Source organism: Apium graveolens, unplaced genomic scaffold (assembly GCF_009905375.1).
Source record: "Apium graveolens cultivar Ventura unplaced genomic scaffold, ASM990537v1 ctg4465, whole genome shotgun sequence".
NCBI lineage: Eukaryota > Viridiplantae > Streptophyta > Magnoliopsida > Apiales > Apiaceae > Apium > Apium graveolens.
The window spans coordinates 1-52,228 of NW_027418549.1; the positions used below are offsets into that span (position 1 = coordinate 1).

Sequence of the window (52,228 nt, forward strand, 5' to 3'; positions counted from 1 at the left end):
TCAAGTTGTTTTGATTACCATTTTCTTGTTTTGAGTCAAAATCCCCTTCAACATGCTTAAAACCGATATCATGTTTAAACTTTTCATATAAATCTAAGATTACCCATGCATGGAACATCATACACAAAATAATATTGACGAAATTGCAACAATAACCAAATATCTACATAAACAGATGCAGTAATGCACTTGTTTTAGATATTAACCTTATAACCTACTTTAGTTAGATTATAAAGGGAGATGAGAGCTCTAACAAAAAATATGACGTTATCAAATGCTAATCAGGTTTAAAAACGACACAGATGACATAGAAGTAATATAAGGATGGTTGCAATACCCGTCGACACAAAATTTGATTCTTCAACATTTTAATATTACCGATAGTCACCTTAAAGTGAAATTTCCAATTTTAAACATTATAAAATGAATTCTTCAAAAAAAAGATAATAAAATTAAAATATTTAAAATAACAGCTAAATTTTGATATAAAATTTAGTTCAATATTACCCGCCATCACGTTAGGCGACACCTCACATTTTAAACTTTGAAAAAAATATAAATACTCTATATAAGTTATTTTAAAATATGTTAATTGACAACTTACACTTGATGTATACAATTTACAAAAGCAAATATTAGTACATTAAAATTATTTTCTAACGGAATTTTTCTATAAAAAATTCATTTTAATATTACTGATATCCACCTTAACACCTCCTATTTTAAGCATTTAAAATTAATTATTGAAAATATATTATAAAATTAAAATATTTTTTTCTCGACATAGTTTGCTGTAAAAAATTTAAAATTATATAATATATAACAATGATTTTGAAATGCAGATAAATATGATTTTTCGAAAATATAAACTGTGTATGCATATATTTTGAAATGCATAAAAATATCATATAAATATCACACTATCTCTTTTTTAAATTTTTGGAGATTTTCATTAATTCATTCAATATTTGATATTTTAATATCAAAAGATAATTGACCTCAAAATCAATATTACATAAGGTTACATAATTTATCTAAAACTTTTCATAGTTTAATATTGCACTTTTATCTATCCAATATTGTTTTATACATAATTTGAATGAACTTAATAATTTTATTAGTTAAATACAATAAAAAGTATTCATATAAACTAAATTTATTATTTATATACTATGATACTATTTAATCTAATTTTTTCAATATAAAAAGTATTCATATAAACTAAATTTATTTTTTCAAGTTTACATGGCAGTTCAAATTTTAAATCACCCAAAATACTAACTAAACTCAAAAATACTTGTGAAAAATAATATTAGGACAAAAAAATAGAACATTTGCTATTATTGCATCAATAATTTTTTTAACATTGTTAAAAAATCACAATGTTCCAGCTTTGTTCTCCTCTGCATTGCGTTGCACAACAGTCTCTGTTCTGAAAGAATATTTATCTCAGAAATGCACTGTTTTCATAAATAATTTAAGCTTATTGATAAGCTTGACATGAATATCATATTAAAGAAAAACAATCTGGTGAAGTGAATATGATAAATTTTAATCATGAGACTGGGACTACATGTATGAAAGGGTCTATCTACAGAATGCATCCGACTGCTCCTGAGGTCATATGTATTCGACCCACCTAGGGAAAAAAAATTAAGATTCTGGGATCAATAACAATGGCTTTCAACCTTATGTTTACCACATATTGCTGGTTGTTATCCCTCAAGGAGGAACAACAGAAAAGCTTCCTGACACAATTACTTTGTAAAGGTTTTCAATAGTTAAAGATTCATGTGACAAAAATTGATAACCCAATTTCTCAAAGTAACCTACATGTTGAACAAAACATCTCCCGCAACGACTATAGAATGTATGAGGCCTTCCTGACACCCTTGCAAGATTGTGCACACTGCCTCGGTCACATTTCCCATTTAAATTTATTTTTGTGCATGAATTTTTTAAAAAAAATCAGAGTGAACACTTCATATTTGTACTATATTTATACTGATAAATACTTCAGTAAAATGATTAAAAGATTTCATTACTTGGTTTACTTCAAAAAAGATGTAGTTTGTGATTATTTTGTTAATAACACATTAATTATAGAAAGTGGTCAAAAATTTCATTTTAAATGTAAACTTTGAAAAAAATATGTAATTAGAATTAATACTTTAATCATTTTATAATAACCAAAAATGTATCTCTCTTGTTCAATGTTATATTTTTAATTTTACTGAATACATACATGTGCTTTTCAAATTTTTTCATCAAAACTACTTTAAAATTTCATTAGTATTAATTGAAACTTTAACAAATCTATATATAAAATTACAGACTTTGTTATTTTTCAAACTTAGAATGAAGCCCAAATATTAAATTTAAAATTCCTGAAACTATTGTAATGATAAAATAAAACTAAACTTAGAAAAATGTATGGATAAAAGCACGGGGACAACAACAAATTACATAACAAATACAACAATAATTTTTCTAACATAGCTAAAAAATAATCCACCATGTTCCAGTTTTGTTCTCCATGTTCTGCACTGCAGTGCCTAGTGCCCAGAGGTTGAAACTTTGTTATGCAAGATTACTTTTGTCCTGACTATATCTATTCTTTTTTTTCCTTTCATTTTCATATCCTTAACGGCTTAACCTATGTTAGGCTGAGCCAGGCTGAGCTCCTTCCACACTGGCAATAAACTCCTTTCATAAGTAATTCAAGCTCATTCCAAAAATTACTTCTTTGTGAGGCTAACATATCCTTCTTGGATTTATAGGCCGTAAGGTATAAATAGTTGCCATCAAGCAGGCCCATTTGTAAGCTTGACATGAATATCACAGTTAAGTACAAAATTAGAAGCACGGATCAGAAAAATAATCAAATATTCTGGTTGGATATGGAGAAAGAACATGTAATTGAGGTACATAATTATATCTAACATTTTTTTATAAGTGCTTTGGTTTATTAAAATAACTTATATAAAAATCATGATTAAGTTGTCTGGAACTCTATTATCAATGTTATGAATACAAAGGGAATCATAAAATATATTGGAAGAGGATGAGATCAGGAAAGCAATTGGAAAAAAATGTAATGTTAAAAGAATCCTTGACCAGAACTAAAGATTCAATATGGTTAAAACAAAGGAACTTATACAACGAAGATTGTGATCGATTCATGGTGAGTTATGTACGATGTTTAGTCTCTAAACTTTAATCTTGTTTACAAATGAGATATATCATCCAAATTAGGTATTGGAACTTGGATGTGCTGAAAGCAGCATATATTACAGGCTTTAGTACTTCACCATGATTTACTTTTATTGGTTTATCAAGTCATGTGCAACAGTAGAGCTCGCGAGGAGATGTTGCACACTAATTCATTTGGCACAAAGAGAAAACCAAAAGTTTGAAGGGAGAGGCCGGCTCCTAATGAGAACAATCTTGCAAAGAAACATCCCCCCTACCGAGTCCTCGTTGAACATATGAAATAATAAATTATGCAGGATTTCAATTTCTTGGTTAGCGGGCACTACAAAAAAGAATACCTTTAACTATAAATTCTAGTAAAAAACATACCTAGATTATACTGATAACCACAACTTGAGCAAATTAGAGATATAAAAAGGGACCAACGACACTTTTAACTTAATCATGTACACCTAAATTGTGATAACATAACCACAAATCCTTGCACCTATTTAAAACAACTCCAATTAATTTGTTTATATATATATATATGTTTTTCCTAATGAACTAACAATGAGATTTACAGAAGGGGGGTTGAATGTAAATCTCGAAACTTTTTCAAGTTTTGAGCAGTTTCAAAGGATATGTGTTTAAGATAAACAAGTGTATGAATTGCTTTAAGCTAATACAGACAGATATATATTCAAACACTAATGTAAAGAACACAACAGACCTTAAAAACTTTTCTGGTGGATTGTTGTTCCACCAGAGATGGTATTTCAGAAAATCTGTGATTCAAGAAGTTAATCACAGCTGCATCCTAGTACAAACTAGATAATTTTTCTCTCAAGATTTTTCTAAACAGTTCTGAAAAAATTCATATCTAATTACTAGCTGCTACTTGGTTTATATATTACCAAGTTTACAAGTGAAGACAAAGATAAAAAGTACAATTATAAAATAAGTTCTCCACTTGTTTCTTCTCCATTTTTACTCCAGTGTATTGTTGACTATTGCCTCTTTATACTAGAGTAGAACGGCTGCTTTTTCTGATGTTCCTGAAATAGGCTACCACATCTCAGTTGTCTCTGTCAACCCATGTGCCTCTGTTTGTAGGTACAACTACCACTTGTCAACTGCTATCTAACAGAACATCCGTTGAAGCCTTCATCCGTTGATGGCTTCATCCGTTGATGTGTTAGCAGTTGAAGCTCTATCCGTTGATGCACTCATCCGTTGAAGGATGTTATCCGTTGAAGCTTTAGAGACATCCGTTGAAGCTTTGTTTCTCATCCGTTGAAGGTCTTTAAGTTATCCGTTGACACCATTTCATTTATACAAGATTACAAGGCATGAAATATTTACAATTGGCCTTCCTATCTGCATATCCTCTAGTAGTCAACATGACTTATAATTTCCCTCAACATTTAAGAATTATATCTCAAATTCAGAGACTGAAATGTGCTACAACACTAGACTTATTTCTAAGTAAAGCTACATCATCAACGGATAGCCAAAATGGTCTTATCCGTTGAGGCTACAAACACTAGATTTCTACTTAAGTGTTTTGTTAAATATATCATCAAACTAATGCACATATATTCCTAACAATCTCCCCCTATTTATGTCTATAAGAATTGTAGACATAAATTCAAGGTTAACTTGATGATAACAAAACACTTAACAAATATATGAACTGAAACTAAGTAGAAATTTAAAAGTGCTGCAAAAGTGTATGTACTAGAAGGTAATTGAAGATTTACAGTATTTCCAAGGGTGCTCCTCTAGCCTGAGCAAATCATCTTTTTCTTCTTTGTTCCCTGGTTTTCTTTCCTAGCCCCTTGTCATTTTCCTCAATTTGGAGTTGGAGTTGTCTGAAGAATTCAGCTTCATCTTCATCACTGATATCCAACTTAGATTGCATTTCTTTGAGAGTTTCATTGCTGGCAATCTTGAGTTGGTCTTCAAGTCTGAAAAATCTTTTGACTCCTTTATCATCTCTGAATTCCATCAACCAATGAGGTGATTTGTGAATTGTAGTTCCCCTTTCTTGAATGAGTAAGGTTCTGGGCAAAGCATTGGGCTCCCTCCAAGTTTTCCTTATGTTGGCAATCTTGTTGAGAATTTCAGTCTTGGCAGTTCTGGTAAAGCCAGAATCCTTTTGTATGGCTGAAAAGACTCTGATCAAGGTAGAGTAGCCCTCATTCAGAATCCTGTAGAGAGGCCATGTTCTTTCCCCAGCTCCTTTGTATCTGAACACCAATCTCTCTGGTAGCTGTCTGTAGGCAGCAATTCCCCTTACATCCTCCAGCTCATCCAGATAGAGTTCAATGTCTGAAATTTCTTTTATGTCACAGATGTGAACATAATCATCTTTAGAAATGGGTGGCTTAGGGTTAGGTTTATGTTTTTGAGTGAATTTCTTAGAGTTTAGGGGAGGTGTAGATTTGGATTTTCTTTTCTGTTTCTTTGGTAGTGGAAGAGTGGTTAAAAAAGTAGGCAAATTGATGGTGTCCCAATCAATAGGTTCCTCTTTTGGGATGATTGGTTCACCATGGATGTTTATAGTGGGATCAGCAACAAAGGGTTCAGGTATGGAAGGTAGAGATTTAGTTTCTTCAGTGTTGTCTTCACTCCTTCTATGTGTCTTGGCCTTTCTTCTGTTTCCCTTCTGCCATTCCTCTTTTTCCTCCATACTTTCACCAAATATACTCCCAAAAACCTCATCTAAGTTTGCAATCTTGTCTTCACCCTTGACTTCAATTCCTTACTCATTTTCAACTAGACTTGACTTTAGCTTTTGTTCAAGCTTTGCTTGTGCTCTTTTGTCAGCCTTGAGTTTTTCAGCTTCTTTCTTTAACCTTTTGGTTTCTTCCCTCTTGGCTATTGAGAATTTGGGATGTCCTTGCATCACACATATGCTATTTCCCTCTCTTAAGATAATAGCCATGTTTCTCCTTACTGCCTCATCCATGGTCTCCTTGTGTTTTATGATGCTAGCACCCAAAACTTTGTCTTCATCAGGCTTTGGAAGAGGAAAGTCCACTTCTTTCATCTGAGCAAAGTCTAGAGGGTTCTTTGTGGAGTCCTTGCTGGATCTAGTGTTGGGCTTGAGAACCATAGGTTTTAGATTCTTGAAAAAAGTCTCTCCAACCTTATTTCTCCTTTCTGGCTTGTGCTCCATATTGATTGGTTCAACCTTTGTGCTATGTTTCACAGATATTGATTTATCTTGTGTAGAGCCAAACAACTGTTGCATCCTTTCATCAATTCTCCTCCTTTGCTCTTTCACTTGAATTTCAGCTGCTGCTAGCTGGATTAAATCAATTCCATCAGGCTTTCCTTTGATTTGAATGATTGGAGAAGTAGTGATGGCAGGAACTAGCACTTTAGATATTTGGATTTTTGTAGATGGCTCTCCTTCCCCTTCCCTTTTCCTCTCCCCCTTTTTGTTATCATCAAGGAGAGGGGTCAAGCCCTGTGCTTTTGCCAGCTGCATAAGTAGATTTGTTTGAGATTGTTGGTTGTGAAGAATGGTGGCCACAGAATCTTCAATAACTTGAACTCTGTCTTCCAATTTGGCCAGCCTCTTTTCAGTATGTGATTCCTTTTTCAATCTCAACAAAATGTCCTGCATTGTACCATAGGGCATGACTGAATCCAATTTTTCAGAATTGTAGGATTTCAAGTCAGCAATATCCTTTCTGAGTTCATCCACACTCAGATTCTGTCTTACTTGCTGCAACTTCATGAGATGCAGTGAGTCCAAGTGAGCTGTAAGGATAGCCTTTGTACCAGCATGAGAAGTTTTCTGAATGGCCTGTTTGATAGTACTGATTTGTTTGACTAAGGATACATTGAATTGCCCTGTTGTAGACTCCTTTGATAAGGCCCATTCAGGTAGATTTAGAATAGAACTAGGGCCTTCATCTCCCCCTAAGTTCATGCTTCCATCAGAAGAAACAAAGTCATCATCATCAGAATTTACTCCAAATTCTTCAAATGACTCACCAGCTGTTGAAGGCATCTTGTTAATAGCAGCTTTGTCCCTTTGAAGAGATGTTGTTGTATGTACTAGATGTAGTGTCTTTTCTGCCTCCACATTGCCCTGTGCAGCCAATAATTGATAGGCTGAAACAGGATGAGTAAAAGTGTCAGCATCCAAGGAAATGTTATCAATTACAGCTTTTAATGTTGCTGAAATTGTCTTTCCTTTTCAGCATCATTCACAATCATTGACTCACTAGCAATGGCTGGTTCCATCCTTATATCTGCTGTACCTGCCTTTCTCTCATTTTCTCTATGTTCTTGCATCAGGGGCTCCCCCTGGCTCACACAACTCACTCCCTCACCTTCACCTACTAAGGTGGTACTCCTCTCACTTACTTTTGCCATGCTGAAAAAAATAGCATGCATATTTGAGCTCTCAATCTCTCCTTTTGCCTGGGAGCAACCCAGCCTCTCACTCAAATTGTCACTCCCTTCCCTCAGTCCTAGAAGTGATTGTACAGTAATCAAGTCTTCTACACTTGGAATTGTTTCAGTTGTGTGTGTAGAGACTATCAACGGATGCGAAATAGCCGTTGAAGGTGAAACTGATGGTATCAACGGATAACAGCTGTTAAGCTTATCCGTTGAAGAACAACCACTTGTCAACGGATGAGTGATATCCGTTAAAGAAGGAAAAGAAGTAGAAATTGAAAGTGATATAACTGTTGAATCTGTGTAGATTGATATGAGTTTTGGTGACACAGATCCTTCAATTACATCTGAAAGAATTTGCGGGTGATCCAACAAATCATCTAAAAGATGATGATCACTTGTATTTGAGTGGGGCTCCTCCCTGAGTTGTAAAGAGGGAGAATCAGGAATTGATGGGAATAACATATCCACATCTAGAGATGGTGATGAAGTGTGTGGTGATTGATGTGTGTTAATTGTGAGAGAATGGGGCTGTGACTCCACATTTGTTGGAGCCACATCAAACTGAGTTTGAGAAGGCATAGATACAGATGGATGTATCTGTGCAGTGTGTGCACCCTGTGTAGAAGATTGGGTTCTTGCTCTCTTTCTTCTAATAAAGGCTTTTGTTGGTGAGTGTTTGGCTTTAGTGTCCCTCCCTCGTTTGTTCTGTGTTCCTGGTTGGGAACTATTTTCAATAGTTACATCCTTTTGGGAGGATGCAGCTAGGGATATGCTAGTAACCCTTTCAACCACCACAGCTTTTTGAGAAACTGTGGCTTGGCTAGCTTGGGAAGCACTTATCTCTCCTTCCTTATCCTGGGGGTTTCTTTGATATTCACCCCTCCCCTCACCACTCACACCCTGTTCACTCCCCTCAGGGTTAATGGTAGATGTTACAACTGTTGTCTTTTGAGAAACAACAGAGGTAGTTTTCTTTGTCTTTGATTTTGAAAGTTTAGTTTTGGTGACCTTGGTAGGAATCTGTTGGGGCATTGTCACAGATTCCATGGCCACACTAGAAGATAAAGAAATAGAGGGGTTGGAAGAAGTAGGAGTTCTAGAAGCAATTACCTCACTTACCTGAGGTGCATTCATGATTGGTAAATATACCAATGGCACACTGCTGTTGAGATCCATTCTCAATAAATCTGCAAGAACTCTTTTCTCTTGTGCCCAGCACTTGAGTTTATTATTCTCATTGGTTATGACCAAACCTTCAGCAACATGGTTAGCCAATAACATAAAGAATCTAGCATAATAGATGTTATTAGATCTATTAGCTTTGTTACCTAATCTAGTACCCAATTCTAGCATAACATAGTTGCTAAAATTAAAATACCTATCAGAAACAAGCATATAGAGCATATTAACAAGAGATGAAGTTATGGCATCAAAATTGCTAATTTTCCCAGAGAAAACCTTAATAAAGGCATCCCCAAGAAAACTCCATTCTTTCCTAAGGCCTTTTCTTTTAATACTCCCTAAACTAGCAGAGTTAAGAGAATAACCTATGGAATCTAACATGCTGGATACATTATTATCAGTGTGTGGTGTCATGGCATTGTTCTCAGGTAATTTAAAACATGCTAGTAAATTATCACAATTAACACAGTGATTTTTACCTTTGAGGGTGAAGGAGATAGTCATATCTATTGAGTTGAACTGAGCAGTTGTCCAAATCTCCTCAACTACTTCACAGTAAATCGTTGGGGCTTCCAGCATTGCATAGCTAAGTTTACAGTTTTTGATGAAGTCCATCATTTTGTGATAATCGGAATGGGCTTCATTCTTTTCTACCAAAGCTATGAAATTGTTCTTCTCATAGATGAATCCAGATTGAGACATAATCTTTACTACTGTTGCCATTGTTGTGAGTAGAATTTGCAGAGAATAACTTGAAGGTTTTGCAGAGAGAAAATGGTAAAAGCTTTGAAATTTCAAGAAAGCGTAAAGTAAAAATGAAAAAATCAGAAGGGCTTATATACTTTCTCAAATTAAAAAGCATAAATAAGAGATTAAACAATAAATATATGTAAGTGAATTTCAGCCGGTTTAGAATAAACTGTAAGTATTCTAAAAACTACCTTTAAAACAAATATATACAGCTGTATGTATGAGTATCAACGGTTAAGACAATAGAATCAATGGCTGTGAAACACCTGAATCGACTGATGTGATATTTCAACGGATAAAGTAAATTGTCATCCGTTGAAGAGCACTTCAGTTTTATCCGTTGACGGATAAAAATTTCCAGAAATGTATATGTCTTTCAACGGATAATGAACATCCGTTGACAGAACAATTTGGCTTTCAACGGATAGGGAATATCCGTTGATGGAACAATCTGTGTTAAAAAACAAATTTGCTCTAGCAGCTAATACATTTCAGGCTTCAATTCAAATTGCAATAAGGACATGAATTTTAAGAGTAATTAAGCATACCTAGCTCACTTACCAATCTTGTGAATGTTGATTCATCAAGTGGCTTGGTAAATATGTCTGCAATTTGTTGTTCACTTGGAACAAAATGAAGTTCCACTGTACCTTTCATCACATGTTCCCTAATGAAGTGGTACTTGATATCAATGTGCTTGGTTCTTGAGTGCTGCACTGGATTTTCAGTAATGGCAATGGCACTTGTGTTGTCACAAAATATTGGAATTTTGTCAACAGTCATACCATAGTCAAATAACTGGTTCCTCATCCATAGTATTTGTGCACAGCAACTACCAGCTGCAATGTACTCAGCTTCAGCTGTTGATGTGGAAACAGAATTCTGCTTCTTGCTGAATCATGATACAAGCTTGTTCCCTAGAAATTGACAGGTGCCTGTTGTGCTTTTCCTGTCTATTTTGCAACCTGCATAATCTGCATCTGAGTAGCCAATTAGATCAAAACCAGACTCTCTAGGGTACCAAATTCCTAGATTTGGAGTCCCCTTGAGATATCTGAAAATTCTTTTAATGGCCACTAAGTGAGATTCTTTAGGGTCAGCTTGAAATCTAGCACAGAGACATGTAGAAAACATTATATCAGGTCTACTAGCAGTTAAATATAAAAGTGAGCCAACCATGCCTCTATAACTTGTAATATCCACAGACTTTTCAGCCTTGTTTAATTCAAGCTTAGTGGCAGTGGCCATGGGAGTTTTTGCAGGTGAACAATCCATTAAGTCAAACTTCTTTAAAAGATCATAAATATATTTAGTTTGACTAATGAAAATTCCACCACTAACTTGTTTAACTTGTAACCCAAGAAAGTAAGTTAGCTCTCCCATCATGCTCATTTCATATTTACTTTGCATTAATTTAGCAAACTTTTTACAAAGCTTATCATCTGTAGATCCAAATATAATATCATCTACATAAATTTGTACAAGTATCTTAGAGCCATTAACATTTCTAAAGAAGAGAGTTTTGTCAACAGTACCTCTTGTGAAATGATTATCTAGAAGGAACTTTGACAAAGTCTTATACCAGGCTCTAGGTGCTTGCTTTAGTCCATAGAGTGCTTTCAACAGATAATACACATGGTCTGGAAAATTTTGATCTTCAAAACCTGGAGGTTGGCTTACATAAACTTCTTCCTCCAATTCCCCATTTAGAAATGCACTCTTGACATCCATCTGATAGACTTTGAAATTGGCATTAGCTGCATAGGCTAGAAAGATTCTGATGGCTTCAAGTCTTGCAACTGGAGCAAATGTTTCATCAAAATCTATTCCCTCTTGTTGAGAATAGCCTTTAGCAACCAATCTGGCTTTATTCCTTACGACAATGCCATTTTCATCCATCTTGTTTCTGAATACCCATTTTGTGTTAATGGAATTCTTGTTCTTTGGCTTGGGTACCAGCTTCCAAATTTTGTTTCTCTCAAATTGGTTCAGCTCTTCCTGCATAGCTAATATCCAATCTGGATCCATTAAGGCTTCTTCCACTTTCTTAGGTTCCTCCTGAGATAGAAAACTACTATACAGACATTCATTTTGAGTAGCTCTTCTTGTTTGCACTTTAGATGATACATCACCAATGATCAGTTCAAAGAGATGATTCTTGGTCCATTTCCTTTGAGGTGGAAGATGTGCTCTAGATGAGGTGGCCTCAGTATTGTCGTGATGTGAGACAGAGTGTTGATCAGTTGAAACTCCCCTTGAGTTGTTGGTCCTTTGCAGGGAACTTGGAGTTCTATCAACTGATGATGTAAATCGATTATCCGTTGATGAACTATGATCAACGGATGCTTCATTATGTACTTCAACGGATGATACACTATGTCTTTCAACGGATACTGCATTGCTTCTTTCAACAGATGCAGAATTCTGACTTTCAACGGATGCAGTATTTTATGCATTATCCAAGGGCATATCTTGAATCTCTTTTGAAGTGTCATCTCCATCAATCTCCTCTTCACTATCATCACAATATATCTCAATGTTGTCAAATTTGAGTCTTTCATGGTGTCCCTCATCTGTTAGTCCAACAATCTTTTTATCATCAAACACAACATGCACAGATTCCATAACAATATTGGTTCTTAGATTGTAGACCCTATAAGATTTTCCAGCTGAGTAACCAACAAATATCCCTTCATCAGCCTTTGCATCAAACTTCCCTTTATGGTCAGATTGATTTCTCAGTATAAAGCATTTACATCCAAAGACATGAAGAAAGTTTAGAGTTGGTTTTCTTCTCTTGAACAACTGATAAGGAGTCATGCCTTTAGCTTGATTGATCAAAGAAATATTCTGAGTGTAGCAGGCACAATTAACAGCTTCATCCCAGAAATATGTTGGTAACTTTGATTCTTCAAGCATTGTTCTGGCAGCCTCAATTAAAGATCTGTTCTTTCTTTCAACTACCCCATTTTGCCGAGGTGTTCTTGGAGCTGAGAACTCATGCATGATTCCATTTTCTTCACAGAACAGCCTCATTGTCAAATTCTTGAACTCAGTTCCATTGTCACTCCTGATATTCCTAACCTTCAAGTCAGGATGATTATTGACTTGCCTGATGTGATTGATAATGATTTCACTTGCTTCATCCTTTGATCCAAGAAAATAGACCCATGAAAACTTTGAGAAATCATCTACAATCACCAAGCAATATCTTTTTCTTGCAATTGACAATACATTGACTGGTCCAAACAAATCCATATGTAGCAGCTATAATGGTTCATCAATTGTTGTTTCAAGCTTCTTTTTGAATGATGCTTTCCTTTGTTTGCCTTTCTGACAAGCATCACACAAACCATCCCTTGAGAATTCAACAAGAGGAATTCCTCTGACTAAGTCCTTTTTGACTAGATCATTCATTGTCTTGAAATTCAAATGGGATAGCTTCTTGTGCCATAGCCAACTTTCAACTAAACTTGCTTTGCTGAAGAGACAAGTAATAGATTCTGCATCTGTAGAGTTGAAGTCAGCTAAGTACACATTTCCTTTTCTAACTCCAGTTAGAATCACTTTGTTGTCTTTCTTACTGGTGACAACACAGGCTTCTGAATTGAAGGAAATTATATTCCCTCTATCACATAGTTGACTGATGCTCAGTAAGTTGTGCTTGAGACCATCAACTAATGCAACTTCATCAATTATGACATTCCTTGTTGAAATCAAGCCATATCCCTTAGTAAACCCTTTGCTGTCATCTCCAAAGGTTATGCTAGGGCCAGCTCTCTCCTTAAACTCTGTGAGCAGAGAGAAATCTCCTGTCATGTGTCTTGAACAGCCACTGTCCAAGTACCATAGATTTCTTCTTTTTCCCTGCACACCATAAAATCAATCAAGTTGATTTTGGTACCCAAGTTTCCTTGGGTCCATTCTTGTTAGCCTTTCTCCTAGACTTCATTCCTCCTGCATCTTTAGACTTAGGTAACTTTGAGTCAACCTTGATCTTAGATGTAGTTGGTTGAGGTGTAGGGTTAGTCACAGAATCATTTAGCACATTTGGAATTTGATAAGGCATGGATTGTGCAAGCATGTTATTCCATATTGGCATATTGTATGGCATTTGAGGCATACTAAATGCAGCAAGATAAGGATTGTTAAAATATGGCATGTTTGCAAAATGTGCATAAGGATTCTGATGAGACATAACAGGCATACCATGCAGAGGTGATGCAGACATATTAGGCATGGAAGAGGGCACAGGTATGGGAGTTTTCTTAATAGATTTGCAATTAGCAGATAGATGATTAACACTACTACAATGCACACAGCTTTTTCTAGGAGCATACTTATCAGGTGTGTAATTGTTATGTTTGTTAACCCCTACCTTCCCATTTCTATTAGATTTCCTTTTAGTTTCCTTTTTATCCTCAACCAGTTTGAGCCTATTCTTTAACTGTTCTAAGGTCATGTGTCCTATATTCACCTTACTGAAATCTTTGGATGTGCTTGCTTCTTCTTTGACAAAGTTCTTGGAAGTTGAACCAAACTTTTTGTTGAGTTTCTTTAGATTTTCACTTTTAGAAACATCCGCCTGTTTTAATTGAGGAACCTTCAACGGATGCTCCTTTTTTTCCTTCAACGGATAACTTTCATCATCCGTTGATTCCACATCCGTTGACAGCCCGTCAATTAATTCCAGTTTCTTTTTGTTTTTATTCCAGGCAGTCTCACAGAATGATTCAATTCCTTGGACCTTGGCAATTTGAGCACTAACATCCCTAGATGTCTTCCAGGCTTTAATCACCTCTTGCTCTCTCTCTCTAATTGATTAGAAAGTATTTATACTTTCTTAACAGATTCAGCTAGTTCATTTTCAATAGATATACAATATAGCTTAGTTTTCTCTAGGTCAATCAACTTATCTTCTAACACAGCATTTCTATCACTTAAAAACAAATTGTTCTCTTTAATCCTACTATTTTCTTTAGCAAGAGATTTAAGAGACACACGCAAATGATACAGTTCAGTAGACATGTCATTAAAAGCATCATTGCACTCTTCTTTAGTAAGCTGTGTTAAATCAGTAGTGATTACCTGGTTGCTTGATGAACTAACTTCATTTTCCTCAGAATCAGCCATGAGAGCCAAGTTGACATATTCCACATTTTCATCCTCTTCTTCTCCATCAGCTGCCCAGTCTTTTTCTTGAGTAATGAAAGCCCTCTCCTTTTGCTTGAGCAGATCAAAATATTTCTTTTTGTAATCTACTTGGTCAAATTTCTTCTTTTCAGAAGTTGGCTTTCTGCACTCACTTGCAAAGTGTCCACTTGTACCACAATTGTAACACTTGAACTTGGATTTGTCCACCATGTTCTTATGAGGTTTAGTGGCTCTAGTGTTTTTCTTAAATTTCATCTTTGCAAATCTTCTGGACAGAAATGCAAGATGCTCATCAATACCATCAGAGTCATCTTGGCTGGAGTTGGCTTCATTCTCAGCAACTTGCTCCTTACCCTTGCTTGATTCTGATTTGCTTGTGCCATCTTTGGAGTTTGATGTAGATCTCACAGTTTCTTGTCTGCATTCTTTCTCATTTTCAGCTACCAAGGCAACTGAACCTCCTTTCTTTCTTCCCTTCTCCAATACCTCATCATGTTCCAGCTCTAGTTCATAAGTCTTCAAGATTCCATATAATCTTTCAAGAGTGAAGTCCTTATAATCTTGAGAGTTTCTCAAGGAGACAGTCATGGGTTTCCATTCCTTTGGCAAGGATCTTAAAAATTTAAGATTTGAATCCTTCACCTGGTACACTCTACCATACAGCTTCAGTCCATTCAACAGCTTTTGGAATCTATTGAATGTGTCATTTAAAGATTCATTTTCTTCAAAATGAAAATACTCATACTGTTGAATGAGAAGCTGCATTTTGTTTTCTTTTACTTGTTCTGTACCTTCACACAGTAGCTGAACTGTGTCCCAAACCTCTTTGGCAGTTGTGCAATTTATCACATTATCAAACATATCCTTGTCAAGACCATTAAACAAAATGTTCATAGCCTTCTTATCCTTGTGGACTTCTTCTGTGTCTTCCATTGTCCATTCTGCTCTAGGTTTTGGAATGGATTGACCAACAGCAATTGTGGCTGTAGCAACTGTGGCTACTTTGTGAGGGATGTGAGGACCATTCTCAATGCAGTTTACATAACCTTCATCTTGGGAGAGTAGATGAAGGTGCATTTTCACCTTCCAATGGTGATAACTGTCTTTGTCAAGAACTGGGATTTTTACTCCAATATCCTTCTTACTCATCTTTGTTAGTTTCCAAGATCTTTAAACTCTTTGTGTGTCAAGAGCTTGCTCTGATACCAATTGTTATTCCTAATGAACTAACAATGAGATTTACAGAAGGGGGGTTGAATGTAAATCTCAAAACTTTTTCAAGTTTTGAGCAGTTTCAAAGGCTATGTGTTTAAGATAAACAAGTGTATGAATTGCTTTAAGCTAATACATACAGATATATATTCAAACACTAATGTAAAGAACACAACAGACCTTAAAAACTTTTCTGGTGGATTGTTGTTCCACTAGAGATGGTATTTCAGAAAATCTGTGATTCAAGAAGTTGATCACAACTGCATCCTAGTACAAACTAGATAATTTTTCTCTCAAGATTTTTCTAAACAGTTCTGGAAAAATTCATATCTAATTACTAGCTGCTACTTGGTTTATATATTACCAAGTTTACAAGTGAAGACAAAAATAAAAAGTACAATTATAAAATAAGTTCTCCACTTGTTTCTTCTCCATTTTTACTCCAGTGTATTGTTGACTATTGCCTCTTTATACTAGAGTAGAACGGCTGCTTTTTCTGATGTTCCTGAAATAGGCTACCACATCTCAGTTGTCTCTGTCAACCCATGTGCCTCTGTTTGTAGGTACAACTACCACTTGTCAACTGCTATCTAACAGAACATCTGTTGAAGCCTTCATCCGTTGATGGCTTCATCCGTTGATGTGTTAGCAGTTGAAGCTCTATCCGTTGATGCACTCATCCGTTGAAGGATGTTATCCGTTGAAGCTTTAGAGACATCCGTTGAAGCTTTATTTCTCATCCGTTGAAGGTCTTTAAGTTATCCGTTGACACCATTTCATTTATACAAGATTACAAGGCATGAAATATTTACAATTGGCCTTCCTATCTGCATATCCTCTAGTAGTCAACATGACTTATAATTTCCCTCAACATTTAAGAATTATATCTCAAATTCAGAGACTGAAATGTGCTACAACACTAGACTTATTTCTAAGTAAAACTACACCATCAACGGATAGCCAAAATGGTCTTATCCGTTGAGGCTACAAACACTAGATTTCTACTTAAGTGTTTTGTTAAATATATCATCAAACTAATGCACATATATTCCTAACAATATGTATATATGTAAAAATCCAAATCATATACACATATAAGAATAGAGAGATGAATATCAAGACATTTATATTTCCAAATATATAATAGATCATAGATTTACGCTGGTATCAAATGCAGTCTACATTACGGCTCGACTTTTACAACATATTAATCTCTATTATAGAATGGACCAATACATCATCAAGACATGTATTAGATGTGTCATGGAGGGAAATCTAAAACGAAAGTATACACCATGGTATGTATTCCACATCAGAGACTCCTAAATTTAAATTTTAAGTATGACTTAAATTTTTGGTATATTAGTAAAATTTCTAGCACTCTAACCTGTATATAGGTTTCATCCTTATTTCTCAAATAGACTCTGTTGTTGAATTATATGCCAAGAAAAATGTTTTTGTTGCTGATGGCGATTGTGCTGATGTAGAGACAAAGATGTGTCCCATCTGCGATTAGAATTGAAACTTTGCCTCATAAATTATCCACAACTACATTAAGATGAAAGAAGATAATTGGAATCCTAACTGCATATATTAACATCTTATTTTTCAAGGGATATTCAATTACTATAAAAAAATTTAAAAATTTGACATTTTATCGTATGAAGCATGTTATATACACTTGAACATGGACAATCACCTCTTTACTGGCATATATAATTCAATTGACTTCCAAAATCTCTCTTTAAATATGCTCCACAGTTCATATAATTCTGAAAAATCAGTAAATCTTGCAACTGCAAACATTAAATATAATATAATATCTCTGCAATCCTCACGTCATTACTTTTTCTAGCAATTCCTTGTGATCGAGTTACTTCAAATTTAATATGACAGACTATCTCATCGTAATAAGAAATTGGTATTTGCCTCGGTAAGTTCATTCATCACTTCTTATTCCAAATTTTCTCCTGCAAGTACAAAGATATATATATATATATATATATATATATAATGATATACAATCCAAATGATTAAAACCGGGGGAAGGTAGAAAAATCGGAGAAAAAATGGTATAAAATGTATTATTTTTGTCATAATCAAGAACAATGCTATAGCAACATGTATATTTTATCAACATAAAATCAAATGAGTATCAACATAATATCAACATAATCAAGAACAATCCTAAAGTAATAAAGGCGAAAAGAAATATTGACTTTAAATCTCTTGATATTTCTCCCAACCTGTATATTTTATCAACATAAAATCAAATGAGTATCAACATAATATCTCACCAGTAATTAAACTACATAATCTTAAGTGCACGGTTATGGAATAGTAGCCTGGAACTATTTATTTATATTAAAATTGGACAAAAGGATATAAACTCGACAAAAACACGGTGAAATTAAATAGTCGTGCACACTTGGCTTAAAATTTGTTGAAAACATGGTGATATTCATCCCCGCGTCTGCACAAATCTAAACCAATATGGAGAACAATATAATCAGAAAATAATCCACCAAGTTCTACAATTAACAAAAAATGAGAAAAATCAAATACAACAATAAAAGTATAACATTATGCGAGAAAATAACAAAAAAATTGAAATGAAGTTGTTTAGGACTAAATCAAACAGTTGGAGTGCAAAAAAAACGATCTAAAAAATATTCAAAAAACTATGGTTAAAACTTGTACATACTTTAAATCAATTAACGAACCATAATGGTTACCCTTTCCCATGAGAGGTCTGCATATTTGTAATACACAAAGTAACTATACCGGTGGAGTGAGGGATATGAAACTATCAATCGCCTCAAACATTGATGAGTTATTTGAGTCTTGATAATCCCCTGAAATTGAAATATAAGAAGTATAAAAAATCACTCCAACATGTAAACACAAATATCAAAAAGATAAGAGAAAGCATTACAGAAATTCAATTTTGTAATAGATACAATGATAATCACAAATACAAACACATATCTAAATACATTAATTTTGAAATAATTGATGTATAATCAATTATATCTTTATCCTGCACAAATCAAACAAATTAAACAAATCACACATACATTACGAATATATATACACACACACGAAGAAACTGAGAGAGAAGAAGGAGAAAAAAAATGATAAATCTGAGAGAAATCGTTTGTTTGTAACATAGTTTACGATGAATAGAATTCAAAAAAATTCAAACATATTATTTAGTTGTTATAATCAGGGAGCAGTTTAAGTGTCTAAATTGATATGTTAGATTAGTTTTTATATGGGTTAAGATAAATTTAAATGTGAAAGATCCATGGATATCTGTATAATATAAAGTTTTATGTGTAAAGAAAATAAAATGGGTTATGGATTATGGGTCATGGGTAAATTAGTGGGTAAATCTTATATGTGTAATAATAGCCTTTAAGATTATATAGAACCATTGAAAAATAATTAAAATAATGTAAAAATGGAACCATTGAAAAATAATTTTTGTAATACTAAAATTAAAAAAAAAAGAGTAAAAGAGACGACATATCAAATCAATACAAAAAATTATACTAAAATTACAAAAAAAAAAGAGTAAAAAGTCGAATAAAAAGAAAAAAAATTGAAAATAGAAGAATGAGAGAGATAAATGTCTGATATAATTTGAAATAGTGGTTTTTGAAGGTAGATATATTTGAATAGATAGTTTTATTGTATTTGTGGCTAAAATTGTAGATCTTGAGTAGCACACATATAATATTAATTGGGTAATTTGATTGGATATGAGATAATTAAGGAAATTTGAATTTCAAAAAAAAAATTGAATGTGTAAATAAAGAATTAGAGAGAATAAGGAAACCAATAATTATCATTGAATTAGTGTTGTAACAAATGTGAGAAAATCATGCAAATCTTTCCTTAGATAAGATGTTTAAATTTTAAAATTCAAAAAAATTTGAACGTACTAATCAGTTGCTACAATCAGGGGGGTCTAGCTGTATAATAGGTTAGTTTGTATATGGGTTATAAAATATTTAAATATTAAAAGATCCATGGATATGTGTATAATATAATGTTTTATGTGTAAAAAAATTAAATGGGTCATGGATAATGGGTCATGGGTAAATTCATGGGTAAATTTAGTGGGTAAATTCTAAATGGGCATTAGTAGCCTTTAAGATAATATAGATTTATAATATGAATACGTGAATTATAAATGTTAATATTTAGAATTTTAAATTTCACTGAAATATCAAAAAGTACTTAATTTGAATTAGGTTTATGTTTGATATATTTCTCACGTATAAGTATTGGATGATATATTATTATGAATAATATTATTGACAAAATATATGTATATATGGACTTATTACTCAAACATAAATCTAAATCAAAATAAGTAGTTTTTGATATATATTTCAGTGATATTTAAAAATATAAATATTAATGGTGCATTAATTGAAAGAATAAATGTGAAATAAATATCATTAAATTATGAACGGACGTGAAAATATGTATAATTCGTTGATTTTTTTAGATTTTTTATATGTTTATATTATAATTGCGGTTAGATTATTTTTTGTGTCAAAAATATGATTGATGAGTAAAAATTAGTAGTCCGATCGAGTATTCAATTCGTGTATTCGCTTTTAAAATGCTAGTCTGGTTCGAATAAGTACATATACATGTGTGTGTATGTATGTATGTGTATATCTATGTATATATGTATATATGAATATGTATATGTATATACTAATCATATAAAATTAATAAATTTTAACAAATAATTATTTAGTTAAATAAATTTTACATTTACGTTAATCTATATATAAAGTACACAATGGTGAAGCATATTAATGATGCATCAATTAATATATATTAATTATGAGCAACAAATATTATATAAGTATTAATAGTCAACTAGTAAATATTAATTGTGAAAATAAATATAAAATAAATATTATATATATATTAAGTAGGGGCATAATAGACATATAAATTAATTTACTCAACAAACTCGCTTGTTGTTGTATTATATATATATATAGTAGTTAATAGATTAATTAGTTATTAAGTATATTTTAATAAAAATTAGTTATTAATGCGTAGAGAATTAAATATCTTAAAATAATGGAGGTATTAATACGAAATAAATAAGATGGGGTTAAAATGTCTTTTTACATCTTAGGGGGTATAACGGTCATTTTACTTGATTAAATTGTCTCATTGAAACCCCCACTTGCTCTATTATATATATAATAGATAATAGATGTCTCCGGACCAAAAACTCATGCTTGTTGCCACATCCAAGATTAAGTCGTAACATTTTCTCTTGATTACAATTAACACCGGAGACCGTAATTAGGGATTTGTTCAACCCCTTACACTATTTGAAATCGGCAACTGAACCGAGATATTGTTGAAAATATGATACTACGTATATTTGTTAACCGAATAATTTGATAAAACCCTAAAAACACCGACTAATGCAATTTACAGTAAAAATCGAATAGTTGAATAATATATAATCGACATGTCGAAATCCAAGAACAGTACGGAGGGGGAACCAACTGACCACTTTCGATAAGTCAGGGAGAGAATATTCAAAATTTATTAAATTTAGAGAGAGGAGAGTGTAATCTCTTCTATATATAATGGGAGAATAAGGGGATAATATGATAAGATTAAAAATCTCATTTAAAAGACTAAAATACCCCTATTTTTAATATTTATATAAAAAATGTGGTTTATGGGAATCGAACCCAAGTTATTTCATTCACATATACACCACATACCACTATAACATATTTTGTCACATATATTTTTTATCATACACATAATATGTAATTGTGTTAAATAAATATTTTATTTAACTTTAAAAGTAGTTACTTTAATCCCAAAAAAATGGATCGTTAATTGAATTTTTGAACAGTTAATTTTAAAGAACTTAATTCCAGATATAAAGTTAGGCATAGTACATAAATTAATTATTATCTTATTTATTAATCATTTGTTAGTTTGAAAATATATTTTATATATTTTAACATATTTTTCGTCATAAAAAGTAATTAAAATGCACATATATAATATATTTTTTAAAAATATTGAAAATAAAATCACTTATATGTAAATAATCAATATTATTATTACATATTTAGATAAGTTCGAATTATAATGAGTCAATGCATTTTAGTTTATTTCAAATTTGAAATCAAAACTTGGCTTTTGTTAAAAAAATACTCAAATTTTGACTACATGACCCGGCCGAAAACATTGTCACATTATACGTTTAGTAAATTTAAATTACAAGCTCGCAGAGAATATCTTATCAATAATGTGAAATATTTTAATATCTTATCTTAATATAAATTAATATATTTGAGGTCTTGATAGGATCAAGTCAATTGATATTAAAATTACTAAATTCACTGGTAGCGTAATTGTTCTTGGGAATTGTCCCGGTTTTAAAAATATCGAAATTTGATATAAGATCTCACGAGATTTGTTAAAATTATGATGATATATTAAATATATTTATTTTTTATTTTTCACTTGAAAAAACTAGCCTTTTAAAAATAATTCTTTTAGATAAGCAATATTCACTGATCAAGAAAATATTGTACAAATATTTTGAATTATTTTAATATTTTAAATTATACAAATAAAAGTTATATTTTTACTATATTGTAGCATTTAATTCAAGGGAATTTACCAAAATACTATTTTTTATGAAAATGTTTGTAAAAATACGGACAAAAGTTGCATATGAGGTTGAACGGTTGCATATGAGGTTGATCCGTATTTTACAAATATTTTCTGCAACTTGGGTATTTATGCAAAAAATCCTTGATTCAATGCATTTTATACTATTTAAAAGGATATATATATATATATATCAATAATTTGAAGGAATTAACCAGTTCAACCGATACTTATAAAACTTTATCGAATTGAAAAATATTTAATTTTAGGAGAATAGTATACAATGTTATCAAATTATTATATGAAGAAATATTAGAGTTGTAATTAAAGAAACTTAAAAACAGTTTAAATAACCATATAATTACAATTTTTCCTTCGAGTTCTTGAAAAAATAAGGAATATCAATAATAAATCTTTAATTTATAATTTAATTTTATGTTACAACCATGATTGGTACTCGATTGCGTAAAAAATAGTTATGGATTGTTTGTCGGTGATAATGTGAATACCATATATAAGTTATTGTAATTTATTTATTACATGTTTTTAATTTTTGAATAATTATAAATGCATGTTATTTAAGTAATCAATTGTCTCGGTAAATGTTAATAATGAATGTAAATGTACATAAATCATATATTTAGCATATAAATTGAAACCATCATAATTTACTAAAAAATGTAACATATGATAATTTACATGCTGACACATACACATATAAGTTAATAATGTAAATAAAAAATAACATTTTTTCATACATACATACGTTGAATTTCAAAAAGTAACATTTTTCATTAAAATCAACTTTTTATATTGACAGTATTGTAAATTTTACATTATTGTATATTATGATTGCAAGTCATTCTCACTTCAGTTATGTATTTTTTATCTTTTTAAATTGCGTAAGTTAATTGTAAGTTAGTCGTGAACTCAGTAGTACATATAATTTATTTATATAAAATTCAAATTTTTTGGTCAACTTTATATTGAACATATATGTTAACTTTTAGCTTTTTTGTAAACATAATGACGACATTCTACAGAGTAAGTTTAATCGTTTCATTTTAAACGTACATCGACTATCATGTTTATATTTATTCATTAAATATAAATTATACAGCATAAACAAGAGTATATATATATTTTGCTTATTGAGCTATATTAGAAACGTTGTGTAATTTGGTAATGTATTGTATGAAAATAATACATGTTGATAAAAAATCAATTTGTATTTAATATACATTAGACATTGTACAACATTTACAAATAAGAAAATAACTAAGAACATTATAATTGCATGATGCATAAAAAAAATCTAGAAAATGACCCGTGTCTCGCACGGGTTATTATGCTGGTTAAATGACATGATATGCTGACGAAGCAATATGAAATAATTTAAGTGATGTTATTAGTGCGAATGCAAATGTCCATTTTCGTTTAGCAAATAAAAATTTAACACGAAACATTTTATGCAATTATTTTAAAAATCAATTTAATACACCAAAATTTTCCTTCATAATAATAAATTCATTTGTGATAGTAACATATTTATACTATAATATAATAACCGGAATGGAGTATAATTTGTAGTTTGGTTAACCCTTATTTTTGGTTATCCTTTTCCATCACGGCCGTCAGATATTCTTCATCAAATAATCAGAGCCGTTAGATTCAAATACTAAAAAAATACACTATGCAAGTTCTCAGGTTCGAATCCCATCAACAACAAACATTTATATTATTATTTATAAAGATACATATAAGTTATCATGTTCAAATCTTACCAACAACAAATATTTATTACAATATTATTTGTGAATAATATCTCATAAATCATATACTAATTATACTATTTGAACCTAACTTGAAATTATGCATAATGAAATTATAATAATATAATCATTATTTATATAGAATTTTAATAAAATTATAAAAAAATATATATATAAATATTAATCAAGACCCGTGCATTGCAGGGGTCGTAAGCTAGTATTTTTTAATAATTGATCACACAATCAGTTGTAGTAGCATACGAGCTTGCACGTGTACATGCAAAAGATGCATCCCTGCCTACTTAGCAATTTCGCATCATGGCCACAAACTTATTGGCCCATCAAAATGGCATCATGGCCATAAACTTTTTTGGTCCATAAAAAAGACTCCAAGCAGGCTGTAAGTCCCAAAGGTCTAGGCCCAATATTAGTTGGATAAATAGAAAACTAGATTTTGGGTTTTACAAAATAAAATTTAAATCTCAGGATTTAGAATTTTAATTTCAGGCAAGAAATTTCACGCTTTTGTTTAGCAATAATGATTTACCTTTTACTTTAATTTTTAAAACAATTTTAGATGTTTTCTAACAAATATATTTAATTTTTAAAATCCTTGCCCGAAACTAGCCAAACAAACAATTATGTCAATCATGCAAAATATTTATTTAAGTGTTTGTATATACAAATCAAAGCTAATTTTTGAAACCCAATCAAATATATTCTAGGAATATATTTTATTTGTTAATTTGTCGAAACATCGTTACAGATTTTTTTATTATAATACAGATTCAATACGTAAACAATTTAATATTGTCTAACTCTTCCTTCAATTTACCATTCTCATTAATAATAATATTTGGCATGATGATTATCTTATGAATTCAAATATTTCCCTTCCTGATTTGCCCAGGTATATCATTCTAGCGTATTCATTTGGAAACAATTGAGTAATGGAACTTCCTATTGTAATGGTTAATGAATAGTTTAAGAGTCCAAAGAATATTCTGAAGACTAACAACATATTATACTACAATGTATAGTGTGTAAAATGGTAATCACGTAAAGGTTCAATTCTCCCCATTTATCTTTGCATGATAAGCTTTATAGCAACCATTTTTTAAGTATGTAGTTAATAATCTCATGCCTCATGTTCATAAGAAAATGTCATCAAACAATGAATCTTCAATCTAGTGCTAGAACGCTACCAGCTGAAGTTTGATGCATCAGATGAAGCCCAAATTTTGATATATCGTTAAAATCTGAAGATTGAAAAGTCATTTTGTTAAGCACTTATTCATGATAATTAATCCTTCATGTTGTATCTTCTCATTAGTCTACTTACTATTATAATAGTAGCCCTTTATTAATCCTCAACTTGATTATCGACATTCTATTTTTCATCATTGAACATTTTGTTTTTATCGTAACTAACCCGCAGCCGCTACCCATTCAGGGTGCGCACTGGGTACATTTTAAGCATTACCATTATGCACTATTTGACATCTTAAACATTGTCAAACATTTTCAAAAATGTCAATGAACATCAAAATCTACTTGGTACAGAGAGTATAACAGAAAGTTATGACTCATGTAGAAGAGACATTTTTTACTACTAAATATACATGTTATGCATCATAATTGAGATAATGTACAAGTTATTTAATTAAAAAGTATTATGATTGTTACTAACTTCACTTCTTATAATTCATAAAAACACATGTAACCATTAATAATCTAAGTACACATTTTGCTTAACGCTGACATTTTCTTGGCGAAGAAAATCCTAGCGATGATTTAAGTTTTTAACCAAGCAATAGGTCATTGTAGTTTTCTTTGGAAATGAATATTACTCCCTTCGTCCTACTGGATTCTTTACATTGGGGCACGGGAGATCGATACGCATTTTAAGGCTCCCGTAAATCATGGTTCCCTGAATAATTTTAAATATCTGTTTCTTTTGAATAAAAATATAATGTTTAAACTTTTATACATAAAAAGAAAATTAAAAAAATAATATATAGAACTATATTTTATAAGTAGTCTTAAAATGCGTGCCTAAGTATGATGAAAAAATATGTAAAAAATCCAGTGGGACGAAGGAGAGTATGTTTTTTGGTGCATCTTTATGTATTTTTAATTGTTCATTAATATAACTAAGAGGTTTATCATCTCATAATACGATGTACTAGTTATTTTCATCTATTTTGCAGAATAAGGTGCATATAACACTTTACGTTTAATAAATTGTCGGATAATAAGATTGCATAGCGCGGACAAAAGTCCCTAGTACAGATCAATGTTAGTAATGAAATATTTGTTATTTAAATTAAATAAAAACAATACATCCACTTTGTGCAATAAAACTCGAAAATAAATAAATAAAGTCAACAAATAGTCAAGCCATGAAAACCTCAAACTAAACAACAGTCAGCTCAGTACTTAACGTCATCTATCACATTCATGTCCTTTTTCGTAATTTCACCTCATTCTCCATTTGTCCGAATTTATACACATTTTTCATAATTACAATATCAGAAAATCTCAGCCGTTGATTTATTTCCATCTGACGGCTAGATTTTATTTAATTGCCATAAACATATTTCCTAATATACACAACAAATTCACACAATAAAAATACATATATACGCATACAATACTTACAATCACACACTAGACTCCCTCCCTCTCTCTCTCTCTCAATTTGTTTGAAGATCTCTGTAAGTTGAATTGAAACCCTAGTTATTTGTAATTCATATAGTTTTGTTTTACTGTAATTGTTGATTTTTTACATTTTGTGATCATAACTTATTTACCGTTACGAAAAGTTGTTATTTTTATGTAATCTGTTATTGATATAGGTTTGATTAACATCTTTTGATTGATCGTTTGTTGATTTTGATCGAATTGTGGGAGGTTTTTTGTTGCATTCTGTGGTGATAGGTAGAGAGACAGGAGAGGGAGAGAGAGAGAGAGGAGAGGAGAGGAGAGAGAGAGAGAGAGAGAGAGAGAGTCGAGGGAGAGAGAGACATGAGAGGGAGAGATATAGATAGACAGAGAGAGAGATAGAGAGAGAAAGAGAGAGGATTGTGAGAGAGTTAGAGAGAGACACACAGGAGAGAGAGAGAGAGGAGAGAAGAGAGAGATTAACATTATTATTATTGTTTGCAAATTTGATCATGTTATATTGTTTTTAATTTGATTGAATTGTGATATGTTTATGTATAGGTGTGTGATTATTTGAAATTGGAGAGGATTGAGTTAGAGGGAGTGAATTATACTGCGGTGAGTGTTGTTAGGGTTTTAAAGTGGAATGATAAGTAAAGCATGATCAAAGGATGCCGGAGTTACGTAGCGGAGTAAGAAGGGGAAGGCCGCCTAAGCAAGCAAAGAAAGAACAACAAGTACAAACTGATTTAGTAAATACGACTGGACAAGGAGAGGGGATTGCAACTCGTACGAGGAGGAGAAGGGCTGCTGCAGCGGCAGCCATAGCTGTAGCTCCAGCTGTTAATGAGAACGTGGTTGTGGCAGCGCAGCCTGTGGAACCAGTGGTGGAAATTCAACAACCGGTTGAGAGAGAGGAAGTAGCGGAGAAGCCAATGGATGCTTTGAGTGGGGGAAAGAGTGGTGCCAAGGCTAATGTAGGCGATGATGATGGAGTTAATACTCCGGTACCTGATACGGTAATATATTAATCATAAACAAGATATTCTTTTGTATTTATTTGTTAAACAATATATCGTGTTTTAAGATTTATTGTTTTCTTCATTTCCCTTAGTGGTTACTGGTTATGTAGTATGTATTTTTTTGCAAGGCAATATTTAGAACTGTACGTCTGTACCTATACCTAAAAATGGCTTGTGATATCGAGTTTGAAATGTAATAGAATAATTTGCAGGCTGGCTTAGGGTTTCTGATTTATTTGTCTAGTTTGTTGTTTGAAATTTTAGTTTCAAAAAGATTTATTTTTTACTTAAATTAAAGTTTTGGTTCTTTCTCACAGCTTTAATTTTTTCCTGCATGTTCTTGATGTTATACGTTTTAGGGCAGAGTGGTGTACTTTTAACTGTATTCAACTGTATAATGCTATATTGTATTGTTATTTTGATGTCTGATGCATTTGGCTGTTGATGAGGGTATGCATCATTACATGTGCTAACTTGTCTTCGGAAAAAGCTTACTGCACAGAAGTTTTGTATCCGTTTCATAAATCATAATTATTTAAATATATAATTTTGAATAAAATGCCTTTCTTTTTTGTAAATTTATGTAGGAACTGTATTCATAGTGATTGAGGTTTACAAGCTAAAAAAATAATTTGCAGTCGGATATTTTTATGCCTTTCGCCCTATGTTTTGAAGCAGTTTTTTTAACTGTTATGACTCAACCACTGACTTATAAATTTGATGTTTAGTTGATGAAGGAGTCTCTTCGATGATAATTGGATGGTGGGGTTGTGGGAATGCTTACAACGTGTAATGAGTTTGGTTTTGTAGTGAAGATGAGAACTTTAGTTTTAATGAGCTCGGAAAGAAGAGGAGATGACATTAATGTTTCTAATTTTCGTGACAGACCACTCTTTCTAAAAATGGGAAGATTTTTAGTGAAAAAAGCTTAGATTGAGTTTGGAGATATGAAATCATTTTTGATGACTTCTGATTCTTACTATCTGACCTTTCTAGCCGCCGGATTCTGTGATCTGTTGGCCGTTGTAGTTCTCTAACAATAATAGTACAATGTTCTATACTAATTAATATAATATCTTACATGCTGACAATATCTGCTAAATAGCATATAAATATATTGTATATTTATCTGAGCAAATTTTAAGAGTTACTATTCACCGCGAAAATTTTAATGAATGAATAGTACTATCTGTGTACACAATATCATTTACTAGATATGTCCTATTCTGCGTATCCCTGTAGGACTGAACAAATACATAGCAAGTATTTGAACCAAACTAAACATACCCAGTAGGTCCCAATTGTAGAGCAGCTTTGGGATCCGTGTATTTTTTCTGCCTACCTGTATTATATTATAATATTTGTCCCCAGTGAGTAATACATTTTGTTAGAATTGGTATCTGAAAGGGAGGCCACACATGTATCATTTGTGTAAAATAGCTAACGAATTGATTTGATTTCTTCACGAATGTTTTCGTGCTAATTCAGTTGGTTAGATAGTACCTTGGGAATAGGAGGCCTGGTTTTGAAACCTAGTACGCACTTTAACCTAAAATAATGTTAATGCTTTTTAAGGTGACCTATTTATTTCCTTTTTTGTCATGGAAAATATTCTTACATGCGTTAAAACTTTAACGTCATTTGTTACGTGTTGTCTCCTAGAATATTAACGCTGTTTGTTTATTCATTTCAGTTGTTCAATTGTTCCTTTCAAAATAGTCTGGTGCATTTAGATTAAATGTTCTGCCCTAATCCTGCCTAAATCTTTTTGTAAATTTCAAAATGCACATTCGATGATAGAATTATGTGACTTCAATTAATATCATTCAGTCCCATAATGTCGTTCCCTCTCAAAAGTTTCTATTTGTGGGGCCTGATTTCATACAAGTAATATTCTGTTTATCTCTGTTTGTCATAAATCTTTTGCTATCCAAGTGTACTTTCCCATCATAGCATATATTACTGAGTTAGTTTCATATGGTATTTCATGAGTACTCTGTGAATATTGTAATAAATTTTTGAAGTTCAAATTTCGGGGTTTTTAAATAGAAAACTATTAGGTGAATTGAGTGAGCTACAAAATCTTTCTTTATTTGTATAACTGGAGAAAGGCATTAGATACCTTATGGTTGCTGACCAATAAACTATCTATATGCAAACAGAGAATCCGACATGTTTTCTTTAATGATAAATCAATCTCCGCTTTGCTTTATTTTTTTAGCAATTAATATCAAATAACAATTACTAACATAAACCGAATTGTTTTGGTTTTATTTTGCTACAGGTTCATGTTGGAGGTTCCCCTAGCTATAGAGTACAAAAAAAGCTTGGTAAGGGTGGGTTTGGACAAGTTTATGTAGGTCGGCGAATTCCATCAATATTTAACAATGACAGGGGCCCGGCGGATGTAAGTATCATCTGTCCTTTAGTGTTTTGGTCATTGAGTTATATTGAGCTCTAAATTAATTGTTTATATTCTGTTACTATTGATAATATCAGGTGGCCATAAAATTTGAGCATCGAACAAGTAAAGGATGTCCTCATGGACCGCCTTCTGAGTGGCAAGTGTACAAGTATGATCACTCGTTTTCTTTGTTACTCGGATATCGTGTATGGACAAATACATGACTCACTCTTTCATTGTCATTTTGACAGCACTCTTAGTGGCAATCATGGTGTACCAAGGGTGCACTACAAGGGCGAGCAAGATGACTATTATATAATGGTATGGCGTATTTGCTATTTTATGCTGTTGGAAGTCTGTGTAGGCTCTCTTTGTTGCAGCTCATAATTTCAAGTATATAAATTGTATTAACTTGTGTAATTAAAGTATTTTTATCATGATAATCACAACTCCAAAACTTCTGATGGGGATTAACTATGAAGATAGATATGTGAAGATAATTTGTATTAACGTTTCTAAAAATCTTTATGTTATGTTGGAATTATTTGTTTTTTATTATTATAATTGTACTTCAAATATTTGTGCTATTTCCTTGGTTTACTAGTATCTAGAATGATCTTTTCTTTAAGCATTTGTGTCATCTAAAGTTTATAAGAGCATTAACTTATTGGTCAAAGTAAGTTCTGAAATTTATTTGCTATTATACTGTTAAAGGGTTAAAATTATTATTTGAAGGCTAGTACAGTCATATACTATAGCAGTACCCATTAAGTATATGGTATTACTTCTGTATTGTTTGGCTAAGGTAACTCATTGATGCCTTAATGTTTTATTGAAACCTGATCCCTCTACTCACTTGGTAAAGAGGAGAGATGGGTAGCTTCTGGATTTCAATGTTTTCAATCTTCGAGTAATTTTTGTTTTACATACGACCTTGTAATATGCAGATCATGGATAAGCTTGGACCGAGCTTGTGGGATGCCTGGAATAGTCAATCACCCATGTACGTTATAGAGCTTGAAGTTGCCAAGTCTAGTTCTTTAGTTTCATCACTACATGCTGCTCTATTACTTGGCTTTATGAACTGTATCCTCTGTTTCACAAGTCTAATTAAAATTGCAGGATGTCCACCGAAATGGTAGCCTGCATTGCCATTGAAGCTAATATCAATTTTGGAGAAGATGCACTCGAAAGGGTGAGATCTATTTTTCACTTTGTTTTGTACATGTTATGATATACTTGATATTATTGTTTCATCTTCCAAGATAATAGATGATACTTTAAATTTATCTTTAGCTGGAAAGGGTGAGATTTAGTTCTCGTTATTGCACAAGATATTAATTTTATATATATGTTGTGTAGTCCATTTTTTTTGGTTGTGGTGGTCCTTTATGTGAATCACTAATGTTATATTTTAATGGAAAAATAAAATCCACGATGTGCTAAATTCTGGAGTCCCTGCATATAATCTCCAAGTTCGTTGGTTATTTAGCTAGTAAATCCAATATACAGATTTAACTCGAAATTATGTGAATGTAGCACAATTTTCAGATGCATTTATTTTGACCTTGAAATTTAAAATTGTGTGATCTCAGATGAACTTGCAAAGATTAATTAAATTAATTAAATCTGATTCTTGTTTATTGCAGAAGAATTAAGTTCTTATTGTACGTTATGCAGTCCATACATTTCAGTCGTGGCTTCCTATGTGAAGCATAAATGTTATATTTTAAAGGAAACAATATCTATGATGTGCTGAATTTTGGAGCCCTGCACTCAATCTTAAGTTTATTGGTCATTCAGATGAAAATATCCCACATACAAATTTATATTTAAATTTGTGATCTCTAAGATGAACTAATCTGTGAAGAGTGTTGATAGGTATGTGCATGGGGATGTAAAACCAGAGAACTTTTTACTAGGTGCTCCTGGTACTCCTGAAGAGAAGAAACTTTATCTAGTGGATCTTGGATTAGGTACTCGCTCATATCCGAAATTATTAGCCTGTTTCTGTGTATGTATTTAAACATCACATATTTCTCCTTTTCTGTTTCTTATCATGATTTACCTGTGCTATTAGCTACTAGATGGCGTGATAGCTCAACTAATAAACATGTTGATTATGACCAGAGGCCAGATGTTTTCAGGTACAATATTGAGAAATTTCGCAACTAGTATTTCCTTGTGTTTTCACATCTAACAAATATCCGATAATTGTGACCAGCATAGTTAATTAGCATTCTGGTTTTTCAGGGGAACAGTCCGATATGCTAGTGTGCATGCACATTTAGGCAGAACTGCTAGTAGAAGAGATGATTTAGAATCTCTTGCTTACACACTTATTTTTCTCCTCCGTGGTCGTCTTCCTTGGCAAGGATATCAGGTCATCTTGCATTCTAGATTAACATTCATTGATCGCTTTTCTTTTTTGCTTTAGTTTTTTTCTTGGACACAGAACACTCCAGTTGGTCTGGGTATTTTTATAGTTTTACAGGATGGCAAACCCTTTTCCATTATAGATACTATGATCAATACCTACATATTTTTATGTTGTATGCATATGTATATACAAGCGCCTGACGTGTAGGTATTCTTGTAGGGCGAGAACAAAGGGTTTCTAGTGTGCAAAAAGAAGATGGGAACATCACCTGAAGTTCTCTGTAACTCGATTCCGGATTCTTTTAAATTATTTGTAGAGTATGTGGTAAACCTCAAATTTGATGAGGAACCTAATTATGCAAAATATATATCTCTCTTTGATGGGATTATCGCTCCAAATCCAGATGTCAGGCCTATAAACACTGACGGGGCTCAGAAGGTACTCTTAACGTCGTTCTACATCTTTTACGGGGTTCATTGCCCTTGATTGCAGCTGCTGATTTTTATCCACAATCTGCGTTTTTTGTTTAAAAGCTGATACATCAGGTTGGTCATAAGAGAGGTCGACTGACATTGGAAAACGAGGAAGATCAACAACCTAAGAAGAAGATTCGAATGGGGATGCCTGCAACCCAATGGATAAGTGTGTACAATGCTCGTCGACCAATGAAGCAAAGGTAAATATCCAAAGTCTTCTCTATGGTTATGGCCTGTTTGTTTTTTAATTAGAAAAGTGGATATCCAATAAAAGCATGGTTCTAACAAGAGAGTTTTAAAGCTTATGAGAATGATGTGCAAGGATGAAATAATATGTTAGTGAAAATTTTCAGATGATGATTTTGTACAATTTTGCTGTAGGTACCATTACAATGTTGCAGATATAAGGCTCACACAGCACATTGAGAAAGGAAATGAAGATGGCCTGTTTATCAGTAGCGTAGCATGCTGTCAAAACTTGTGGGCTCTCATCATGGATGCAGGCACTGGGTTCAGTGACCAGGTTTATGAGTTGTCACCGTTTTTTCTTCACAAGGTACTTCTGTTACAGCATCATTCATCTGGAACGATTGAGTTATTATTTTTCAGGTGGAATAATATTGAGAAATGAATGAATGCTAACTATGTTTGTTTATTGAAAGGAATGGATCCAAGAAAATTGGGAAAAGAGCTACTATATTACTGCAGTCGCAGGAGCTAATAATGGGAGTTCGTTAGTGATCATGTCCAAAGGTCAGTCTTAGATCCAGATATTGGATTATTATGATTTGCTTGTAGCGATCTAACTTTCTATGGAATTTAGGTACACCATATTCACAGCAGTCCTACAAAGTTAGTGACTCGTTTCCTTTTAAGTGGATAAATAAAAAATGGAGGGAGGGATTTTATGTTACTTGCATGGCAACCTCTGGGAACAAATGGGGGATTGTTATGTCTCGTGGCGCAGGATTCTCGGATCAGGTTTGTATGTTTTTTTTTGAATAACCAATTAACCATACTGATCATTACCAATTAATTGATTGTGTTTAAGGCTGACCACGGTTTCAATTTCAGGTAGTTGAACTAGATTTTCTTTACCCCAGCGAAGGTGTTCACAGGCGGTGGGATGTTGGATATCGTATCACTGCTGCAGCAGCTACTTGGGATCAAACTGCTTTAGTATTAAGCATCCCAAGAAGAAAGCCTGGAGATGAAACACAGGAGACTCTTCGTACTTCTGCGTTTCCTAGTACACATGTGAAGGTCGGTAATACATGTACCTTCGTTTATAATAAGATTATATGAGGCCCTTTATCTGACTATGGAGTGCACAAGTCTAACTTTGGCTTGGTTCTTGCAGGATAAGTGGGCAAAGAATCTCTATATTGCATCCGTTTGTTATGGCCGTACAGTTTCGTAGCTTAATAAAAGTTTCAGGGTTAAAAGTTCACAACTGACAACTATCTAATTGGAAGTTAGAGCCAGTTTGTTGAATGTTTTTAACCTTGTATCTTAAGTGGGGAGTTTTGTTGTAGCTAACATACAGCAACTGGTGTATAGAATCAAGTGTTGTGTATTAGTTGTCCAGCTTGTCCTGGATGGCATCTGGAATTCCTTGTAGATTGGCTTTTCCTTTTTCTTGCATGTAAAGTCGTTTAACGGTTTTTTTTTGTACTCTGTAAATAATATGGACATCTTAGGATAATATGTTTCAAGGTCTTTATGGGTTAAATTTGGTCCATGATCCTTGACTTGGGGTGAAGTTTTGCTGTTTTCTGTCAACATCCAAATTTTCTCTTAAGGCTCAATTGGTACACAGGCATCAAAATCGAAAAAGCTCGCGAGCAAAGAGGTGTTTTCTCGTTCAACGGTTCAAGATAATTTTGTCGTGAAGACCTATGAGAGAGTAGAGACTAGTTGCTACTGATGATTACAGACAGGTATTAGGCTTCAATAATCGCAGTTTAACATATATAATTGTGCATCTCTTGTTGATTCAGTATAGTAATAGCTGCAGTAGCTAATCAGCTATCCAATCACTTTACATACACAAGAGAAGAATTGGTAAAAAACCAGGAATAGTAAAGCAAATAATGCTTGTTGCTTGAGAGTGATAGTATTTTCCTGCTCATCTTCTTTACCAAGTAAACTTTTAGTTGGAGGTGAATATAGAAAAGCCATTGACATGTTTGAAATTTCCTCTTCTACTTACACTGCTGAAGATTGGTCTACCAATCACATGCTTGTAATGTCCATCACTCCATGCCTGATCAGTTTAGGACACATAAAAACTTCAATTATTAGCTCTTACAAGTGATCATGATATGCAAACACGAACATATCTTACTTCCGAGTGAAACATACTGGTTTTTCTATTCGACGTATAAAATGTGTTCGTGTTCGTGTACCTGTAGTTGATCACCAATTGTGACTACAAGAGCATCCTTGTTAGGGCGGAAAGTTAGCCAGCCTTTCTTAGAGTAAAGATGAAACTCGGAAGATCCATGGCAAATGTGGAAACACAATGCATGAGGATATTCCGATCCCCTTATCAGCATTCTGATCACCTCGTATTTTAAAGAACTGCTGTCGCCTTTGTTTTGATCCTCCGGTGAATTATGGCAGTGCTTGTACAGATAACAAACTGAACCAACCTGTTCTTGCTCCTTTCTTCTGCCCTGTTCTTCGTATTTCCATTTTCTATTAAAAATTTCTCCAGAGTTTCGACAAATTTTTTGCCTGCTTTCTCTATTTCAGGTAATAGAATTTCCATTTTGTCACTGTATTTTTTTTGAAAACGAATTCAATTGGAGTAGTTTTCGGGTGAATTAGTAAAAGTTAATATCGGAAACATAAAAAAGAGTAATGCTACGTGCACATAAATAGTACCTGAAATTCGAGTAGTGATTAGGCCACACACCCTCCATTTCCACCTTGATCGCTTCGTCTAAGCACCAAACAAACTCTTCACTCCTTTCTTGTTCCTCTTGATCGCCATGAGACTCCACGAATCCGTACGCCCTCTCAGACGATCTTAACAATTCCGCCTTCTTTTCAGCTGATAACTCAAATACTCCAGCACCTGCATTCGTGACTGATTCGATAAGTTCAGTCGAAATACCATGGTTGACAAGCTCAAAACAGCCTATTTGGCCTATCGACTCCATAATCGAAAGTAACGAATCATCCTCCACCGAGTCCAGCAACTTAAAATCAAGCTTTGGAGGATTCTGAGTTGGTTTTTGGCGTGGAAATACGCGATCAGGGAGGATCAAGTCAGGGACACGTAACGAGTGTTCGAGAAAATCGGATAGTACATCGTCATTGGCCACGGATGGTCTATGACCTGGACCAACTGGTGATGGCGGTGGAGCGCGAAAATCTATCGCTTTGAAATCACGCAAGGATTCTAGTGACATCGCCATTTAATTCTCGAAATTTATGTTAAATTTGATCCTACGATCGGAGTTTATATACGTGCAGAAACAGAAATGGTCCTGTTTGATTCACATTTTTTACTGGAAAAAGAAAAAAAAAGGTGCAGAATGAATTAACATGAATGATGAAGATGTCCACAGTGTGTTCCCATAGGATTGAGTATCCTTTCGCTTTACATGTTTGCTTTATTTTTAGTCTTTTTACTTTCCAGCGTTATGGTAATGATGGACTGGACTGGACTGTTTTTTTTCTTCTGTTGTTCCATTGATTGCTCTCAAAGTATTCTATTTGATGATGCATGGTTAGGTTAAGAATGGACCTCCCTTGCTTTTCGAGCATCTCTTCTAGAGTTCTTGTGAACGAAACTCGAGTTCGGCTCAGACTCGGCTCGGTTTCTTTATTAGCCGAAACCGAACTTGAATATGAAAATGTGTTCTATAAGTAAACTAGGTTGAGCCAAATTTTACATCTGTTTGATTCAAACTCGGTTCGTTTAGCTCAAGATCGGCTAGAACTCATTAACTCAGGTTGAACTTTGGATGACAATTCATGAATGAGAGACCTGGACTTGAATGTGAAAATGTGCTTGATAAGTAAACTAGCTCAAGCCGAGCTTTATACCTGTTTGACTTAAACTCGGATCGTTTAGCTCAGGATCGGCATTAGTTCGGTTTGAACTCATTACCTTGTGTTGAACTTTAATTGATATTTGGTAAATGATAGATATCCGTTATGGTAAAATCTAATAATCGAGCAATTTTAGATCCAAGTAACAATATATACAATGTATGGATAGGAGAACAATCTCAAAGATTAGAGGGCAAATTATGATAATTTTAGGCAAACTTTTGCTTTAAAGAAAGGGAAAATGGATTTTTTCGTCACCCAATTTATCGTGTTTTTAAAAACTTACCATTTAACTATTATTTTTTTCTTTTACTCTCTAATGTTAGGTTCGTATTTGTTTTTAGTCACTAACGTTAGGTTCAGATTTGATTATTAGCATTATGTCAATTTTTGGTAGCATTATTAAAATATAGTGATAGTCTGTAATATTTTAATGATTTGATATATGTCTACATCTTTATATATAGTACTCCATATGTCCCCAAGACGTTTACCTTGGTGATGAGAGCTTGACAAACATTTTAAGGCTCATAAAAGATGTGGTTTCATGAATTATTTTTAATTTTTTTTCTTCTAAATAATAATTTAACGTTTAAATTTTTATATACAAAAAAAATCTTAAAAATAAGTTATAAAACTATGTTTGTAAGATAAATATCTGAGAGTTGTTTGATTTAATACCAAAATCATATTATTACAACATTATTATATTTTTGTATTTATATATATATACTTATTTCACAATTCTATTAGAATGGATGGGTTTATAGATTTGATTTTGGGTCGGTAAGAGTTGCATGAAGGAGTTGTGATTGGTGATTTCATTGGGTTTTTGAGAGTGTCGTTTGGTAAAATATTGATATGTAATTTTTTATTTTTTATAAGTATTTTATGATCAGTTTGCTAATTTGATTATATTAAATTTTTTATTTTTTTATTTCCCAATAATTTTAGTACCGATTGCGATACCTCTTCCTAATAATTTTGGTTTTGAGCTTACTACCCCACCTAAAAAGTAACAGACATATATGAATTGATTTTATGCGTGTGTTTATAATGTATATACATCTGTTCTGATCAGATATTTAAAATAACAATATGCGTCCTTCCTATAACATACGTATATAATTCAGACATTATACGACTCCTCCATATACATCTAGCAAACTCAGTCACATTTAAGCTTTTTTATAAGACACATGTGACACTTTTTATACTAGTTATCGCTATATTTTAATAATGCAATAGAAAATTGACAAAATACTAATAATCAAATCTGAACTTAACGTTAGTCACTAAAAAAATTCCGAACCTAACATTACTGAGTAAAACAAAAAAAATTTGTAGTTGAATGGTAAGTTCCCAAACACACAATAAGTTGGGTGACGAAAAAATCCATTTCTCCTTAAAGAAAAGAAACATGTTTCCTAATAGATGCGACGTAGAATGTGACTCTGTCTGTTCATGCTCTTTTTAACGGTGGGTCGAATTAACATTACATGGGCTTTCTGGCTTTAATTTAAGTAAAGTGGGCTTTGGTCCAAGACAGCTCAACAAAACCCAAAGCTCAAACATAAATTTAGTCCAAAAAAATCCAGGGCTTTGAATCATTTTCTCTGTATATTCTGAATATCTGTATTAGTATAGGAGAGATGATTGTTGGACCCACCAAAACACAGTTCACGGGTTTGGACAGCTCTACACGTGCCAAATTGCAAGTGCTTGCAATAATTTGTATAAACTGAAAGCAACATTTTTTTAACCTGGTTTACCGACCAATTTATGCGTATCTCGACACTTATATCGATCCTGATAACTAGTTTATGTGACTAATCATGTAGAATAAAGTTTAATACGATCTTATACTATTCAATAGTTCCTCTGAAGCGCACGGACGTATATTGAATAAATAAATATAAGTAAGGTTCAAATATTATTTTATTCTCTTAAAAACTCGTTATCGCTTGTACGATTAAATAAACATAACGAGACGTGCAATTGAACAAACATAAGTAGACATATACTTCCTCCGTTCCAATTTATTTGTTCAGTTTAACTTTTACATGTAATTTAAGTTACATTTAGCGCATTAAATAACTTCATTTTTAATTTAGAATTATCAATCAATTTTATTATTTAATAAGCCACAACCATTTTCAATTGTGAGCCTGCAGTCGACTCCTTCGAGCTTCAATTATTATCGCCACGGTCTAAATTAGCAGTCAATGCATCAACATGGGAGACCAAGTTAAACGATTAGTAGTCCAAAACTACCAATCACTATAACAAGTTACTCCGTATTATTGTAATTAAGAGTGATCAACGAGTACTCCCTACATCTCGTTGATTAGTATACATAGAATGTGTGGCACGGATGTTAAGGAAAAGGGTAATTCAATAAAAAAAATATAAGAAAAATGGATACAGTGGTAATATCGATTAATATTTAATATTTAATATATAAAATGAGTGTTGTGAAAGAAAGCAGTGGATATGACTCAGTGTAGTTATATTTTATATTATAAATTTTTACTATTTTTGGAACTGAAACGTACTATATAATTGAGAGGAGTATCCAAAAAAACTGTATAGAATTAAGGGATTTTCTGTGGTTTGCCCAAAGGCACACAATAGTCACAAACTCTCATATAAATGGGCTCTTCTTATTGGCGGTTGAATAATAAATATTAATGGCCCCCTGCATTCACATCAATTTCATTAATAAAAAAAGCTCATTTTTATTGGAGTTAGTGACTAATGTATGTCATTGGGCACACATTAGAAAGACCGTTGAATTAAAAAGGAGTAGCAACGAGAGTACAAGCAAACAACCAAACGCCACTTTATGTCTAGTATAGTAGACTAGTACTCCCTCCGTCCCTAAAAACGTTTCCTATTTGTGTTGGACACGTTTGTCAATGCACACTTTTGATTGTTAATATCTTTAAATTCGTATTAGTATTAAATATAAAAATTTCACTGTATTAAAGTACTGATAAATACGAATCTATCGAGATCACTCATAACTATGTTTGATATTATAGATTATACGTAAATTAGTAATCAATCGCTTACCGTGAACAGTACCGAAAATCAAATTAGAAAACGTTTAACGGGACAGAGGGAGTAGTACATTATGGGCTAGTCAAATTTATTTTTCTCTGATTCTCAGAAAAATGTAATGGGCATCCTATTTTTCAACGCTCTTTGGTTGACATATTTGATTGGTGTGTCCCTTTGCAAGCTGATCAGAACTGCCGGCCAGTACAAAACAAATCATGGAACCTCTTTGCTCTGAAAATCACCGATTTTATTGATTAATTATTCGATTAATCATTTTAAAATGGTCTGTCGATTTAATTTTATAATATAATTCATCACTACACTATTTATTTAAACTAATATATTTAGTATAATAAATTAATTATTTTATATTTTATTAAACACATCCGATTAATACTTCAATTAATCAATCTGATTAATCATCGATTATCCGATTAATCACTGAAAAAGTTGTTCTACCGGACAATACCAATTTCCGGTTTCTACATATGCATATCATGCATACAATATGTAAATACTTACTAAAAAATATTTTTAGCACTGGCCGAACATTTCAAAGAAAAAAATTTATTAGTGATAAAACTTTCTTAGAGGTTAACTCCATATCTATAATTTTCTGAGTTTGCTACCGATGACGGAGTTGAGCTTTGATAAAATCCGAAATTAAATTACTCTCTCCATTTCATATTAAAGGGTTATTTGTTAAACTTGAACACTCTTTTCTGGATAGTTAAGATTATGGATGAGTAATAAATCTGAACGATAATAAAGAACGTCATTTGATTAACAAAACTAAAACTTCTGAATGATGGTTTTATATTTTTCACCATAATGAAATATTAATAATAAAATTCAACATCAAAGTTATATTACTATATATACTATTTTTTCAATAATAACTTGGTAAAAATGTTAACTTAAATTAAAAATAAAAGAAAAGATCAACCTAATTAACCATTTTCTTAACATAGGTACACAATTAGAAAAGTAATCTTCTAAAAAAAATTAATAATATATTTTTTTCGTATGCACAACAAAAAATTGTATTTCTTTAGTAGGAATAAATAAAGGCTCGATTTTCTTAAGAAGATGAAATGAGTGAAATATTCTAAGGGACAAAAGTTACGGGTGTACACGGTTTGGCCAACACGATCAATCCAAATCGAACCGACCCTATTTCGGTCGAACCAAACCGATTTTTTTAAACCCAATACATATTTGGGTTGAAAATATGTCAACCCGATTTAATTGGGTTGGATATGGTTTTCGATAATTTTAAACCAATTCAACCCAACCCGATTAAAAAATATATGTACATATTAATAAGTTAATCCAAAAATTATGTTTAGGCCTATTACATATATCCATTTGTCTGTAACTCTAAATGTAATTTATAACCTCCGTGTTCATAGTTCATTTCGTAACAATAATAGATGTTTGATTAGTGTTATATTTTTGCATTTATGATTCATTCCAATATTGAGAATTGTAATATTATATTTAAAGCGTAAGCAATATTATTAGTTTTTTTGGTGTAAAAAATTAGATGTTTAAGACTATTCAATATTGAGAATTGTAATATTGTTTTGAACTATTTTCAAGTGTTTTAGATTTTGAAACCTTATGTTTTATTATACTTTTTTATATTAATTTTGTATATTTAATAAACCCATCAAACCGATCCAAACCGAACCAAACCGATGTATACAAATTGGTTTGGGTTACAAATTTAAACTGTTTGGGTTGGGTTGAAATTTTGAAAACCCGAATTAATTGAGTTGGGTTGCTAAATTCCTCAACCCGCCCAACCCGATCCGTGTACACCCCTAATAAGAGTAATAACATAAACAAGACACAAGACAATAATATTGTGAATTATTCAGCGCCAATTTTAAGGGTGTGTCGTCCAGAATTTTTTATGGAGTCGTCCAGATTTTAAAAGATAAGTCAAACAATCTGAATAGCAAATATGAGTTTCGTTCAGTTCATGTGATCTTATTCACCCGTTAACAAATGGGGCCTAAGTGTTTTTTTATTTGTTTTCAATTTCAATTTAAGCGTCATTTTTATATTTTTAAGACAACTGCATCTCCTTTTTACCTAATTATCCTTGTTTAATATTTATTTTATACTATTTTTAAGGATTAGTATTAATGATGGCGGTGATAGATGAAGGTTAAAGTTAGAAAATAAAATTAACTATAATTATTAATAAGTGCATATGGTCAAAAAACGACACTTGAAAAGAATAAGAGGGAGTAATTTTACTATCGGATTTTATGGGATCTGCACATTGACATAAATTAAGAAGTTATGTGTCAAATTTTGATTGGTATTTTAATAATAAATATTATAGACTCTATGCATTAACATCAATTTTATCGATAAAAATACATTTAAATATATAAAAAAATGATGCTTAATATATTGGCATACACGAGACAAACCCTTTTACCAGGATTGTTGTCGATCTTATTATATTAGTTTTTAGAGATTAATATAAATTTCCCACTAGTTGCTCTCCTTGAGTGAGAAAGTTTTAATACCTGGCTGCTAGAATAAGTATGTTTTAATTATATAATTAACATAACGAGTGGTGATTAGATTAGCATTAAATCTAATGACGTTCATTTTATAATGTTCGACGGAGCCGTCGTCTGCTTAAGTACAGCTTATAAAAACCTCGAAATTGTAAAAGTTTGTTTTTTATTATTAAAGAAAAAAACGTTCTTCCTAGCGGATTATTCTTCCGTGACGGATTTTTCATCGAACAAAATTAATGAACATACTCAATAAACTATAAAGTGGGCCTGTTTGGCCGCAATAAATAAGTGGCTTATTCACTTATAAGCTCGTAAGTACTTATCGACGAAGTGTTTGTCGACCCACCTTATAAGTTAAGTGTTTACAACTTATAAACTGATAAGTTGAATGTTAGCAGTGACGTATTTTTTCACAATTTATTTTTATTTTTCGATTTTTTGTTAACTTTTATTTTAAGATTTATATTTTTACATGTCTTCCTAATTTAAAATTTATAAATTAAGATAATTGTATTTAAAATTTATTTATTTTAGTTTATTTAAGTAAAAAAAATCTGACGTTTAACCAAACACTTATTTAACTTATAAGTATTTATTCACTTATCACTTATAAGTTTCTTGCTCATTTTAAGTAATAAGTTACTTATTTTAAGATTTTTTAAAAGTAATTGTACTATATTATTGCTGAAGAGGCAATAATATATACCATATATAATTTTCGGGTCCTTTTAAATTGGGATAATTTGCGGTTGAGTTTTTTGCATACCTTAATTTTACGGGTCTGATGTTGAGACTGACTCCAAAATTTTTGTTAGTAATAATTTAGGTTTATTAAAACAAGATATATTTTTGAATTTGATATTTTGGTTGATCAATGTAGATGTATATTTTTTTTGTGATAATCTCTTGCAAGAATAATGTGTGATGGCAAGAATACTAATATATAGATTTCGGCATTTACTTAACACATGTTATTAATAATATTTCCTCTGTTTTTTTAATAACCGTAAAATACTTCCGTTGTTTTTTAATATATGATGTTTGATTTTTTGGTAAATATATTTAGGAAAGTTGACCACATATTTAGAATTATTATTTTTAAGAATTTTTTTTGAATAAAAATATGAGATCAAAATTTTTATTCACAAAAAAAAATTCGAAAAATTTTATTTTAACTGTATGGTCAAACTTCCTAAACTTGGGTAAAAAAGTTAAACGTTATATATTAAAAAATAGAGAGAGTACAGCGCTACGACGGCCCCTTGTACAGTCACACGTGATATAGTGTCATGGAAAGTAGTTGCAAAATATGAGAAAATTTTGTGTTTTGTTGAGAAACAACGACCCACTTTTTAGCCATAATATTCAAACAATTCTTGTTTAATATTAGTCTAAAATTGGACGACTTCGAAAGCATGCATGGACCACGTATGTTACTAATTACTATTAATATAGGTAAGAAATTAATGAGCCCGTTTGCACGATCACGTTTAAATAACTCAATTGTTTAAGGATTTATCATTTGTCGTCTCAGATTTTGATTTCGATTCTCGTTCAACTCAAAATTTATGACAATATTTTTATAAAATTATAAATAATATCTGTCAAAAAAAATGAAAATTAGCCTATTTGCGCTCTAATATCTATTATCCTTTACAAATTAGTATACATAATTTGGGCTCAATTAAAAGATAAGATAAAATGAAAATTTAGCTGATCGTTTAAATTATAGTATGCGCTGAAATTACTGTGTACATGCACTATTGTCCATGATTAACGTGGTGAAATATAATTTGCATAGAATTACGTAATAGTTAGGGGTATCAACATTAAAACATCATCTTATAAAAAGTAGAGAGAGTTTAATGATTTCTAATATATATTTTGAATTAGTTAGAATTGTTGATAAAATATTAGTTTTTAAGTCAAATACTCGATCCGTACTACTTAATTTTTTACAATTTTTTTTCTCATACTTGATACGTATTTTAAAACTATTATAAAATATATATGTATAATTTATTTTAAATTGTTTTTAATTAAAAATTGAACATTATATTTTTATTATGAAGATTTAAAAAAAATAATCATGCAACTGCATTTTACAAGAGTTTTAAAGTGAGTGTCAAGTCCATGACCTCACTATAAAGAATTAGGGGGGACTCAAGGAGTAACTAGTAAGTAATTCTTTAAAATTACATATTTTTTATGATCCTATAATACATAACATATTGTACGACCAAATTTTTTATGTTGAGTTTTTACGTATCATATATCACTTTGTACCTACAATACACATCTATATACATAGAAGTCCAAGATTTTCGTGAAAATAATTTATTCATTTTTTTGAATAAGGTTAATGTTGCGTATAGTATACCCTTCATATACTACTTTATGCGGTAATACCATCTATGTTTGATGGATTGGTTTTGATAGGTAGAGATGTAATTCAAGTCGGGCAGCTCGCGAAGGCGATTGAGCTCGAACTCATTTATATGGGCTCGATTTGATTTATTTAGTTAAACTTTGTTGGTTAAACGAGCAGGTTCGACTCGCCTCCGTTAACGTCATATGCTCACCTCATTCATCATGAATTCTTTGATAATTTCTATGACTTTAGAATGCTCCTTCACGAGATTGATTGCCACGTCCCGATGCAATTCCAATTGGATCAAATTATCCAAAATGTTACTTTTGCCCATTCATGTCCGGAACTCATTTCCACAACAGAGATAGGAGTAACTTTTTGTTGAGTAATTTGTGTCTGTTCATTTTTTACATCTAAGTTCGTAATTTTTTTTCTTAACCGTTCATTCATCAAAATCCAATCTACATAATATAATACTCCCTCAATTTCAAAATAATTGTCCACTTTTGAAAAAAAAAATTGATTCAAAATATTTGTCCACTTACACTATAAAATCATAAAATTTAATTTATATTTTCAAGATGAATTCTGCACCACACACGATTATTATATCACTAGTTTATATTTTCAAGGCTAACTCTCTATTATAAACAATAGTGTAGTTAATGTAATCAATACAATAAATATGATAACTAATATAGTTTTTTCAAGAATGTTAAAATTTCTTAATATGCGTAATTTTTTTAAAAATGAACAGTTATATTGAATCGGAAGGAGTATTATATTATATGTGGATCTTGCAATCAACACGTATATCAAATACTCTTTTTGTCCTTAATTACATGTCTATTTTATTTAATAAAATTGATTATTTTTTACTTAGCATTAAAAATTATTGATTGGTTATTTTTAAAATCTGAAAATTACATGTTAAAATAGACTAAATATACTTTCCAATGATATATTTTTTATTATTTTTTTCATCTATATAGCCGGTGTAAATTTCGATCAAAATTTGGTCAAGTTAACCGGTAAAAAATTAAAATGAACATATGTTTAAGGACGGAGGGAGTATTTTCAAGATTAAAATGATATTTTTTATCATCTGTATCACATGTTTTTTACATTATATTTATTAGGGGTTCATCATATAATCAATCAATATAAAAGAGAAAAATACTCATCAATTTGATTAATTAACTAAAAAGAAAATCCCGACCACAAAAAATATAAATAAAATCATGGGATTGATTTAAAAGAATTAACTAAGATTGAAGTATTTTATAGAATAAAAATACAGATAACAAATTTATAAAAATACATATTATTCCATAATAACAATAATATTACCGCATTTTACATGAAATTCTACTAAAATATCGAGTAGTTTATCCCGGAATTTGAATCTCTTGATAAAATATATTTTTTTGTCGGCCTCAATAAAATATTACTAATATATATAGTAATGTAGTTAACAAAATACTAACGCAGACGTAGTCTTCGTATTAGAACAATAAAATTAAAGATAAGCATCATTAGCCAAGTTGGTCAATGAAATTTAGCCGGACGTGTCTTCTTCATCTACCATGCAAGTGTCAAGCAATCTCTCAAATGTACGGCAAATTACACGTTTTTCTAATTAGGTACTCCATGTGTCTCATCAAATTTTATATATTATTTTTTGTCACGTTTTTTAATATTTATTTGAAACATAATTTCACAATATTTTTTTAACTTTTTTTCTAGAATAAAAGTTTTATGTTAAAATTTTTATTCAATTTTTAAAAAAAAAATATTATGAAATTATAATTTATAGAAAGCTCGAAATATGTGCAAATAGTGAACGTATATAATTTAGTGAGACGAAGATAGTAGTATTTTGTATGTTTATGCAGCATATCTGCTTAAAACTTCCATAGTTTAATCGAAATCGGTTGATAGAATATAGATTGATTACTGTTATAAAACTAAACTCACAGTAATTGTATTATCAGAGAAGAGATTATCAAGATAGAAAGTATAATGTTTGTTACAATCCTCAAATAGCAAAAATAAACTGACTGACTTATATATCAAGATCCTTAAGCCTGCACTACTCTAACAAACTCCCTAACTAACTTTGCTGAGCTGGAGTTGCTGAGCTGGAATGAAGCTGTGTTGTAATGATGTCACCAGATGAATGCAGAACAACCTCTGTATATGTAACATCCCCCTGCAAGTTAGAAGTCGAAGAGAAATCACAGACACCTAACTTGGAAAGGAGGTAAGACAGCTGAGAAGAAGACAAAGCTTTAGTGAAAATATCGGCTGGCTGATCTACAGAAGCAATATGATGAGTTGTAATAAGACCTTGTTGTAACTTCTGACGGACCAAGTGACGATCTATTTCAATGTGCTTGGTCCGTTCATGAAAAACAGGATTTGACGTTATGTATAAGGCAGATTTATTGTCACAAAACAATTGAATAGGAGTTAATCCAGAAATCTTCATTTCAGATAACAATGAAACAAGCCAAGTTAACTCACAACAGGTATCAGCAAGAGACCTATATTCAGCCTCTGCAGAGGAGCGGGACACAATCTGTTGTTTCTTACACTTCCATGAAATAAGGGAGTCCCCCAGCAATACACAAAACCCTGTAAGAGAAAGACGAGTAGCAGGGCAACTAGCCCAATCCGCATCACAGTATGTAGTCAGAGACAATGAGGGATTGGATGAAAACAACAACCCCTGATGACAAGTACACTTAATGTACTTAACAACTTTCACGGCAGCAAACCAATGAGACTCACGAGGAGCAGCCATAAACTGAGATAACACATGGACCGGATAAGACAAATCAGGACGAGTGATTGTCAAGTAAATAAGACGACCAATCAAACGTCTATAAGCAGAGACATCATTAAAGAACATGGTATTGATGTCACTCAACAAAATATGGTGTTGCTCCATGGGAATACAGGAAGCCTTAGTCTGCAAAAGATCATAGTCTTTAACAATATCCAGCACATACTTATGCTGATTAACACCAATGCCAGCATCAGACCTGTGTAGCTCAAGGCCTAAAAAATAGCTAAGAGGACCTAAGTCCTTGACTTTAAAATGAGTAGCAAGAAACTGAACCACCTCAGTAAACAGTGCATCATTGTTGCCAGTTAAGAGCATATCATCAACATAATTCAACATAAAAGCAACAGTTCCATTACGTTCAAAACGAAACAAACTTGAATCACTGACCAGCTGAACAAATCCAAAAGCATGTAAAGCCTTGGATAAAACAAGAAACCACTGATGTGGTGCTTGCTTGAGTCCATAAATGGACTTGAGAAGACGACAAACTAACCGTTGATTTGGAAACATAACAAGCAAGTCAGGAGGAATAGTATAGCCAGGGGGAACAACCATATACACCTCTTCATCCAAAATGCCATGAAGAAATGCAGTTGTGACAACGAGTTGTTTGATAAACCATTTATGTTTTGCAGCTAGAGTTAACAAAAGACGAAGAGTTGACATCTTTGCAACCGGGGCAAACGTCTCAAAATAATCCAGTCCTGCTGTTTGTGTAAACCCCTTTGCAACTAAACGAGCCTTGTAACGATCTATATCACCATTGGCAAGATATTTGACTTTATAAAGCCACTTACAACCCACTATCTTCTTACCTGGTGGAAGAGGTTCAATAGAACATGTTTTATTAGCATCCATGGCTGCCAGTTCCATACTCATAGCTTCACACCATATGGAATGTTTGACAACCTGTTTATATGTAGTTGGTTCAGAGATTTTAGCAACATTGGCCACCAAAGCCACCATTGAAGTATCAAAAGGTAAGCTTTCAACATGATCTGACAGAGTAGTACAAGCATTTGTAGAACAGGTACGAAGTTGAATATGACTACACAAATGTGCTGGAATACCCGTATAATCAGAGAATTTAGATGGTAGATGGCGAGAACGAGAGGGCCTAGATGCTATCAAAGGAACAGAGGCAGGTAAAGAAGTAGGTACAGTGACATTATCAGACACACAAGATTCAACAATGTCTATTGACAGTGGATCACTGTCAACAAAAGGTGATGGAGCAGGAAACATCTGAGGCACAGGAGATTCATCAAAGTCCCGGTAAGGAAAAACAGTCTCAAAGAAAGTCACATCTCTGGAGATGAAGGTACGCTTGGTTTGCAAATCAAGGACTTTAAATCCTTTTGTAGCAAACGGATACCCAACAAAAACTGCCTTGATTGCTCGTGGAGCAAATTTATCAGTAGGACGTGGTACAACAGCAGCAAAACACAAGCAGCCAAACACACGTAAATCATCAAAGTTTGGAGCTGTTTTAAACAAAATCTCATATGGTGTGATACCATTTAGCTGAGGTGAAGGTGTCCTATTGACCAAATAAGCAGCTGTCAATAAGCAATCACCCCAAAAACTAATAGGAATTGAGGAATGAAACCTCAATGCACGTGCCACATTAAGTAACGTTCGGTGCCTCCTCTCAACCAAGCCATTCTGCTGAGGCGTGTAGACACACGAAGTCTGATGAATAATACCTTTTTCAGCAAAACGAGACACCATAGCCTTGTTAAGAAATTCAGAACCATTATCTGATCGAACAGTTTTAATGTTGGTTGAAAACTGAGTTTCAACATACTGCATAAAAGCTGTAACCAATTTGACAACCCGAGCCTTATCAGACAGTAAATACACCCATATGGCTTTGGACATGTCATCAACACTTGTTAGAAACATATTACAAGAACCATGAGTGTAGTGTCTATAGGGACCCCACAAGTCTATATGCACTAATTCAAACACATCTTTACTCTAGACATACTAGTAGGAAATGGCTGCCTAGTCTTCTTGGCCAGCATACAACACTCACATGGATTGATATCATGTACCAAACCCTGAACTGGTAACATTTTCAACACAGGAGAAGGAACATGCCCAAGCCTGTAATGCCAGAGCAAAGTTTTATTAACAATTGGAACACTAGAAACTTGAGCAACTTGAGATGGCATACTGGAACTGTGCAGACCAATCTGAGTGGAGCTTAACAAGTACAAACCATTTGATGTTTTACCAAGTTCAAAAGGTTTGGTACATGTGGGAGCCTGAATAGAACAACATGTGGAATTGAAAACAGCTGCACACTTGGAATCATTCACAAGTTTAGAAATAGACAACAGATTATAAGTAAATTCTGGAACACAGAGAACATTGTGTAGAACAATATCTGAGCTGAGATGAACAGAACCAGTAGAAATCACCTCTGCTGTTGCACCATTAGGCAAATGTAATATAGACCGAAATGGTGTAACATTATGCAAGAGATGAACAAAGGGAGTGATATGATCCGTTGCACCTGTATCTAAAATCCAAATATCTGTATTGTATGACTGATGTGGAAACACATTATTAGCACAATGAAGAATAGTACCCGCAAATTGTGAACTATTCAGAGCAGACAACCAGTCATTAGGTTGAATAGTAGAACCTCCAGAATTAGCATCAGAATGCATAGAGTGTTGAAGTAACTGAATTAGCTGCTTACAGTGAGCATCAGAGAGAGTTATAGACTCAGATGTAGTTGCAGATTTGAGTACATCACTAATAGGTGTGTGTTTATCCTGTTCAGTCTCTACACTAGACACAGTAGCTGCAGCTAAATGCTTTCCATTTCCAACACTTCCAACATTATTCAATCTAGGTTTGGGTTTAGGTTTCCCAAATAGTTTATGCCAGCTTGGGAAGCCATGTATACAATAACACTTATCTTTGGTGTGACCTTTTATATGACAAAATTCACACACTAGATGATCTTTACTTTCTTGAGGATTCCTCCTAACACCTTTACTAACCTCATAACGTGTGCCAACACTTTTAACTGACATAGCCACATAATCAGTCAATACAGGTGAAGTGCAGGCTAGAGAACGCTGATTTTCCTCTTATAACAACAAGGAATAACACTGACTCAGGGAAGGTAACAGTTTCATTAACAATATTTGGCCTCTTATGGCAGTAAAATGCTCATTCAATCCCATTAGAAACTGTGATAATTGAATATCTTGATCATACAGATCAAGTTTCGCATTAACTGTACAATTGCACAACAGACAAGTACACCTAGGTTTTGTAATCATACAGTTTAATTCATCATGAACAGCACGGAATTTAGAGAAGTAACTTGCAATTGACAAATTGCCTTGTGTTAAATGTGAAATCTCTGATCGTAACTGAAACAACTTCGGAATATTACTTTGAGAATAACGAATTTGAAGATCAAACCAGATATCAGATGTCGATTTCATATACACAACACTGTTACGAATATCAACAGAAACTGAATTGAGTAGCCAGGAGGTTACCATGTTGTTGCATCGCATCCAGTGAGCAAGTAGCGGCGCATTAGCAGCTGGTTTAGAATACGTTCCATCAACAAAGCCTAGCTTTAATTTGGATGACAAAGTAATCTCCATGGATCTACTCCACTGATTGTAGTTGTTTTCCGTTAAAATCAATGAAATCAACTGCATTCCTGGACTATCTGATGGATGTAGATAGTACGGATGGTTGACATCAACACTCATGTGTGAAACTGACGATGTGGATCCAGATGCGACCGAAGAATATGACGCTGAAGTCATGAGGAAGAAGATTGTTGAAACGATTGTAAAACAAGAAACGAAAACGAAAACGAAAAAAAAACCGCAATCAAAGCTTTAGAGATTCAGATCGCCATTAATGGAGCATAAAGCTCTGATACCATGTTATAAAACTAAGTTCACAGTAATTGTATTATCAGAGAAGAGATTATCAAGATATAAAGTATAATGTTTGTTACAATCCTCAAATAGCA

The 52,228-nt window shown here is 32.5% G+C and overlaps 1 protein-coding gene and 1 pseudogene across 1 annotated transcript; one reads left to right on the forward strand and one right to left on the reverse strand.

Annotated features, from left to right (window-relative positions):
• The first annotated feature begins 26,994 nt into the window (after nt 1–26,994).
• On the forward strand, nt 26,995–35,036 carry LOC141701874 (casein kinase 1-like protein HD16; annotated as a pseudogene).
• A 96-nt stretch (nt 35,037–35,132) lies between these two features.
• Nucleotides 35,133–36,992, reverse strand: LOC141701875 (1-aminocyclopropane-1-carboxylate oxidase 5). Its single transcript, XM_074505490.1, is given in 5 exon segments — nt 35,133–35,519; nt 35,521–35,583; nt 35,726–35,985; nt 35,988–36,097; nt 36,207–36,992. Coding segments are annotated over 5 exon segments (1,143 nt in total). The 5' UTR covers nt 36,743–36,992; the 3' UTR covers nt 35,133–35,345.
• Nucleotides 36,993–52,228: the final 15,236 nt, after the last annotated feature.